The following is a 70,116-nucleotide window of genomic DNA, read 5'->3' on the forward strand; positions in this document are numbered from 1 at the left end:
GTGTGTGTGTGCGTGTATGCGTGTGCGCGCGCGTGTGTGTGTGTGCGTGTGTGTGTGTGTGTGTGTGTACTGTGAGCTGAACCAGGCTCTGCTCTCAGGGAAATCAGCTTTGCTTGAAAGAACAGCTGGTTTTTCAGACTTAGGTATTGGGGAGACATTTTCTGAAAAATAAATTGTGAACCTGTCACTTCAAGGGAAAAAACTGAGTTTTTGTTGTTGATGATATGATTCAAACTTTCAAGCAAAAATGTAAAATTTAGAAAACCTGGATCTACCACTAGGAGCTTGACAGCTTCTGACACTCAGGGACGTTCTTGATGAGGTGGGTGCGGGTATTAATGAGTGTGGCATTTGATATTACATTATGAGTGTGGCGACACTGGGAAGGTCTGTGTAATTCAGGGAACCCCTATTTTCCAAATGGCCTCGTACAATCATGCTCAGATAAAAGGTCCACTCAGAATGTACGACAGACCAATGGATTTAATGTAACAGAACATGAAAATGAACCATTCATTGTGTGGTTTCAGATTCCACATTACAAGGAAACTTTGTGGACTTTTGGTGTAGGGTTAAGGAAGAATATCCATGGGTATCTGAAAAGGCTGTTTAAATACTCCCTTTTCCAATGACATATCTGTGGAAGGCAAGACTCCCTTCATACAGTTCAACCAAAACATACTGTAACCGAGGACCCTGTGGGGCCTTCTTGGGACAGACCCTCCCACCATGTCCTCCGCCTGCCTCTCGTCTGTAGAAAAACTTTAGCCTCCTAGGCCTTCCCTGAGTTCCAAAGAATAAATTTAATTGGAGAAATGAAAAAAGGCTGAAAGAAAGGAAAACAGTCAAGCAAGACAAAATAATAAGTTTAGCCATTAAATAAAGTCAAGGGCCTTTCGTTCCTCCTCAAGGGCTATAGATGATATTCTGAGTCATGTCCTTTGAGCTGTTTTGCAGATACTGAAACCCCACCAGGTGGAAGAAGTTAACTGCATGCTGCCCACCAGCATGGAGACCCCAGACCAGTTGGAACCAGAAGGTTGATGATGCTGACTCCCGATGACCTCACCACCAACCAATCAGAAGAAGGTCCACGAGCTGACCACGTCCCCACATGCCTCTCCCCAGCACGCAGCCCCTTCCTCTTTTCCCTATAGAATCTCTGAGCAAAACCTAGAGAGTGAGGACTTGGTCCTTTGGGACATGAGTCCATCTTCTCCCCAGGACTGCCAGCTTCCTCAATAAAGCTGTCTTTCCTTTTACCCAACACTTGCCTCTCAGTATTGGAGTCTTGAGTGACAAGCAGCCGAACCTAAGTTCAGTAACAATACTACAACAGACAGAACACAGAGGCAGAGATTTACAAAATGTAAAACAATGCCACACTTATTTAATGTTTTTCTCATTGGGAACATATAATTATTTTCCATGAAAAGGTGTTACTTATATCAACATGAAATGAGTTTTTCATTGTTATTTTAACATAACCAATAAACATATGTTGAAGTCTCCCCGGTTTTAATTGTGAATACAGTAAACATCAAGAGATATAACTCACATAAACAAAAGCTCTTCGGGGTTCTCAAAGATGTTTAAGAGTTAAAAAGATCCTGAGACCAAAGGTTTGAGAACCACTGGTTTCAATAGCTTACTGTGCTATTCTTTTAACTCTTCAGTTTTTGAAATGTTTTATAATCTAAAAGTTGGGAGGGGGGCTTTCCTGGTGGCACAGTGGTTAAGAATCCGCCTGCCACTGCAGGGGACACGGGTTCGAGCCCTGGTCCAGGAAGATCCCACATGCCGTCGCAGAGCAACTAAGCCCGTGAGCCACAACTACTGAGCCCACGTGCTGCAACTACTGAAGCCCGCGCACCTACAGCCCGTGCTCCGCAACAAGAGAAGCCACCGCAATAAGAAGCCCGCACACCGCAACGAAGAGTAGCCCCCGCTCGCCGCAACTAGAGAAAGCCCGCGCACAGCAACAAAGACCCAACGCAGCCAAAAATAAATAAATAAAATAAATTTTAAGAAAACATTTATTAAAAAAAAAAAGTTGGGGAGGGAATTCCCTGGTGGTCCAGTGGTTAGGGCTCTGTGCTTCCACTGCAGGGGGCGCAGGTTTGATCCCTTGTCGGGGAACTAAGATCCCGCATGCAGTGTGGCATGGCCAAAAAAAAAAAAAGTTTGGGAGAAAGAGCATTGAGGTACATGAGGGGAGAGAATGCAGATCAAGTTCAGGTTCATCAGACCCTGGATGTTAACAATTTCCACCTCGCCCCCACTCAAAAAACAAATGCAACACTTTAATAGTGAATGGGTACACACAGCATTCGCCAGGCACGTGCAGGGGTTCATCAGCTTAACTGTCAGGACCGCCTTTAATGTAGGTGTTATTATGAATGTTATCCCCATTTTACAGGTGAAAAACAGACACAGGGAGCTTGAGCAACTTGCCCAAGGTCACACAGCCGGCAGATGGGTCCAAACCCAGGCTGCCTAGCCTTGAGTTTGAGCACTTCACCACCACGGCCACCCCCCCTTGCTGCTGAGAGACTGTCTGTGCACAAATTCACAGGCAGGAACTGCGGCACAGCCCTGACTGTTGGCTTTTCTTTTGTGTGATGAGGGTGCCCCACTTAAGCTTGGGTTTCCGAGGCATCCGCTTCACAGACAGCCGTCTGCGTAAACACCTGGCCAGCCACACGCCCAGAGGAAGAGCCAGGCGCCTCCCGTACCAAGGCCCCTTTGTTTTAGAGATCTCGGTTGGTTTCAATTGCTGACCATTTGGGCCTCTTGTTTTTTCTCTTCCCTGCTGCAAATTCCTGCTCTTGCGTTTTAAATTCGCCAGTGAAGAGTGAGCCCGAGAAACCCTGGGCCCCCATCCTGACCCAATAAAACAGGAACCCTAGAGAAACCTTCTCTCTCTCCACCACCCGCGACCTCGCTGTGGGCTCCCAGGTGGGCCCCGTACTTCCAGGGCCTGTAAGTGATAACCCTCGTCTCTTTCAAAGTTTCCCAGAGCTTGTTGCTGATGGCGTCTTACAATCATAAGAACCACAAGGGCTGGCGCAGCCACAGCATTGGTTATGGATGGGCTGAGACGGGCACACGACACACAGACCACACAGGGTGGTTAGTTTTGCCTTTTATTTTTTTTAAATAAGTAAATTTATTTATTTATTTATTTTTGGCCGCGTTGGGTCTTCATTGCTGCACGCGGGCTTTCTCTAGTTGTGGCGAGGGGGGGCTACTCTTCGTTGCAGTGTAGGGGCTTCTCATTGCGGTGGCTTCTCTGTTATGGAGCACGGGCTCTAGGGCGCGCGGGCTTCAGTAGTTGTGGCTCACAGGCTCAGTAGCTGTGGCTCACGGGCTCTAGAGTGCAGGCTCAGTAGTTGTGGCGCACGGGCTTAGTTGCTCCGCGGCATGTGGGATCTTCCCAGACCAGGGCTTGAACCTGTGTCCCCTGCATTGGCAGGCGGATTCTTAACCACTGTGCCACCAGGGAAGTCCAGTAATGGCTTTTAAATACTGTTAGTGTGTAATGTATTTTTTTTCAGGCCACCCCGTGCAGCTTGCAGGATCTTAGTTCCCCAACCAGGAATTTAACCTGCGCCCTCGGCAGTGAAAACTGGGAGTCCTAACCACTGGACTGGCAGGGAACTCCGTATTAGTGTGTAATTTAATGATAATTTTCTGGTATAGCCTTCCGTTTGGCCCTTATATTTACTTTTAAAAAATACTCTTATTGAAAAAGTGATGTCACAGCATTAAAAAGAAAAATGATGCTATCCTCATATAACACTATTTTCACTGTTGTATAATCTGCTTATATCAACACACATTTTAGAATTACCTGTGTGACAATATATTTAAAGTGATGAAAGGGAAGAACCTACAACCAAGAATACTCTATCTGGCAAGGCTCTCATTCAGATTCAACGGAGAAATCAAAAGCTTTACAGACAAGCAAAAGCTAAGAGAATTCAGCACCACTAGACCAGCTTTGCAACAAATGTTACAGGAACTTCTCTAAGTGGAAAAGAAAAGGCTACAACTAGAAACAAGAAAATAACACATGGAAAAGCTCACCAGTAAAGGCAAGCACACAGTAAAGGTAGGAAATCATCCACACACAAATATGATATCAAAACCAGCAACTGTGAGAAGGGGAGAACACAAATGCAGGATATTGGAAATGCATTTGAAATTAAAAGACCACCCACTTAAAACAATCTCGTTTATATATAGACTGCTATATTGAAACTTCATGGTAACCACAAACTGAAAATCTACAATAGGTACACACACAAAAAAGAAAAAGGAATCGAAACACAACACTAAAGTTAGTCATCACATCAGAGGAGAATAGAATTACCCGTGTGAAAATTATTTTGTATCCTGATTTTTCGAGGCTGCAGGACAACAAAGGTTTTTTTCCTTTTCCTACACAGTCTTCGTTGTGCTGATTTTGAACAGTGTTTGCCACGATCTGTACTGTGCTGAGGAACTTTACGTACTAAACAATTATTTTTTAATGACATTGGGTTATTTTAGATTTTGCCATTGTCCATACACTGCAAAGAATTTTCTTGTGCCAAAGGGTTTTACCTCAGTTAAATCACTCCCATGCGATTAATTCCCAGTCAAGGAATAGCACTTCTAAAGATGGTTCTTGTAATGTATTCTGTGTCTGTCGTCTCATTTTTTTTAACATTTTTGTTTGAAAAGTTTAAACTTTAATAGAAAAGTTGAAAGAATTACACACTGGGTACCTACTGTCTTGATTCCACAACGATCATTTCACATAGCCAGCCAGCTACCTACCCAACTTCTACCCGTCAATCTATCTTATTTTTATGAATCTCAAAATAAGTTACAAATACCAGTACATTTCTCCCCACAAAAGACTTCAGCATGCATTTCATTAACTAGAGTTTAAGCTCAATATTTTTTTATGGTTCTTCTGAAGTAAAACTTACACACAATAAAATGCATGGAATTTGCTGATTCCTGGCAAATCCACACATCTGTGCCACCCAAGTCCCAATTAAGGTACAGAATGTGATTGTTATTCCAGAAGGTTCCTTCATGCGCCCACCCACCCCACCAGAGGCCGCCGTTGTTCTGATTCTCCTCTACTGCAGGTTAGTTTTGCCTGTTTGCCTTCTTAGAACTTCATATAAATGGAATGATACAGTAGGTGTACTTTTGGGTAAGGCATAACAGGTTTTAGATTCATCAGTGTTGCTGCATGCATTAACACTTCTTTCCTTTTTTTTGCTCAGTTGAATTCCATGGTATGAATATAGCAGAGTTTATCCATTTTCCTGTTGATGAACACCTGGGCTTTTTCTAATTTGAGGTTATTATGAATAAAGCTGTGCTGTGGACTGAATGTTTCTGTAGCCCCCAAAGTTCATATGTTGAAATCTAATCTCTGGTGTGATGGTATTTGGAGGTGGGATCTTTGGGAGGTGATGAGGTCATGAGGGTGCAGCCCTCATGGATGGGATCAGTGCCCTTATAGGAAGAGGCCTCTTTCCATGTGAGAATTCAGCCCAGAGGAGGGCTCTCACAGAACCTGACCTGGCTTCAGACACCCCGCCTCCAGAACCGAGAGAAATAAAGGTCTGTTGTTGATAAGCGCCCCTCACCTCCCGTCTTTGGTACTTTGTTACAGCAGCCCGAACTGACCAGACAAGCTGCTATGAAGATTCCTGCAAGGGTCTTTTTGTGAACATATCTTTTCATGTTTTTCTTGGTAAAAAACCTAAAAGAGCAATTGCTGGCTTATAGAGGAGTTGTATATTTAGTTTTATAAGAAACTCCAAGCTCTTTGACCAAGGAGTTGTAGCATTTTACATGCCCATCAGCAGTTGCTATGATGTTGCCTAAACTCCATCTTGTTAGTTTTAACCATTCTGACAAGTGTTGTAATGGTAGCTCATTGTGGCTTGTACTTTTATTTCCTTGATGTCTAATAATGCTGAACAATTTTTCATGTGTTTTTTGACCATTTGTATGTCTTCTTTTGTGAAGTGTCTGTTCAAATCATTTGCCCATTTCCTTCTCTTTTTCTATTGATTTATTTTCTTTATTTTTTTGGCTGTGTTGGGTCTTCATTGCAGTGTGAGGGCTTCTCTCTAGTTGTGGTGTGCGGGTTTTCTCTCTCTAGTTGTGGCACACGGGCTCCAGGGTGCATGGACTCTGTAGTTTGTGGCACGTAGGCTCTCTTGTTGAGGTACATGAGCTCAATATTTGTGGTGCGTGGGCTTAGTTGCCCCGCAGCACGTGGGATCTCAGTTCCCCGACCAGGGATCAAACCGTGTCCCCTGCATTGGAAGGCAGATTCTTTACCACTGGACCACCAGGGAAGTCCCTCATTTGCCCATTTCTTAACTGAGTTGTTTTTTTATTGTTGAATTTTAGGAGTTCTTCACATATTCTGGACCCCAGTCTTTTGACAGATTTGCATTTTACGAATATTTTCTCACAGTCTGTGGCTTGCTTATTTCTTTTCTTTTTTTATAAATTTATTTATTTATTTATTTGCTGCGTTGGGTCTCCGTTACTGCACACAGGCTTTCTCTAGTTGCGGCACGCGAGCTTCTCATTGCAGTGGCTTCTCTTGTTGTGGAGCATGGGCTATAGGTGCATGGGCTTCAGTAGTTGTGGCTCACGGACTCAGCAGTTGTGGCTCGCAGGCTCGGTAGTTGTGGCACACAGGCTTAGTTGCTCTGCAGCATGTGGGATCTTCCCGGACCAGGGCTCGAACCCATGACCCCTGCATTGGCAGGCAGATTCTTAACCACTGTGCCACCAGGGAAACCCCTTACTTATTTTTAATGAAGCATTTTGATGAGCAGAACTTCTTGATTTTAATGAAGTTGAATTTTCTTTAATGGTTATTGCTTTCTGTGTACTTTCTAAGAAATCTTTGCCTACCCCCAAGTCAACAAGATACTTTTCTATTTTTACTCCTAAAAGGTTTATAGTTTTAGTTTTACATTTATGTCTAGGCTCCATCTCAATTTAATTTTGAGTAAGATGAGGTAGGGATGAAGTTTCATTATTTTCCACATGGGTATCTAGTAATTTCAGAACTGTTTGTTGTAGACTTTCTTACCTGCATTAGATCACTTTAGTGCCTTTGTTGAAAATCAAGTGACAGTATAAATGGGGGTCTAGTTCTGGGTTCTCTATTTTGCCCCAATGATGTATTTGTCTATTGTTTGCCAGTACTATGCAGTCTGATTGCTGGAGTTTTATGGTGAAACCATAAAACTTGAAACCCAGTAACGTTGAGTCTTCCAACTGTTCTCTTTCAAGAGAGCTTTGGATATTCTATGTCCTTTGCATTTCCACATTTTATTTTATTTATTAACTTTTTTTAATAATGCATTCCAGGACTGGAAGATTCATTGGCCAGCCCTTTCTTTAAAAAAAAAAAAATCGATTGATTGATTGGCTGCGTCAGGTCTTAGTTGCAGCATGCAGCATCTTTCGTTGCAGCACACAGGCTTAGTTGCCCTGCAGTATGTGGGATCTTAGTTCCCCGACCAGGAATCGAACCAGCGCCCCTTGCATTGCAAGATGGATTCTTAACCACTGGACCACCAGGGAAGTCCCTCCATACACATTTTTTAAACCAGTTCATCAACTGCTCCAACCAAAGCTTGCTGGGATTAGGGTTGGGATTTTGCATTAAAGCAGTAGATCAATTTGGGAAGAACTGACCTCTCGACAATATTGGATCTTCCAAATCATTGAACATGATATATCCTGGTATATATTTAGGTCTTCCTTAATTTCTCACACCATGTCATTGTGTATGTGCATGTATGTGTACATGTGTGCAGCTTATTCATTATTAAAAGCATAAAATTTCATTGTAAAAAAAAATGGAAAGTACAGAAAAGTAGATACAACAAACAGAAAAGAAAAAACCCCACAGTCTGTGCTGTCGCTCAGAAACCCCCACTGCTAACAGTCAGGTGTGTTTTTTCCCAGTCCCCTTTCTATGCATAGCTTTTGTTTGTTTCATGTGGCTTGTTAGTAGTGTATATAAAGTTGTGAGCCTTGCATTTATGACTCAAGCATGCTGTAGCAAACCCTGTTGGCGCCTGCCCACGTGCCCTGGGTCTTCCCCAAAGATGGTTCCAACACCTGTTTCTTACATCTCTGCCTGAGGCGTCTCCAGTCCTGGAGGCTGCTGGGGTGGTGCACGGAGCTGCCAGAAGCACTGGGGAGCTGATGTCACAGGAGCAGCCCTCCAACACGGAGACGGGACGCTGCATGGACCTCGGTGGAGTGTTCCCTGCCGTCTCTCCCGGGTCCTCCCCTCCCGGTCCTCTCCCGTCCCCCCTCAAGGGGACCACGCTGAGCCTTGGGCCAGCTTTGGTGGGAACCCACACTAAGATGCATTTCCCTGGGTTAGGGTTAGTCTTAATTCTCTGGGTTAGGGTTAGTCTTAATTCTCTGGAAACATCAGTTTCAGTCACTGCATAATATTCCATCCAATATATTGACCATTGTTTTCTCAACCCTTCCTTCTTTTTGGTGAGCTTTTCACTCTCAAGAGTTGTACATGATGATTTTTGGTATCTAGAGTAATTTCCTTAGGATCGTTTCTTGGAACAGGAATTTTTTTTTTTTTAAGGCTCTGAATTCGTTCTGCCAAAATGCTCTTCTGAAAAATTAAACCAATTTAGAGTCTTCCCAGTAGGATATAAAAGTGTCTGTTTTATCATATGCTAAGTGGCCCATATCTTCTAAGAGGAATTAGCATCTACTCTTAGTTTATGTAATGGAAAAATTTTTAAATCTGAGTGATTTTTTTCCATTTCAGGTGATTCAGGAAGAAAACAGACACACCACTGATTTCCACGGCCTCCTCCTATGTTTCTCTTGTGCAGAAAATAGCTATTATTTTTATCAGGAGGTGCTGGTCAGAATGCCCCCGGAAGGGGGGGCAGCAGCACCCACAAAGGTAACAGCTTCTGGGCCGTGAGTCGGGTCTGTCCTACATTCGGAGCAACCCAAGGACGCCTCACCGAGCGCCAGGATTTGAGCACAAATTGCTGTTTCGTTTTTCAGGTATTTTTTCATTTGGCTGAAGAAACGTAATAAGGTGAGAAAACATGTATAGCTGAGAAACGTGGTTTAGGAAGAATAGATTATTAAAAACTAGCTCTTCACTTTGGTCTCCAAAGAATTCCCACAGAGTCAGTCTCTTGGCATCAATCTCATCCTGGATGAGCGAGACTTGACTTCACGTTTAATTGGTTTCCATGGTGAACAGAATAATGCCCCCCAAAGAGGTCCACATCCTGATCCTCAGAACCTGAGAATGTTACCTCGCAGGGCAAAAGGGACTTTGCAGATGGGGTTAAGTTAAAGACGGGGAGATGCTGGAGGGGGCAGGGGGGACTCCATGTAATCACAAGGGTTCTGTGAGAGGGAGGCAGAGGGTCGGTGTAAGAGGAGCGAGGTGGTGGAGGCGGGTCAAGCTAGGCTGTGTGCTGCTGGCCGTGGAGGGGCCATGAGCCCAGGAGGCTGGCGCCTGTAGAAGCCAGGAAAGGCAAGAAGGGGATTCTCTCCCGGAACCTCCAGGAGGAAGACGGTCTTGCCCAAATCTTGATTTTAGGACCTCCAGAACCATAAGATAATAAATCTGCGTTGTTTTAAGCCACTACATTTGTGGTCATTTATTTGTTCTGCAGCCACAGGAAACCACTACAGCTACTTTCTGCTCTCCAGATTATGAAAGACCCCCACAAACATGTCTCGATGGGAAAACCTCTCCTAGAAACACCACTTTCTTCAAATGTCCAGCAGAGTAATAATTACTTTTTTAAAAACTCCAACATGGATAGACCTAGAGATGATCATACTACGTGAAGTAATTCAGAAAGAGAAAGACAAATATCATATGATATCACTTATATGTGGAATCTAAAAAAATGATACAAATGAACTTATTTACGAAACAGAAATAGACTCACAGACATAGAAAACAAACTTATGGTTACCAAAGGGGATAGTGGGGGTGAGGAGAGGTAAATTAGGAGTTTGGGATTAACAGATACACACTACTATATATAAAATAGATAAACAACAAGGACCTACTTTATGGCACAGAGAACGATACTCAATATCTTGTAATAAACTATAATGGAAAAGAATCTGAAAAAGAATATATGTATGTATAACTGAAACACTTTTCTCTACACTTGAAACTAACACACATTGTAAATTAACTATACTTCAATTTAAAAAAAAAACTCAACCAGCTTCCCAGACACAGCAACTCTGCAGAACCTGCCCAGAGACCGCCGACCCAGGACAGCACGTACTGTCTGTGCGGACCCAGGACAGCAGCCCCCAGCAACCCCTCTCTGTGCAAACAGAGTGTGGGGAAATGGGGTCAGATAGTAAAAGCTAGCAGTAAATTTAGGAGAAATGTTAATTCTACTACATATTAAAGATAAAATGGAGGGACTTCCCTGGTGGTCCAGCGGTTAAGACTCCCTGCTCCCAGGTCAGGGGGCCTGGGTTTGATTCCTGGTCAGGGAACTAGATCCCACATGCCGCAACTAAGAGCCTGCACGCTGCAACTAAGACCCGGCGCAGCCAAACAAATAAATAAATATTTTTTTAAAAAACGATAAAATGGACACCTTTACTCCAAGACATTTCCCGTTGGCTCCGTTACTGGGCTTCAGGTGTACATGGCTGCACCACACTCGTTGGAGGGTACTGTGTAGACGCCCCTCTCCCAAGTCCATCCACAGGGATGCATCTGCCCTCTCCCGCGGGAGAAGGAGGGGAGCCCAGGTTGTGCTTGCTGTGAGTCCTTCCGTGGGTCTCAGCGCTGTCTCATGTCCACGTGGTCGTGTTCACGGGGGACCGCTGCCCACAGTTCCAATTTGATTCCTTTAGCCGGCCAATAAAGCAACATTAAGCACCTACTGTGTGCAAAGCGTGCTGGTCACTATTCCTGCCAGCTCAGGGCCATTTAGGGGAGGCTGAAACATGCGTCACACTGCCGATACCTTGACTTAATTTCTGTTCTTTTCTTTTAAAAAATAAGCTTTAAATTGTGAAAGACGTGCTGTCCCTTGGGCTCCCCTCGCTGGCCCGGTGCGTCTGCACACGTGTCCCCCAGCCCTCCGGTGGGGCAGAACCAACCTGCAAAGCCAGCTGAGCCTGTCCGGGGCTGTTCTGTTGTTGGCTGGCCAGTTTTATTTTTTTTACTTTTTTAAAATTTATTTAATTTTATTCATTTATTTAATTTTTGGCTGCATTGGGTCTTCGCTGCTGCGCACGGGCTTTCTCTAGTTTCGGTGAATGGGGGCTACTCTTCGTTGTGGTGCGCGGGCTTCTCATTGCAGTGGCTTCTCTTGTTGCAGAGCACAGGCTCTAGGTGTGCGGGCTTCAGTAGTTGTGGCACGCGGGCTCAGTAGATGTGCCTCGTGGGCTTTAGAGCGCAGGCTCAGTAGCTGTGGCGCACGGGCTTAGTTGCTCCACGGCATGTGGGATCTTCCCGGACCAGGGCACGAACCCGTGTCCCCTGCATTGGCAGGCAGATTCTTAACCACTGTGTCACCAGGGAAGCCCTGGCCAGTTTTAATGTTGCTGTTTTCTTGGAAACTGCTGAGCCCATGTCTGACGACAATCAGAGTTTCCAGACTTTCTCTTCCTCTTGTATCAATTCTGGTAAATCTGGGTTTTGTTTTTTTAGGAATTGGCCTTTTCATTCAAATGTTTTAATATGTTGGTATAAAGCTGTTCATAAAGTTCTCTTGTTCCTGCTCTCTAAATGTTTTTTATTTATATCATCTATTTGAAACTTTTGGGGTATTTTTTTTCCTTGGTCATTCTTTGCTGAAGGATTTTCATTTTTTCTTGAGTGGCTTTTCAAGAGCCAGGATGGGATTGGTGGTGTTGATCTGTTTTATTGTCATTTCTGACTTTCTGGTGCCACGCCTGGTGCCAACCTGCCTCAGTGCGGTACCTCGTCAACCAACAGGTGAATGAAATCACAGGGAGAATTCACTCAGCAAATGATTGAATTTGATTAAATGATTTTAATTGTGAGATGAAGATGGTCTTCTGTGTTTTAGCTTTTTTAATGTTCCAGCAATTTAAACAGTTACTGTGTACGATAAGATTACTATTTTAGAATGACTGGTTAATGAATGAAACTCATGTATGATGGCACCTGTTAGCACTCGAAGGGAAAGTCTGGGCAATTCACCTCCGCTCAGCCTCTCCGTATACTCTACGCAGGTGGATTAACCGTTGCCTCTTTGGGAAGTCATGAAACACACTCACAAAGCGTCCTGGACAGTCCAGTCAGGATGACGCAGGGCCAGCGAAAGGTCCCCCGGCCTGGGGACCTGCGTGTCCCCCCGGTGCTCACCTGCGTGGTGAGCTTGGGTTTTCTCCTCGGCCACAGGTGAGAGTTTGGATTTGGAGTCGACGAGCCCATGGTTGTCAACTTGGCTGTACCAGCTGCCACTGCAAAACCGCAGCACACCTCAGTCTCAGAAGCTGCCACGGGGCCTCGCCCTTCTTCGGGCCCGGTGGGAAGTGGCCAGCGCTGCTGGACTGAAGTCCCCCCACTTCCGGAGGCCTGGAGGACGAGGATAATCCCTCCACTACGTGCAGGCCTCGAGATGCCACCGTGCAGGTGATGTCACATCACATTGGGCCCCAAACCGCACACCCAGTCCTGTCTCCGCCTCGCAGGGATCAGGTCTTGATGATCTTAGTCTGTTCTGATGGAGCCCGAGGTGCCAGCAGAGCTGGCCGGGGCCCCCCCTGGCCTTGCTGCCCACGCCAAGGCCCCTCCCCATGCCCCCCACACCCCAACGTCAGCCCAGCGTCACCCCCTCCTGTGGGTCAGGTCAGCCCAGCACAGGATCCGGGCCCCCGGCTCTGCACCCCTGGCGCTGGGCGGATGCCGTTGCATTGCTCCGTCATCCGTGTAGCCGTCGCGGCCACGTCTCCTTCCCTGCAGCTCTCCCTTCTCCCCTCGCAGCCCTCAGCGCCTCCAGGCCCCCCACTGTAGCCCCGCGGGGGGCCTGGGTCTCCCCTGAACTTGGTGCTGTAGGGGCACGGGGAGGGGGGCCCACTCAGTCCTAAAGGAACAAAGTCATCGATCCTGGTGCGTCTTCTGCTTCCTCAGCGTTTCCTCCATCGTGGGACCCGCCTCTGTGGAGGGGACGGAGCACGAATGTTCAGCACACTCGGCCTCGGGCCATAACATCAGAGCAGACACTAACCTGATGGCGGCGTCCTGTGAGTCAGGACCAGTCGATGCGCCTCTCTCCCCGCGAGCGTGCTCCCTGTCTGCCCAGGCCGGTTCTCAGCCGTCAGAGCTGGAGTGCCTGCCGCGTGCTCACGCCTCACCTGGAGGCGCCGCCCAGGTGAGCAAGCAGGTGGGGGGGGGGGGCACCTCCACGTGCGAAGACCTCCGACAGGCTGAGTGGGCCCCAGGAGGGGGAACTGTAACCTCTGACTCCCTCAGCCCGAAGGACAAAGTCCAGCCCCGACCCCCGGCCCACGTGCTGGGGTGACCCTCCCGCTGGCCTCCAGAGAGGACAGACAGGAGTGAGAGGCTGCTTTTGCAGAGCTGGTCTCAGCGTGGCCACTGCGGGGACAAGTGGCCAAAGGGCCAGAGACCGAGAGGCTCTGAGAGGGCACAGGGGAGGTCAGGACCCCCAGACGGGGAAGGAGGCCCCTCCCATTAGAGGCTGAGCCCTGCCCCATAGGGCGAGGCGTTCGCAGGCCGAAGAGATGACCAGAGCCCCTCCCGGCCTTCCTGACCCTGGTCCAGTCACCGGGACTTGGATTTCTTGCCCAGGGGCCACCTCCGGGGTCTGCATCCTGCGGAGGAGAACCACCCCAGGCCCGAGGGGCTGCTTGCTGCGGGGGCAGGGGGAGCAGGGACCCAGGCTGGGAAGGGCAGAGGGCGCAGGCCGGTGCCTCCAGCACCACCTTCCAGAGCCCCTCAGAGCAGCCAGATTCCCAGGTCCGACCTGGTCCCCGCTCTTTGTGGCTCGTTGGCTCGTTTATGACTCTCAAATATTCAGGCACAGCCGCCTGCCTGCACGTGTCCCGCCCACCTTGTCGGCCCATGACGGGGGGGGGGGGCGGGGGGGGCGGCAGTGGGTGGGCCGATGCTCCCTGCCGCTGGCCATCAGCGCCGCTCCCATCCCCACATCCGGTGAGGAGCTGAGCTCAGGGGGACCTTCCTGGGCCCCAGAGACAAGAGTGGAGCCGCTATCCCAGCAGAGTCAACACCGGGCAGACACCTGGGAGGCGCTCAAATGCCCGGGTGTGTTGGGGGGCCTGCACACCTGAGCGCCTGCTGTGTGCCCTCGTGAGTCACCTTCAAACAGTCCCTTCAGAACAATCCCAAAGATAAGCATCAGTATGTTACGGTATTCTTATCTTTATTGCATTGGTGAGAACATTGGAATAGATTGAACGAAGGGGCTGGAAGACCCCTACTCCCTAGAGCCAGGTGACTACTCTGACCCTCAGTTTCCTCATCTCTGAGACAGAAATGACCACAGCGACTGTAGTCCTGCGGAAGTGCTGAACCCAGCACACTCACAGCCCCGAAGACAGTGCAACCCAGCAGGCTGCTATTACAATCACGACCTCCATATTCCAATTCCATTTCAAAAACCTCCGGGACACAACTAAACACACAAAAAATACAAGGGCAAAGGATGCTGACCATAAAGGGAACGTGTCTTTGATCACTCGAAACACACTGGTCTTCAGGGACATGGTTGCGAGAGGCCCGCCTTGAACTCAGGACAACCTGACCGATGGCCAGCCCTGTTAAGAAGGGGACCCAGGGGCTTCCCTGGTGGCGCAGTGGTTGAGAATCTGCCTGCCAATGCAGGGGACACAGGTTCGAGCCCTGGTCTGGGAAGATCCCACATGCCGCGGAACAGCTGGGCCCGTGAGCCACAATTACTGAGCCTGCGCGTCTGGAGCCTGTGCTCCGCAACAAGAGGCCACGATAGAGAGAGGCCTGCGCACCGTGATGAAGAGTGGCCCCCACTTGCCACAACTAGAGAAAGCCCTCGCACAGAAACGAAGACCCAACACAGCCATAAATTAATTAATTAATTAATTAATTAATTTAAAAAAAAAAAATCTAGCTGTAAGAAGGGGACCCAGCTGACCAGGTTTTCTGAACACCGCACACAGCCAAGCTGGCCAGAAACAGCCGGCCCGAGGAGGGAGACGCTGAGTCATTGGCAGCTCCTGATGCCCACACTTCTAGAAACAGATATTCTGGGTTCCTTTGGAAAGCGGTTTCTAAAGAGGAGTTTGACTGGGCCGTCATGTACCAAGGACGGAGAGGAGCAGCCCTCAGAGCCGAGCTCAAGGCGGGCCGGGGAGGGGGCTGAGCCCTCCTTCCATCCTGGGGGCCCGGGGACCGGGGTTCCTCACACAACCACTTCAGGCCTCTGTTTGTGTTTGGGCTCACGACGCGATCACGAAAGGACCCCAAGGGAGATGGGGATCTTTTGGGGGGTGCACTTCTAAGCGTTCTGCGTAGCTCTGACCAGGGTGCCCTCTCCACCGGGGTCTCTGTGGGGATCTCCGCAGCCCCCTCTGCAGATCCTGGCGTGTTCTCCAAGATGAAGCAGGCCGAGGTCACCAGGGGACAGACACACAGTCAGGAGGCCTCAGAGCAGAGGATCCCCGCCCCCATTGTGGGCGGCAGACCCAGCCTGTAGGGGGCCTGAGGGACAGGAGATGGGTCAGCGCCTCTCTGTGGGCCACTTTCTTCATCTGCATAAAAGGAAGCAGCAAGAGGAACTTGGGAGGATTCTAGAAGACTCACCACAGGACCCTGTGCGATCGAGGTCTGGACAGGGGCAGTGGAACCTGAAACCTCGGGACTGAGGTCGGCCCCCCCAGCTTCCATCTGCGTCCTAAGTGCTCAGACCCCTTACAGTTAGCAGGTCACCTCCTGGTGCCTGCTTTGCAGACGCCCGTCCTCGGAACGAAGAGCTGATTCCGCCCCAGACCACCTAAAAACAGAACAGCCAGGGACAGGGGTGCTGGGCGGGTGCTCTTCCCAGGCCTGAAAGTGGGGGGCAACTGCTTCTGCAGACAGTCTTAGGCCCAAACACAACAGCTCTCAACAGACTGTGTGCGGGAAACACCTCCTGCTGACCCCAAGCTGGAGCTGGCGGGCCTGGGGGCCTTGAGGGAGGACGGACTCCTGCATCCCGGATCCACCCGGGTGTGTCAGTGGGTTCTAGAAGCCTGTGTTCTCACGGTAGAAACTGCCATCAGCAGCGCATCTTCCCCGTTTCTGACTGTGGCGTTATCGTGCCCGGACCCATGGTGAGGACGCCCTGCCGCGCGGGTTCGGGGTTGTCTAATGGCCAGAAGCTTGGGGCCGCAGGGCCTCAGCACCAGGCGGGAACGGGGTCCCCCCACTGGGGCCCCTGCTGTCACCGGAGCCTGTGCTGGGAACCTGGGACAGTCCTGTGTCCCTCTGTTCTCAGCTCCCCCGACTCCCTGGCCTGGCTGCTATGTGAGCAGCCGCGCTTGCTTGCTCTGGGCCCATCTGCAGCTCTGCCCCGTGACGGAGGTCTGCCGGGTCAGACCCCACACTTGCCTGCGTACCCCCGCCGTTCCCAGCAGCCTCTCTGTCCAGCAGCTTCCTCCCTTCCCACTTCAGCTCTCTCCTGCCAGCCTGCAGGCATTGCCCCCTCAAGGAACCTTCCCCCGCCGCCTGCCCTGCTGGGTGGTCCCGATAGCCTCCCCCTTCTCCTCGTGCCCCGGGGTGTGGGACCCGCCACCAGCCATGCCCCTGAGGAGGGGGCTTACATCCCAGTCCCCTGCCTCCCCTGCGCCCAGCTCGGAGCCGGGGCTATGTTCAGACTACAGTGAACAAACAGGCGGTTAAAGCAAAATGAAAGCGTCCGTTTAAAAAAAAACAGTGGTTACTCTTAGCAACTGAGAAGAGGTGGGACTTCCCTGGCGGTCCAGTGGTTAGGACTCTGTGATCCCACTGCTGGGGGCCTGGATTCCATCCCTGGTCGGGGAACTGAGATCCCACATGCCGTGTGGCACAGCCGGAAAAAAAGAAATTGAGAAGAGGTGTGGGGTGTCGGGAGCGAGGAGTGGGTAGTTTTTTAAAATAAATGTGTGTTAACTGACTTTCAAAAAACCTTAAAAACCCTCATGCCTTCCACTGACATTATTTGAAATGTGAAATTAAATTCTGCGACCAAAGACAAATCAGAGCTGCAGACACAGACTGCTTATCTCCAAGTCTGCTTATCTCGTGCAGGGGGCCCCACGCCCCAGGAGGATCTCAGCCTAAACTAGTCTGCAGTGATGGGTCCCACTTTATTCCAGCCCCCTCCTCCTCGAGAGCTGTGGTCACTTGGGCTAAAGACAAATTTTTGCCAAAGTATGAGTTTGTGATGGTCAGTGGGTTTCGGAGAGCTCTGCTCTCCTTCACCCCAACTTCTGTGGCCACAGAGACTGATCCCAGCTGGAAACAAGACCCAGGCTGGGGAGGGCAGGCGTGTGCAGGTCTGAATCAGGTAGGATGCCGGCAGGGCTCAGACCCATCCTCCAGCAAACACTCACACTGCACTCCTCTGTGGGCCAATCAGGACCGGGGCCGGAATTCGGGGGACAGATCAGCCCAGCCCCCACTCTCAGGGAGTTTGCACTTTTATGGGGAGACATAGTTACAGACTGTGGTTAGTGCTGTGAACAAAGCAAATAGGGGCCGAGAAAAACAGACAAAGCTTGGGGCACCTCCTTCAATGTGCGAGTGAGGAAACTTGCCCCTCACAGCCTGTCCAATATCCATTCTCTTCTCCTCCCTTTTAACACAACTCCAGTATTGGTGGTGCAGCCATGAGCACAGCTCCGAAAATGTTCCTCATTTCCCCCTGCAATGGGGTTTGCCAATGAGATATAAATGACAGGCTGAGACTTCCAGAAAAGTTCCTTATAGAGGGCGGCCTCCACTAAGAAATGCTCTCTTCCTCGCTCCATTCTTCTTCTTCCTGCCTGAAATATGGTTGTGATGGTTGGAGCTCCAGTGGCCATTTTGTGACATGAAGTGACCTTCTCAAACAGTGTTTGGGAATCCAAAGTTTAAACAGCAGGTAAGTTCTAGAGCCAAGCATTGGACTTTTGATTCTAAAACTTATATTCCTCACCCTCTCCAACCCCTTCCCTCTAACACACACACACACACACACACACACAACCCTAAGATGGAAAACAGGGGGAGCCTTTCCATGTTAAGGAGACCTTCTTGTGGGATGGAAGCCTCCTATGACTGCAGGGAAAGTTCTTGCCCATGTGAGTTCGGCCTCAGGCAAAGGAAGCAGACAGACCAGATGACAGCAATTCTTGTTCTACTGAGAGCTCTAAAATCAAATTCCCAATTCTCCTCTGTGACTACACCAGATAGAATTACACAGTGCCAGCAACTTATAAATAGAAGAAAATAAATGGGGAGAAACCAGCAGATTAAGCTGTAAGCCACCGGGAGAAATCAGAGGGTGGAATTTGCTTGGTTGCTTTTTCTTGCATCCTGCCAACACCGTGGCTGGAATTCTCTGTGCTCTGCATCTGCTGTGTATGGTCCCCCGTGAGTCTCTGGCTCCATCCCCTTCTCACGTCAGCTGAATCCGAGGTGACAATGCAGAACATCGTGCTCTGGAACCTCGTCTGCACTTTCGAGTCTGCTTAGGACGCTGAGTCCATAGAATGAGACGAATCAGGAGACATGTGGTCACCTCGATGGTCTGTATTTAGTGGCGCCACATTCCTGCAGATGAGGGTCCCACAGAGAGCAGCCCCAGGCAGACCCCAAGGTAAGCGGGGTGGCGGAACACCAAGTTCATGGCCAAGTCAGCAAAGGGATGCGTTTTCTCCTCCAGCACCATTTCTGACTTGCTCTTAACCAGGAATCAGATGCTCACTCGTCTTTGCAAACGCACTTAAAGTGCACGGGACGTCGACATGAAGCAAACCGAAGGGGAGACAAATTTAAAAAGAAGAGATCCAGTGCTTTGTCTCCGGAGCTGCGGAACTCTTCTGATGTGCAGAAGAGACACAGCTGTGATCTTTTTTTCATGGCATTGCTCTGCCACACAGAAGGCGACATTGAAATACGTCAGGCGACATGGTGAGAGCCAGGAAAAGCTCATCTTCCCTGCGATGCCCCCGCAATCATTGCCCAAAGAGACGTCTGCTGGGGGCAAGTCTCAAGCAGCCCAGCCTGCATCTCAGGCCTGCGAGTTTCTTTTCTTTTTTTTTTTTCATGGAAGAATGAGGACTGTTTTCCTCTTTTTTTTTTTGGTCTGCGAGTTTCTGAGCAGGACAGAGAGCCTGCCCCGTGAAAGCCTTGGGCACGGGCTCCAGGAAGGGTCTAGGTACCCACATGCAGTGGTCCTGGCTGCTTGCTGTTTTTTTATTATTATAAACTTTTAATTTTAAGATAATAGTAGATTCACACGCAGTTGCAAGAAATAATACAGAGAGATCCTTTATTCCGTTTCCCCCACGGTAACATGTTGCAAACTGTAGAGGAGTGTCACACCAGGACGGTGACACTGACGCAGACACAGAACCTCCCGTCCCCGCGAGGTCCCTCCTACTGCCCTTCTGTAGCCTCACCTCTTCACTCTCGCCCCCCCGAACCCCACCAACCGCCAACCTGCCCTCTGTTTCCATAATTTTGTCATTTTAAGAATGCTCTCTAAAAGGAATCGTAGGTATGTAACCTTTTGGAATTGGATTTTTTTTTTGCTCAGCTTAATTTTCTGGCGATTCGTCCAGCTGGCTGTTTGTCAAGGCTGTTCCTTTTTGTCACCAGTGTCTTTTGAATGGCCCATCTGTATTCGGGGAAGCGCCAGGTCATTGGCGCCCTGGTGTAGGAGCCGGAGCTCCCTCTCCACCCCCAGCAGCCCGACCCAGCCCGGATGCACCGGTCGAGGCTTCAGATTGATGGTGGGGGGGCGGGGCGGGGGCGGTGTCAGCACTTGACATGCATGTTTCCAGGTGCAGGTGAGCTCGGGTTGCTTTTAGGGCCACAGCGTCCAGGGTCAGGGTGGGCGGCCGGCAGTCAGGAGCTTTCCTGGCACGAGTGTGCAGCACCAGGGCAGGGGCTGGGGGATCCTGGGCCCCGGTCTCAGCGAGGCTTGGGGTGCTGCTTTTGGAAGCTTCCCCTGCTTCTATGGCCTCCCAAGACCCCCGACGTCCCTTTAAACATCCCCTTCCAGCTGAACTGAACTGGCCCGAGAAGCTTCTGCTGCTGTCAACCGAGGACCCCAATTGGGGTACCCTCTTCTCCTGAGGTGAGACGGGGCACCAGGCCCCGCCAGCCATGAACGCACGGCTGGGGACGGAGCCCCACACGCCCGCAAGAGCCCACCCGGGGAAAGGAGTCCAGCCCCGCTGTGCAACGGTCACAGCCCCGGCTCTTGGGTCTCGGTCCCCCCGGCTGGAAGCCAACTGGCATCACACAACGCTTGTCACGGCCAACATCTCTGTTCAGTGGGCGAGAGCCCAGGTCTGGCTGCGAGGCTGCCTCTGCAACGGAGGAGGAGAGGCTTCCCGAGGAGACCTCCTCTCACAGCAGGTCAGGCCGATGGAGTCTCCTCCTGGCCTCCTTTCTCTGCCCTCCCCCGCCCGCGCACACTCTCTCACACACGCTCACGTTTGCACGCACCGTTGCACACCCATACTCGCATGCTCACATCCAACACTCGTGTGCCCACACACGCTCATGCTCACACTCACTCTCACATTTAAGGTCTGAGCTCACTTTCTGGGTCCTTTATGTGCCTCGGCCTTTAAACTCAAAGATGAGCTTGAAGCAGGAGAAAAAAAGAAAACAAAATCCGTGGTCCACCTGCTGTTTAACTGCTTAATCTTCGTGTCTTTTGCTACCTTGGCGAGGCACTCATCTGGCTTTTGTTTCGTTTCGTTTCTACTTCTTAGGAAATGAACCGATGCAGCCGGGCAGGCATCTGAGGGCAGGAGGCCCGGCCCTCACCCTCCTCCAGCCGGGGTCGGGGATGGGGGTGACTTCAGGCCTCCTGCCCTGGTGGTCCAGGCCCCACCGCAGGGTCCCCTCCTCTTGTCCTCACATCCCACTAGGCCCAAGGGCGTTACCAGGTCACCCCAGGCTGCGAGTATAAAGGACAAAACCCCAGATGCTGGTCGGGGGGGGCAGGGGAGGCTGGCCGGGGTCCCCGAGGGATCCTGCACGCAGGGCGGGGCCGGGCAGGAGACCTGTGCCTACTTGGGTGAAGTACTTGAGGGGCTGCCAAGAACTCAGCAGTGAGATAAATAACATTTTATTTCAATATTTTAATACATCAAAATGGATGCCCCCAAATCAACAATAAACAAAACAGCAAATTTTTAAACAAAGGCAGAATCTGGCCCTGGCCTTGCCGGCTGTTTTCCCTCCCCTCCCCCAACCCCGGCCCCACCCGTGGGCAGCTCGGGCCCCAAAGCAGGGAAGGAAGTAGGGGTCAGGGGTCCCTCTGTGGCTCAGAGCTCTCTGGCCTTTGCAGCCTGTCAGGTCCTCATGTCACCCATGTGGTAGGGGGGCTTTGAGAAGTGAGTTGGGGTCTTTCCCTGGAGTCCCACAGCTCTTGCCTCTGGGCGTCCCCAACACACGCACACGTGCGCACACACACATGCACACACATCCACACACGCACACGTGCGCGCGCACACATGCACACACTCACATCCACACACGCACACGTGCGCACACACATGCACACACTCACATCCACACACGCACACGTGTGTGCACAGCAGCCAGCCTCCAGGCAGCCCCTCCTCGCTGCCCACGGGCCGGAGCAGTGGCTGCAGGGTCCTCATCAGCCAGAGCAGATTTCTGAATCCGGGTCAAAGGCCACCTGGGCAAGAACTGGCGGAGGCCCAGGCGCCCCACGGGGCTGCGTCCATGATGCTCCCTGACCCGGGCCCCGGCCGGGCAGCACCGACCCTCCGGCTGTGGCACCTCCGCGCACGTGCGTGTGCGCTCAGCATCTACGTCCCCGGCTGGACGGCACCTCCACAGGGCACAGCCCTGCCACACCATCTACCCCTTGACTCTGCTGCACGGTCGCTCCTTCTGCTAGAATGCACGAACGAGCGGCGCGGGCGGGGAAGCACTGCGCTCAGCTCGCAGCAGGGGCTGTCCGTCCGCGGTGCAGCCCCTCCTGTGCAGCCCCCGCGCTGCAGGGCGGACCGCCGTCTGGTGCAGGCTCGGCGGGCCACGTGTCAGCCACATAGCTCTTCAGGCCGTGCGGAGGGCAGGTGGGCTCGGGCGCAGAGGGGCGGCCGCCACCGGCCCCAGGGAGGGCACGGTACAGAGAGTACCATCTACACTGGCCGCGCTAGGAGCCTGCGTCCTGCGGCCAGTAGAGACGAGCTTCTGTCCTTTCTTCCCTCCCAGCAGTGACCCTTCTGCCTGACCCGACCCGCCGTGCACGTTCATTGCTATTCCGAGCACCTTCACCCCCTCCTTGCTGTTTCCAGCTCTGTCAGTCCCACTATTTATAGCTATTTCACAGACACAAACGAATACTGGGACATGGCCTTTAAATTTCGTTGAAGACAGCGGGCTGAAACGTTTGCCAAAGGACTTCACGTCTCTGGCGGGAGAGCAGTAAAACTGACTCTCTTCTCTTCAGCGATGAGTGTCCTTTCGCGTTGCAAGAGGCTTCTCCAGAAACACACCTTCCTTTAAATAAACTGCCCGATCACCCTGCTCTCCTAACCTGCCATCCCCGGGAGAAAGGCCGTCTTCCACACTGGGGTTTAGGAAGGTCCCAGACGTTCCCACGTGGCCCCGGTTCCCAGTTCCACGGCCCCTCCCGCGTCCTCCCCAAGCTTGGAGGTCGGCCTCCATTCAGCACAAGCAGAGTGAAAAAAATGATAAAAAATCAAATCGCTGACACGTGCCCACAGCTGCTCTGGGCCCCGTGTGCTTCTAAGTACTTTACACGTATTAGTTCACTAAATCCTCAGGCGACCTCGGAGGCCGGCGCCGTCGCCAATCCCAGGCGGGAGACGGGGAGACAGGCCTGGCTGTCGCTGCGCCGGCGTCGCGAGGCTGCTCTGGGCCCCGACGGCCCTGCGGGGGCTCCTGGGCCCGAGCCCTGCCCGCGCCGAGCTGCTGGTCAGGGAGCACTGGGGCCTGGGGTTACTGGACGGGCGCGTGCGTAAAGTGTGGGGAGGGATGGCGCAGCAGCGCTGGGAGGCAGACCCCCGCCTTCTGGGGGCCGCTGGCCGGGGCAGGTCACGAGCCTACAGCCGAGTCACGCTGAATGCCCACAGGATTTAGGGCCGACGGCTGCCTCTCTGGCCCATGAGGCAGAAGGAGGTGTAGCTGGGAGAAGCCCCACTCCGGCCCGCAGAGGAGAGGGTGCTGGTGCTGGGACCCAGGTCGGGCTGAGCAGTTACCCGGCGCGGCGTTTGGACTTGGGGAGATGAGTTATGAGAGTCCTCGGGGTTCGCTCCACCTCCAGACAGGCCTCGGCCACTCAAACCCAAACCCGCCAAGCCCATCGGAGGGGTCAGAGCCCGGGAGGGACGTGCGCCTGTTCAGGACGTGGCCCACGGACTCCATTCCAGCCCTGGGGGAGCCGCTGCGTGGGACCCTGGGCCTGGCGGTGACTCACCCGGCGCCCCCTCCCCCGCCCCCGCGGGGTGTGCGTCCCCACCTCTCTGCCGTTTCTAACACAGCATAGGAGACACGGGCCTGGGGGCCCCAGGCCCCGAGAGCTGGAGGGCAGCAAGACGAGACCTCTCCCAGCCAGCCCCGCGCGGGGCCAGGACGAGGTCAGGTAACCCAGCCTGGGAAAGCCTGTGGGGAGACGGCTGGAAGGGAGTCAGACGCCCCGGGCGCCGGGGCAGGGCCTGGAGAAGGGGGGCTCTGCGCCACCCCACCGCACCCACCCAGGAGGAATCGCCGCCCCCGGAGGAACCAGGCAGAGCTGGGGGCCGCCCACCTGGCCTCTCGGCCGGGGCCTTCACGCCGGGTCCAAGGGGAGCCCCCCCACCAGCGGGTCTCCCCCTCGCGCCGGGTCCCAGTGGCTGGCGGACGCCGTCCCCGGCATGTGAGGTCCGGGCGGCATCAGGCTGCGGTCCGGCTGCTGAGAAGCCAGGCAGACGGCGGGAGGGAGCGTCGGGCTGCCAGCAGCTCTCCCGCCCGTGCAGACAGCAGAGGCGCCAAGCGGACCTCCTGAGGCTGCGTGCCAGGCCAGCCAGGGCCCAGCGCCCGAGGAGCTGGGGAGACGGGCACCCTCGCCGGAACTGGGTGTCGGCGGGCGGCTTCCCTGCAGGCCCGGCCCGCTCCAGGAAGGGACTGGCAGACACCCAGGCCAGCGGAGGGCAAGTGTCAAAATCCCGAGAGAGGGCGAGTCAGATGAGGGCGGCAGAGCCTCAGGCACGGGCGGGGGAGCAGGGGCCGCACGCCCACCTCCTGCCGCCAGGACAGACGGGCCAGCTTTCCTATAAACACACACACACACACATGTTCACACTCACATGCATACACTCATAGCACATACACACCACAGACACCTGCACACACAACACAGATACACACTCGCAAGTACACGCGTTTCCCTGAACCTGAACTGTATTATGGTCCTGTGGACCCGTGCAAAGTATGAACACAAGAGTGCATGGTGACACGAGTAACAGTCCCACCCCAGCAGGGTCACACTGTGAGGACCCCAGGACAACAGCCAGGGTGTTTACCAGGCCATCAGGGCCCAGGCTGAGGCCGACGGCGCACACACACACGTGCGTGCACGCGCACACACACACACACACACGGTGCTGGTCCAGTGAGGATGTGTCCCAGGATGTCCTGGCACTGTAGTCGGGGGTATGGGCAGCCCAGGCCGGCCAGGGGGCTCCCCGGGGGCGGGCCTCCACGCGGCCATGAGCCACGGAGGAAGGGATGTCCCCGACACGCGTGGGAAGCCTCACAGACAGCGCAGGGGCGAACAGCGGAGGAGGGATGAAGCCCCAGCACAGCGATGTGTCCATGGACCCAACAGACGGCCCTGCGCCCAAGGACCAGCCAGCAAAGTCTGACTGTGGGAGTCTGAGGGTCAGAGCCCAGACTCCCCAAGAGACAAGTCGTAGGGAAAAGAAAGGGATGGAAGGGGGGGGGCTCTGGGTGAAGAGGGACTTAAACATTTCAATCTAAAAACAAACGGAGAAGTTTGGCAGTCCTGAAATAGTTAAACAGAATTGAAAATAGGTGTTCAAACAAAAACGTGTCCCCCCAGGAGAGGGGCCAAGATGGCAGAGCAGGAGGACCCTGAGCTCCCCTCTTCCCACGGGCGCTCCCAAATCACAGCTGTTCACAGAGCAACCGTCAGTGAGAAGGACCAGGAGACTAGCAGAAAGGATCTCCTACAACTAAAGACATAAGAAGGAACCACAACGAGACGGGAGGTGGGCAGAGCTGCGGTTTAGTCAAGTCCCACATCCCCCGGCGGGCGACCCGCAAACGGGAGGATCATGACAGAGGCAGAGGTTCTCCCCAGAGAGCAAGGGGTCTGCGCCCCGTATCGGGCTCCCCAGCCCGGGGGTCCTGTGCTGGGAAGACAAGGCCCCGGAACATTGGGCTTTGAAGGCCAGCAGTGCTTAATTTGGGGGGACCCCGAGGGCTGGGTGAGATAGAGACCCCCGCTCTTAAAGGGCCCACACAACCTCACACACTCGGGAATCCAGGGCAGAAGCAGGAATTTGAAAAAAGCCTGGGTCAGACCGCCTGCTGGCCTCGGGGAAGCAGGAGGTAACTGGGCCTCACCCTGGGGATACAGACACTGGTGGCAGCAAGTAGGGGAGGTGGTTCTACCACGTGGGCACTGGTGCTTGGCAAGCACCACTGGGGAATCCTCCCTCTAGTTATCAGTGCTGGGACCCGGCCCCGCCCAGCAGCCCGTGGACACCAGTATTGGGACACCTCAGGCCAAGCAGCTGGCAAACAGTTAGCATGATGGGGACACAGCCCCACCCACCAGTAGGCCTGCTGTCTTGAGACCTTCTGAGCCCACAGCTGCCCCAAGACCCAGTCCTGTCCACCAGAGAGCCAAGGACCTAGACCCACTCACCAGTGGGACAAGACATCAACTCCTGGACACCCAGGGCCCTGTCTCCAGAGACCCCAGGATCCAGCCCATCCACCAGCAGGCCAGCACCGGCCCCGGGACCTCCTGGGCGCCAACCCCATCCACCAGCTTTGGGATCCCCCCAGGGCTCTACAGCCAGAGACCCCAGGACCCAGCCCTGCCCATCAGTGAGCCAGCACTAGCCCCAAGACCACCTGGGGCTCTGCAGCCAGACACCTCATGACCTGGCCCCACCAACCAGTGGCCAGCAGCCTTGCCACACAAGGCAGGGCCTGGCAACCAATCAGATGGGGGCAGCCAAACCTACCAGATGCCCACAGTCAGCCCTCCACAACACAAGGACCCACGCAGCCCAGATAGGGAGCACCCCTTAGAGCACACGGTTCTCGCAACCAGAGGAGAATGCGTTCCTGGGGCGCACGGGACGTCTCCTACAAAAGGCCACTTCTCCGAGGCCAGGAAAAATAACCAACCTATCGCATACATAGAAATAAAAACAGCAATATTAGGCAAAATGAGGCGACAGAGTAATATGTCCCAAATGAAGGTACAAGATAAAACCCCAGAAGAAGAACTAAGTGAAGGCAACCTACCCAAGAAAGTTCAGAGTAATGACTGTAAAAATGATCAAAGAATTCGGGAGGAGAACGGACGCACAGAGCGAGAAGTTAGCAGATTTTAAAAAGAGTTAGAAAATGTAAAGGACAATGAAGAAGAGCTGAAGAATGCAACGACTGAAATGAACAATACACTAGGAGGGATCAACAGTAAACTAAACGAGGCAGAAGAAGGGATCAGTGAGCTGGAAGACAGAGTGGTGGAAATCACTGCTGCTAAAAAAGAAAAAAAGAAAGAAAAAGAAAAAGAATCAGAAGAAATGAGGACAGCGTAAGAGACCTCCGTGATTAACAAAAGCCATACTAACATTTACACTATAGGGGTCCCAGAAGGAGCAGAGAGAGAGGAAGGGGCAGAGAACATATTTGAAGACATAATAGCTGAAAACTTCCCTAACCTGGGAAAGGAAACAGACATCCAAGTCCAGGAAGCACAGAGAGTCCCAAATAGGATCGACCCAAAGAGGACCAGGCCAAGACACACTGTACTTAAAATGTCAAAAATTAAAGATAAAGAGAGACTATTAAAAGCATCAGGGAGGGGACTTCCCTGGTGGCACAGTGGTTAAGAATCCGCCTGCCAATGCAGGGGACACGGGTTCGAGCCCTGGTCCGGGAAGATCCCACATGCTGTGGAGCAACTAAGCCCATGTGCCACAACTACTGAAGCCCACGCACCTAGAGCCCATGCTCCGCAACAAGAGAAGCCACTGCAGTGAGAAGCCCATGCACCACAACAAAGAGTAGCCCCCGCTCACTGCAACTAGAGAAAGCCCACGTGCAGCAACGAATACCCAACACTGCCAAAAATAAATAAATAATAAAATAAATAAATTAAAAAAAAAAAGCATCAGGGAAAAGCAACAAATAACATACAAGGGAACTCCCACAAGGCTATCAGCTGACTTTTCACCTGAAGGGAGTGGCGTGATATTAAAGTGATGAAAGAGAAAAACCTACAACTAACTCTACTCAACAAGTCTCTCGTTCAGATTTGATGGACAGATCAGAAGTTTTACAGACCAGCAAAAGCTGAAAGAGTTTAGCAGCACCAAATCAGCTTTACAAGAAATGTTAAAGGGACTTTTCCAAGGAAAAAAGAACAGACCACAACTAGAGACATGAAAATTACAAAAGGAAAAATCTCATTGGTAAAGGTAAACGTACAGTAAAGGCAGCGAATCACCCACACACAGAGCTAATGGGAAGGTTAAAAGACAAAAGCAGTAAAATCATCTATAACCACAATAAGCAGTTAAGGGATACACAGGACAATTAAACGTAAAGTATGTCAAAAACAGTAATTGTGAGGGAAAGAGTACAAATGCAGGATTTTTTAAATGTACTTGAACTTAGGAGATCAGTCACTTTAAATAATCATATATACACATTTATGTATGTATATGTGTGCATATATGATTATACATACACACATCATGGTAACCACAAACAAAAATCTGTAATAAATACACACATTCAAAAGAGAAAGGAATCCAAACATAACACTAAAGATAGTCATCAAATCATAAGGGAAGAGAGCAAAAGAAGAAAGGCATAATAAAGAACCACAAAACAACCCCAAATAGTTAACAAAATGGCAATAAGTACATACCTATCAATAATTAATTTAAATGTAAATGGACTAAATGCCCCAATCAAGAGTGGCTAAAGGGATCCAAAAACAAGACCCATAATGCTGCCCATATATATACAGCAGAATATTACTCAGCCATAAAAAAGAATGAAATCTTGCCATTTGTGATAACATGGATGAACCAAGAGGGTATTACACTGAGTGAAATAAGTCAGACAGAGAAAGACAAATACTGTATGATTTCACTTATATGTGGAATCTAAAAAACAAAACAAATGAACAAACGTAACAAACTTATGAGATACAGAGTTGTAGATACAGAGAACAAACAGGTTGCCGAGGGAGGGGGGCTGGTGGAGAGGAGGAGAGAAATAGTGAGGGAGATTAAGAGGTACAAACTTCCAGCTGCAAAATAAATGAGTCACAGGCATGAAATGCGCAGTGTGGGGAATACAGTCAATTACTATGTACTACCTTTGTGTGGTGACAGATCGGAACTAGACTTAGCGTGGTAATCATTTTGGAATGTATAGAAATATCGAATCGCTGCGTTGTGTAACAGGAACTAACATAGTGTTATAGGTCAATTATACTTCAGAAACAAACAAACTCATAGAAAAAGAGATCAGATTTGTGGTTACCAGGGGCGGGAAGGGGCAAGGGAATTGGATGAAAGTGGTCAAAAGGTACAAACTCCCATTATAAGTACCAGGGATATAATGTACAACATGATAAATATAACTTACACTGCTGTATGCTATACATGAAAGTTGTTCAGAGGAAAAATCCTCAGAGCTCGCATCACAACGAAAAATAATTTTTTTCTACTTCTTTAATGCTGTATCTATACGAGATGAAGGATGTTGATGAAACTCATTGTGGTCGTCATTTCATGACGGGTGTACGTCAAATCATTACGCTGTCCACCTTAAACTTGTACAGTGTCGCATGTCAACTACATCTCAATAAAACTGGAAGAGAAAAACACACTCCAGTGTTCACAGCAGCACGATGCACAACAGCAAAATGTGGGAACAACCCAAGTGTCTATCGGCAGATGATGGATAAACACAACGTGGTCGCCCCCCCGCTCAGTGGAACAGTGTTCAACTACAAAAAGGAAGGAAGTACTGACACACGGGACAACAGGGACGAGCCTTGAAAACACTCTGGTCAGTGAAAGAAGCCAGACACAAAAGGCCACGTACTGTACACTCCCATTTAGAGGAAATTCCCAGAATAACAAATCCACAGAGGCAGAAGTAGCTTAGTGGGTGTCAGGGGCTAAGGCTGGGGGTGGGGAGTGACGGGTAATGGTGCAGGCCTCCTGTTGGGGTGGTGAGAATGTTCTGGAACTACATAGAGATGATGGCTGCACCGCACTGGGAGTGGACTAAATGCCACTAATGGTAAAGTTCATGTTATGTGTATTTTAGCACAATAAAAACCATGTAGAAAAACAAGAAACAGACCAGAGTAAACTATAGGCTCTAGGGAAGCACACTTGGGTGGTGACCCTATTTAAACACACAGGCGGTGATAACTCTGATGAAATAAAATTTATATGTGAAGGCAGGACAAGAAAAATTAAACGTAAGATCCTCTCTGTGTGTTTGTTTGGGCCTCTGCGTTACACATGAGGCCGACCTCCTCAAAGGTGGGAAGCCCTGCTCACCGCAAAGATCAATTTATTTTCTCCCTTCTGACGCCGGCACTGTAACTTCTTAGAAGGATGGCGTCTTTCCCAACTCTAGGAAGTCATGGTGACCTGCTGCTCGCTGGGTACGTGCTACCGGGACTGTGTATCCCTGGTGAACTTTATGCAAGATACCAGCATGTCCTTCTGACATACGATCCTTTGTCTCGGAAATGTGTATGACTGTGCCTTGGACTTCGAGCAGGAGAACAGCGCTCAGAGCTTCTGAGAATCCGCTTCCTGGGTTAGAATCCTCAGTTTGGAATAAAATTCCCTTTTTGATTCGTAACTTGATTGTTAACTGAATTCTCGTGGACCACAAGAAGCCAGGATGGTGGTTACCTGTGTGACTGGGAGGGGCACGTGGAGGGGCCTCTGGGGGGTGCTTGGTGCTCCTGCCTGACCTGGGTGGGCTTCCCTCTTCTTCACCTGCTTTTGCGTGGTCTCTGCGTCCTCTGGTTTCTAGGACAGAAGACTTTCGGACGTGCCCTGATGGCCCTGAACATTGCACAGGGCAGCTGCTTGCCCCTCACCTGCCGCCCCTCACCTGCTCCCTCCCCCGGCTCCCCCAGAGGACTTGCCCATCCATGGGTGCCGCGAAGTGGCTGTGTGTCCCCCAGGGCCATGGCCAGCTGGCGCCTCTGAGCCCCCTGGCGCTACTGGAAACGGGAGGAGGAGGCCCAGCCCCTGCTCCCAGCCTCCCGTGTCCGTGGGTTCCTGTGGGCAGAACCAGCAGGAAGCTGGCTGGTGAGGAAGGCTGGGAGTCCTTCAGAGACCCCTGCCCTCCTGTGGGTATGGAGCTGAGGACACAGGGCGGGGGCCGGGAGTGGGGGACAGCCGGGCAGGGGAGGGTGGGGAACACAGGGCTATGCCCAGAGCCTGGCCAGTTCCTCAGCACCCCAGCCCCCTGGCTCCCATGTGGGTGTCGCGGTGGCAGGGTGTCCAGTGAAAGGGTCAGGGTGAGTGGCGGCCGTCGAGGCCATGACTGTGGTGCTGATACTGAGCATTGGGGTGACCGTGGTGAGGCAAGAAGGGACGAGGGGGAGTGGGGGGCTAAAATGGTTAACCATGAGAACGCACACATTTACCTCCAGGGCAGGTTTGGAAGGAGGAGGCTGCCTGCCAGGGTAGGTCCCTGTCCCCAGGGGACGCCTGTACCCCCAAGAGGGCCCCACGTGTGTGGACGGTAGGTTCGTGAGTAAGCGAGGGGCCGGACCCACACAGCACACAAATGCTGCATCTAGATTTAGACTCTGTGTATAAACCAGAACAGGATAATTTAAAGCAAAATGATTTCAATTTACAACATAACGTAACCAACTGATCTACTTTGTTCTCATATAAATGCCTGGCTTATTAAACACATCCCATTTCTAAAGCCCTAAAGGTGGCAATAAAACAGAAATCATGGAAATGATGTTTTCCAAAGATTTCTTTTACTTTTCTTTTACTTCTCATAGAGAAGTAGGTGACATCTCAAACAGATGAAAGAAGAATCATAGGATAAACCCCTGACAACCTCAGTGGTTCCCACCCTTGAACCCTTGAGTGTGTCCTTCCCACAAGGATGCTCTCCCACCTCCGCTGCACGGCCTGGAGGTCAGGGGACATGGCGCACGTGTTGTCCAGCCCTCATTCCCACTCTAGTTCCCCGGGTCCTGTGACATCCTTGGGAGCAAACTGCCCAGCTCAGAACTGGGTCACTGGACACGCCTTATGAACTTCCTCCTCACACCCCAAATCACATCTCCTAAACCAACGCAGCCAAAAATGAATAAATAAAATTAATTAATTAATTAAAAATCTTAAAAAAAAAAAAAAGAATCTACGAGTGTCCATCTGGTCGCTGCTATGAAGGGAAAAACAACAATCCCCAGAAGAATGTTGAGAAATACCTTAAGATTATTTTCAACATCCTTGCCAAGGCAGGAGGGACCCTCTGTCTCTTATTCAGTCTCCTCAAATAACACTCGGTTACTGCACACCTCTGGGCTCATTAGGTGCTGGCGGCTGCCACGGGCTGACCTGTGACCCCCAAAATCCGTATGTTGAAGACCTGGATCTCAAACGTCCAGCCTCCAGACCCTGAGAAGATAAATTTCTGTTGTCTGAGCCCCGAGTCCGCGGTAACTGTTAAGGTGGTCCCGTGACTGGGCCACCTGTTACCACCCATCTGGCCTCTCCAGCCCACTGGCCTCCTCGCCGCTCCACAAGCCAGCATGCTCGCCACTCAGGGCGTCTGCACGGGGTCCCCTCTGCCCCTAATATCCCTCAACTCACGGCTTTGCCCAAAGGTGGCCTCACTGGACCAGCCCTCGCCCTCCACACCCGACCCTTCACCTTGCTCTACTTTCTCCAAGCCCGTGGTCTCTGCCTCTAGAACGCGGGTTCCGTGAGGACAGAGCCTAGCACGTGGTAGGCCCTCAGGTGAGGCTCAGAGAGGAGCCCAAAGCCGCGGCGCCCACAGCAGGGAAGCCAGGAGCTCCCGTCAGCGGCGGGGGCCCAGCTCCATGGCTGCGGCCTGCACGGTTGCTCAGGGTCCTGCACTCAGAGACCCTGCGCTTGGGTTCACGTCCTGCTCGGAATTCCACATGATTTTAAAGAGGGGCCCCGCCCCACAGGCTCATTATTTTAGACGGGGTCCTGCAAACTGTGGGCCTCGGGGCCCTCACCCAGTTCTAGACACGTGGACGCAGACTCCTGGACACCGTACACCTTGAACACTCTCGTCAAGGTTTTACCCTAACCCCACAGCCAACGACTGATTTGGGGGCTTCCCCCAACAGGCCGGCCTGGCCTTAAGACACCCGACTCTATGGCGGCCCTGCTCCGGGGCTCCCGTGGGACCAGGTGGAAGGTCCCCAGCCGAGCCCACAAGCCAGGTGCTCCTTCCCAGCCCGTCCTGCCTGCCCCCTCCTCCCGAGAGCTGCGCCATCAGTCACGTGGATGAGAACCCCCGTCTCAGGCTCTGCTTCCGAGAGCCAGCTGTCAATGACCCCCTGGGACCCCTGCGGGCAAACCTGGGCTCCACATCCACCCCGGGCTGCGTGTGCTTTAGCCCAAGTTCATGCAGAAAATGGGGCCCTTCGACAGCACCTACAGACCTGGACGCAGCTGCCCCTGCACTCACAGGGGCCTCGTCCTGGCCTGAGCCCGGCTTCCGGGCGACAGCCTTTCCTCCTGTGTCAGCTCATTTCCTCCCTCCCAGGACCTTCTGGAACGTGCTCGGACTCCCACAGGGTCGTTACTCCGAGGGGACTTTTGCTCTCATCTAGAGAGAAATGCGTGCCTTTCACCGGAACTTTCTAAAAAGAAATTCTTTCAAAGGAAAAACAACAACAAAATAATAAAATCTCACCAGGCCTCTCAGCTGCTTCCAGCCAGGAAAGTAAAATGCTCATCGTCACGTCACTATCAAGCGGGCACAAGCAGAGCTGTGAAGGATCAGGCCCCGGCCGCAGTTCCCACGCTGCCCACGTGGGGAAGAGGGGAGGCAGGCGGACCAGAAAACCCACGTGAGTCCTGTACTGAGGGGCTTTGGGAGACAGAGGGACACCAGGCCACCATGTGTCATCAATGATACTCAGCTTCAGAGCCAACCGCCCCTGACTTGCCGGCACTTCTCTACTTTGTCCGGAGTTTTTGCCCTAAGAAAAGGTGAAGACAGGAAACCCTGGGGGACGGGGGAGTAGGTGTTCTGCGCTCCACCTGCCCGACGCCTCCATCACTATGTTGTGGTCGCAGAGGTTCCGTGGCCTGTGGGTGTCAGGCTGTGGCACCCTCCTCTGACCAGCGGTGGGTCAGGGCAGCGTGAGCCTCAGGACTCAGGCTGCGAACACGAGACCCTCCCCAGTGGGGCGACTGAGGGTGCGGAAGCCCCAGGAGCGGCCGCTCGGTCAGGGGGCACCAGCCATGCAGGGAGGAAAAGGGACTTGACGGTTGGTGACCTCACCTGGGGCCAGCCCACTCCCAGAATTCTCCAGGGCAAGGCCCGTGACCCCCCTCCCCTGCGTAAGCCAGTGTGAGTCTGGGTTCTGGGAGCTGAAGCATTCCGAATCCAAATGCCCCTAGTTTTGAAATTCAACCACATCTTCAATTCACATCAAGGCAGAATTTACTCAGTTATTAAAAGGAGAGGGACTTCCCTGGCGGTCCAGTGGTTAGGACGCCACGCTCCCACTGCACGGCGCACAGGTTCGATCCCTGGTGGGGGACTAAGATCCCACATGCCACGAGGCGTGGCCAAAATTTTTTTTTAATTTAAAAATTAAAAAATAAAAGGACAGAGACAGACTGCAATGCCAAAAGCCCAAGGCACAAACCCCTCGGCCTGAGAGCAGCTGAGGCCGCTCCTCCAGGGGTAGGGGGTGGGGCTGGAGCCAGAGGCCCAGGCTTGGACGGAGATCCCGACGACCCTGCTTGGTGCCAAGTGAAGGGGGCTGTGAGCAATTCAGAGCCGGTCGGACTGACCTGGAAGGCCCGTTTCCTTGGAAACCACGCTGCTGAGAGACGTGTAGCAAGCCGCGTGCCCAGGCGCAGAGCCGCACTCACAGTGGGGTTTGCAGCAAAGTTAAGGGTTTACTGCAGGCCCGGAGCGAGGGACGGGGAGACAAGCCTCAGAGCCACTCCCACCTGGTCTTTGGGTTGGGGGATGTGTTTAAGGGGAAGAACAAAGAAGCTGGGGTGAACCTGAATCATGGTTTCGGGAGTCAGGGTGTCCCAGGTGGTCCCCGGCTCAGGGGTCTGTGAGCTCACCTTGCCTTGGAGAAACAACCCGAGTTTGTACGTTAATGATGACTCTATAATAGCAATTTTAGTACGTTAACGATGCTATGGGCAACAGCAACCTAAAGCATCTGACTCTGGTGACCAGTGCTGTTAGCACAGGCTTGAGGTCAGAGGGGACAGAAAGGGGATGAAGTTCTGGACGAGAGACGGATCGTAAACTCGGCAAAGGAACTCAGCTTTAGGGGTCTCGGCTCCAGAAGACGGGGTCTGGCCGGCAGGGTGGGGAGCCTGCTCCGGGGGGCGGCCCCTGGACGGGGAGCTGCGGGGTGTGCAGACCTCAGGCCTCCTCGGGGACGGTGGGGGGTTTCTCCATGTGCAGGTGACATGGAGCCCTTAGGTGAGAGCAGGACCTTCTGTCCCCACAGGGGGAGGTCCCCACCCCCTCCCCGGAGGGACACCTCCGGGGCAAGGCCCAGGCCGCTCAAGTGCCACGAAGCAAATGGGGTGCCGGGGGTGCCCAAGGGAGACCCCGCACACCACGCCAGGGCCGTGGGGCCATCATCCTCTCCCATCGGTCAGGAGAGGACCGAGGGGCGCTGGGGGCTCAGAGAGCAGCGCCGGCCCCGCCACCGGCCGCCACGGAGCTCAGGCTCAGAACCGCATCAGGGATGCCCGCCAGCCTGGAGCAGGTGGGGAAGGAGCCGGTCCAGGCGGCCCCACACTACAGGGGAGGCCAGGGCCGGCCGCCGGCCCTCAGGGTGACGTGGGCCCAGGCCCAGCAGACAGCGCCGCAGCCCTCACTGGTCCTGCAGGCGTCACCAGCTCCTGCCACGCCCCAGGTGCTCTGGGGGCAGCAGGCAGGGCAGAGCCCAGGGCGGGGGCGGCGCAGCGTGAGGACCAACAGGGAAGCGCTGGCTGTGAGCCAGGGGCAGCCGGGCCAAGGGTCACGGGGGGGCAGGCGGTGACAGGAAGACCTGGAACATCTCCCCCTGCCCCCTCATCACCCTGGACCCCCGCCAGGGAATTAGCAGCACTGCAGGACGAGGCAGGCCAGTCTGGGCGTCAGGGGCTCTGGGCCCCTTTCTGGCTCAGTCGACCCTACGCTGCTCCCCAACAGTGCGGTGTTTTCTATCCTTTCACTCTCTGGCAGACCTCCCAGGGCAAGGAACTTTCCAGGGGCAGGAGAGGGAAAGGACCCCCAGTCTTCTGCTCCTGGGTCAAGCTCTGAGGGTTAAGACTCAGGAGAGAAAGAGGGACGGGACGTGGGGACTGTGTGGGTGGATTCTCAGCCGGCCCCTGGGTGCCCACCCCTAGGTGTGCACACCCTACGTGCCCCCTCCCCCAGCGTGGGAGGGCCCGACCTCATCAGGTGAGTTGGAGCTGGGGACAAAGTCAGAGGTTCGAAGCGTGAGCATTTCTCCTGCCGGCCTTGGGCACGTGGCCAGGAGCTGTGGGCAGTACCGAGGAGCTCAGAGCCACGCTGGCTGACAGCCAGCAAGAAAACGGGGGCCTTGGCCTCATTCTGCCAACAAGCAGTGAGCCGGGAAGGGGACCTGAGCCTCGAGTGTGGTGGCAGCCCCGCGACACCTGATCTCAGCCTGTGAGACCCCGAGCAGGGGCCCCACTACCCACGCCCTGACTCCTAACCTACAGAGCTGCCACTTCCACCACCAAGTTTGCAGTAGTTCCTGACGCAGCAGCTATCCCGTACAGGATAGTCCTGCAGCTATCTCCTGCGAGACTGAATAAACATTTAGGCAGGAAAGGGGGGAGGGGAGGGGGGAGGAAAAAAGGGAGAGGGGGTGACTACGAAGAGGGGCAGGGAGCTGGGCTGCCAGGGGCACGGGACACCCGAAGGTCTCAGGTCCAGCCAGGGAGTACAGCCCCCAAAACACCGAACGTCAAAACTGGAAATCATGCAGCTCGGACCCCCAAGCGAGATGGAGGAGGGGAAAGGGCGATAGGGGGCGCCGGGAGGTGTGCAGGCACCCACGTGTGGCCGGACCCCAGGGGCTGGGGGCGGGCACTGCCCTGGAACCACCAGGAGGGGCCGGGCGCAGACTGCCCGCCTCCCGTCCTCTACGGGCACTGGGGCAGCTGTTGCAAGACGCTGTGCAAATCCTAACTCAGGTGAACGCCTCCCAGGAAAGGAGGACAGAGGTGAGGCTGGTTTCCATCATCCCTCCCCCGGCACCCCACACTCCGTCGTGCTGGCGCCAGGGGCAGGCCACTGCCCACTTGTCAGGGATGCCCTGTGATGTCGCCTGATACCACTGGCCACACCCCATGTACAGATGAGGAAACAGGCCCAGAGCAGGCGGGGACTCTCCTGGGGAGGGACCAGGACCCGGTCTCAGCTGCCGGGGGGTCCCCAAATCCACCCCACCGCACTACCCGAGGGGGGTCCCAAACCGCCCTGGCAGGTCCCTCCCCTGTGTGAACTGTCTGCAGCACACAGGCCCCTCCTCACGCCCACCCCTCCCGGAACAAGACCTTCCCATGCAGCCCTTAGACTCAGCCTGGGCCAGAGCTACCCTGCCAGCGCTAAGGAATCAAAGTAGCCAGCCTGGCTCCAACTGGTCCCGCCAACGACAGAGCTTTGGGCCACAGGAGTGTCTGATGAGCAAATAGGCTGATGTAAGCGCTTTAAGAACTTCGGGCTGTTGTTCTGGACCTTTCTCAGCAAGCCAGGGCGAAGAGCCAAGAAGCCCACGGCACGGCTGCCATCTCGTCATCAGGACGAAGCTCCGGGTCGGTCCACGTGTACCGGCACACGGCGGGGGGGGGGGGGGGTTCCCGAGACACTGCTAGTGAACTAGCTCGAGCGACCATCCAGTCTCCCGGGAAGAGAACCTTTAGCAGAGCCAATCATAACCGCAAAGCTATAAAAACACACTTGCTACTGGAAGCTCTGAGGTCCCTCAGACACAGTGATATCTGTCCTAGACCCCAACTGCTCCAGGAAACTGTAACTGAATGTCTTAGCCTGGTGATCAATAATCCCACGGTGGGGGCCCCTGGGGGTCCAAAAGCCTCCCTCAGGCTTTCTCCCCAGTGTACAGGAGGCCCTGAGCACAGGGTTTCTTTGGGGGTAAATGAAAATGTCCTAAGATGGACTGAGGTGACAGACACACAACCCTATGAATATACTAAGAACCACTGGATCGTATGGTCTGTAAAGTAAATCTCAATAAAAAAGACGAGGGGCCCAGAGGACCCTCATCCACACCAGCTCCTCCAGGGCCGTGCAGGGCCAGGCCCTCAAAGGAGCCAGCGCTCTCTGGAGACACGGCTGGTTCAGGGCTGGGGCTTCCTGCCATAACGAGGGCAAGGGAGCGAGCGCCTGGGGAAGGGTCTCAGGAGCCGGCCTGAGGGCTCCCACCAGAGACTGCACCAAGCAGTAATGTAAGTGACAGTAAGGGATTACGTACAACCACTGGATCAGACAGGAAACCATGGGCTGCTGACACGGATCAATGAGTAAGTGGAAGTCTGATGAGAAACTGGGCACCAGAATTCCAGAGCCCCCTCCTACAACACTGTGTTAGCCCCCAGGGGGAAGGTCACTTTCTCAAGACCCCCCCTCCCAGCTGCAGGGCAGGTGGAAAGCCGGTGGCCTGGGCAGGACCGAGGGAGAGCCGACGTCGCTTCTGCGATGCTCCCGCCCAAGAGGGCCTATCCGCACAGCGGGGTATTTACTACTCAGCCATAAAGGGAAGGAAATTCCGACATACGTCCCAAGGCGCGTGAACGCTGAACACACGCTGAAGGAAGCCACACACTGATTTTCACTATCTGAAAATCGAGAAACCAGCACAGAAAGTAGTTAGCGGTTGCCAGGGGCTGGGAGGGGCCCAGGCATCCTCAGGGGTGAAAACGTTGTATGGAGTGTGAATCGTATCTCAGTAAGGCGCTTAAAATAACGATGCCCCCTTTGGAACACAAGCTTTCCTGGGGCACAATGGCTGGCGGTCGTATTTCATTTCCTCATTTTGCCCAATGGGAACGTTTCCTCACACCGGAGAAACGCTGCCAGAAACGCTGTCAGAGCAACTGCAACCCACAGCCCACCAGTGCCCGCAGCTACGTAACGCGGTTACAGTTGAAGGATCCTGAAGACACGGGAGGTGTTCATACAACGTGGCCTGAAAACGGTGACAGGAGAATGGCACTGGTTAAGAACTGCAATCAGGAATGACTGCCGCTTCTTTCCCCCCAGAAACTTCTATAGTATGGCTGCTTCCATACTTTTCCATCAAAGGAATTTCAATAAAAACAAAAAAAATACCTGCCCGCACCCACAAAACAGTGCTAACAGCAGCAGCGCCCTCCCTCCCAGGGTCCCTGTTGGGGAGGAAGTGACGGCTCGAGGGTGTCAGCCAGGTCACCTCGCCCCTTAGCCAGCCCTGCCCGCCGGCAGTCTGTGGTGGGCGTCTCCTGAAGCCGCTTTGGGGTGGTGAAAGGAATGTTCACATACTGAGGCCTGGGGAAGGCGTTCTGGCTTATGCATGAGCTAACTTGCATTTGGTGCTGACTAGAACAGCCTGTTTGTGGCCCATCAAACACACACTGTCCACCTGCTGCAATTATTAAAGCAGAGGGCGCACTGACCGGAAGAATGTCCATGTTAAACATAAAGATGAAATGCCTCCCTTCCTGGGAGGCCAACGCTGGTCCTCCTCTGACGATAAGCCTCCCTCCCAGGTGCCAAGGCCACGCTGACTCGCTGTGTACCTGCTGGTCTGGTTTTTGAAACCCTGAAGGAATGTACCCCTGACTTCACGTTCTGTTCTGACAGGACAGAAAACTGTGCTGAAAGCCTGCTTCTCCGGAGCGGTCCTCAGAGTTACGACAGGCTGCCTTCCGGGTCAGAGTCCTCAGTCCGGCTCAGATAAAACTCTTTTCTATCCCTATCGCGGATTGTTTACTGATTATTTTTGCCAACGGGGAAAGGCACTGAAACTTTAAGGGACGTAGACTCTGGGACTTGTCACTACCCTCCCCGCTCCTGCACCCCACCAGCCCCACCCACCTCACGGCTGGACCAAAACGGGGTCCCCGGGCATCTACTCCAGGGGGGCCGTGCTCACACACGGCTGGGCTTTGGAAACTGAGGTTTGGCTCCGGCCTCTACGGGTCCCCCCCAGGCTGGGCCTGTTGCCGGGCTGCACACACCTAGGCCCAGCAGAGGCCGGCCTGGCTGACTGAGGCGGCACGCACCCGTCACCCGGGCAGCCCTCGCCACGGCCACAGCCCTGCCTGGGAGCCACCGGAGCCCACACGGCACTATGTCCCGTTTCTATTTTCCATCTAACCGGGACTCGGGCCAAGGGCTGAAACGGGATCCAAAGGAGCCGAGGGGAGGCATGCAGACGCCCACAGGGACCTCAGATCCAGCTCTGCCTCAGTCACGGACAAGGGGCGGGCAGGGAGCCGACCCTCCTGCCCAGGCAACAGGGTTGGCCCAAAGCACCGGTTCACTGTCAGCTCCCAACCCGAGCCGATAAAGTGCATGTCCAGACGACGCTGTTAACCCTCGGCCTCATCTTGCCGAGTGTGTCTGAGGACCGCATCAACAGACTTCGGGTGCAAGACACAAACACCCCCAGAGAACCCGCATAAACACACCAGGGCAGGACTGGTTTGTAGGCACCGCGTGGCACTTTATTTACAGACGCCCGGCGGGCAGCCGGTCCCCTGCCCAGGGAGGGTGCCTGCAGGGAGGCTCCAGTCCCGGGGGTCCGCCGGCCTGACCGAGGTCAGCACAGCCGCAGCACTTTCTGGGACGCAGGCGCTAAGTGAGGGCCCAACCCCCTTTAGTCCTGACCTCTGCCACTTCCCGACGCAGTAGTCGGGGAGCAGTCGGTGTCCAGAGTCTCGGGAACCCAGCCTGTCCTGTCCCGTCATCCTCCCCGGAGCGCCTGGTGGACGTCACTTCTGGCCCTCCAGGGTCCGCTTCCTTTTCGCCTTTGGCGCCTGGCCATCGGCCGCCTTCGCTCTGGCCCCCGCCCAAGGCCGCCGCCGCCTCCTGGGGGCCCCTCTCCTGCCACGGCCCCCGGGCTGCTCCCGGGGCACGGCGGGGTCAGCCCCTGCGCTCCGGCGCCGCCTCCCGGATGCCGGGCTCGAGTCTGGACACGAGGCCTCCTCTGCGGCTCTCCCTGAAATGGCAAGGCCTAGTAAAAGAGGCGTTGAGAAGGCCGGCTCCAACTGCTGTGGTGCTGACTGAGGTGCCAGCCCCAGGGCGGCAGAGGACACACAGCGCTCAGCAGAGGCACCGACGGCCTCGGGAGTGGACCCGCGTCGGCCCCACAGAGGCCTGTGCCAGCGAGGCTGTGAGTTCCACGGCCGTCAGGCGGGCGAAACCTACTCGGGCTCCCGACGCCAGGGAGGCTGACCAGGAGGTGGGCCTTTAGGACGACCGGCACGAGGACAGAACAAGAAAGGGAACTGTGCAAAGGCAGGATCTCTGGGGCGGGTGGGCGGGCCCAGGCTCAGTGCACACAGGGCCAGAGGGTACGCTGGTCGGAAGGGGCCGCTGGGAAAGCAGGGCCGCGCCTCTCAGTCAACGTGACAGCCGACAGTCAGCGTCCAGGGCCCAGCCTGGCGTGAGTACGCGAGCCAGTCCACGCCTGCTAAGCGGCCCTGGCGTGAAACGAGCTGGACAGGGCTGGCCCGGGCCAGAGCAGGGGTGAATGGAGAGACCCTTCAAAGGGTACATCCCCAGGACTTGGGGCCAGTTGACCACACACGGATGACACAGGAGGGGTCTCGGTGGGGGGCGGAGCCACCATCTCTCCCTCTTCTGTGTCCCCTTCCAGCCAGGGGTGCCTCTGGCTCCTGCCCCACTCGGTGCTGTGGGCACAGCCCATCCCACTGCAGGGGGCAGCCCCAGGGGTCTACAGTGGGTACAGGGCTTGGGGTGTGACAGGAGCGCACGGACAGCCCTTAGCGAGGTCAGTCACGTTCTAACCACAAGCCTGTAGACAAGCTGGGGGAGGGAGGGGAGAGAAGGGGGAGAGGCAGGAAGGGGGGAGGGGCAGGAAAGGGGGAGGGGGAGGAAGGGGGAGGGGAAAGAGGGGGAGGGGAGGGAAGACGGGAGCGGGGGAAGCCTCTAAAATCAAGGAGGAGAGCGCAGCGAGGTCGGGGGCTCCCTGGAGGACGCCATGGGAGGTGGGAGGGGGGGCACGGTCCAGGCCAGATCAAAGATGGAAAAGGGTCAGGAAGAGGCACCAGACCGGAGCCACAGGGAAGGAGAGTGGGGACCACAGAGAGTGGCCCATGGGCCAGACAGCAGAAACAGCCCCCGTGCAGCGGGGCGTCGGGGCCAGGGCGCCACATCTCCAGGACACACGGGCAGTGGGCGCTGGGGGGCAGCAGGCTGGGGAGGGGGAATCACGCCTGGAGACAGGCCTCAGTCACAGGTGACACGAGCAGGGAGGAAAGAACGCAGGTAACGAAGCCCCAGGCCAGCAGCCCACCCGCCAGGCCTACCTATCTTGTTCTGCAGCTGGGATTCGAACAAGCGCTTCTTCATCCTCACCCGTCTCCCACCCCGCGGATTCCTGTAGGCTTTTTCTGGGATGTCGTCCTCGGGGAAGAGGCCTAAAGACCAAGGCGGGCCATCAGGAGGCTGTGGGCTGGGAGGCTACGGTCTGTGCATCCACGGCCACCAGCACCATGGCCTCAAGCTCCGGGCAAGGAGGCCCCGGCTGGACTCCGCCGCAGCTGCGGGCAGCTCATTGGGCACCAACAGACGGCGCCCGGAAAAGCCGGTTCCTGGGGCGCTGGGACACGTCTCGCTCCATCCTACACACGCTTATGTCGGGAAGGGGCTGGTGACCTTTCTGAGTCCCGGTGGGTCTGAGTCACACACGTGTGTGCGTCAGTCTAAGCCCACCAGATGCACCCAGTATTCATGCGTTCCACTGAACGTACATTTCACCTAAAAACCACTACCCCAGCGTGAAGTATTTGGGAGTACAACCTGACTGAGGGGTGGGCGGGGGGAGGCAGAAACACGGTAAAACAAGGACACTAAACTGATGGCGGAACCAAGGTGGCGGACATGCAGGTGCTCACTGTAAAATCCTTTTCAACTTCGCCACGTGTCTAAAATTTTTCATAATGAAACGTTGGGGGGAAAAACGCTTAACATCTTCTACCTTAAACCTTCTAGGAAACTGTCTTTCAGAACAAGCCACGCCGGCTCCGCCAGCCACACACCGAGGAGTGGAGCTGGGTGCTGCAGCGCCGAGCAGCAGGGCGGCAGGCCGGGGCACTTACTGGAAATGCGGGTTCCTGGGCGCCAGGTCAGCCCTCCCGCACACTCAGCCCTGAGGTCCCCCGGGCCTCACTAGGACAAGGGCCGCAGAGGCCTGCAGCCTGCCTCCCCTGGAGAAACGCCACCTCCGGCCTCTCTGCACCCATCCGCGCTGTGGGAGAACACGCCACCCGATCCACGGCCAAGAGGACGAGATGCCGTCTGGGCCTGGCGGCCCAATGCTCACCTTCCGAGAGGGCCTGCAACCTGAAAGAACAAGAGACGGTCACCCGCCACGGCCTCTGGAGAGCGGGGAGCCGCCCCCAGGAAGCCCCTTCACACCCGAGCTCTGAAGACGGCTGCCCTCCCACCTGGCTGAGGCCACCAGAGAGCGGAGGGGCGCGGACACAGCGGAGGGCCCGGGCTACTCACTTCCGGATCACTTTGTAGAGGCGCTTCCGGTTCTGCGGAGGGGTGTCCTGGCGACTGGCCATCTCGAACAGTCTGTTGGCAACGGCCTCGTAGTCGAACTGTTTCACAGACAGACACCGTGGAGGCCAAAGTCAGCCCCCCCCAGGTGCTCCCAGGATGGGAACCAACAGAGAGAACGAGCCCGAGGACCACACGCCAAGGCTGTGCCCCCAGGGCCCCCGCGCACGCGGCAGCAGACGCCCCGGGGCAGCGCCGCCCAGTGGGTCGTGAGGGGCCGCACGGCGAGCCTCTGCACGACTGTAAACCCTCTGGGAGAAACAAGTAAAATTAATCTGATAAATTTAACCCAAGCTACCTAAATTCTTATTAATTCATCAAGTAATCAACTTCTGAAATGTATCAGGAAGGACCCTACGTGTCCAACTCGCCTGAAGTCACAGATCCTGTCCGCTGAGCTCTGACCCCGAGTGGGGACCCAAAAACCCCCCACTCAGCACACGCCACCCTGGCGGCCCCAGCGCCCTCGAGGGCAGCCGCAGGCAGACCTGGGGCAGCTGTCGAGCAGTGAAGCCGGAGCCCAGCCTTCTGGCGCCCAGCCCCCAACTCCACTTTCAACAAATCCGCGCTTCTTTCTGCAGCCGAGGCTCCGGGGCACCTGTGCTCCTCCGAGTCCCGGCTGGACGGGTGCCACCCCGCTCCGCCTTCCAGAGGCCGAGGGCTCAGCCCACGTGGGGCCCGGCCACCCACCTGGAGGACGGTGCCGGCGCTGTCCTCCTCCTCCTCCTCGTCGTCTCCCGCCTGCTCCTTGCCCGGGTCGGGCTCAGCCCCACTGACGGAGCCTAGAACGAAAGGGCCCCAGGGACTCAGACACGCCTGGTGCCGCAGGTGTCACGGGGCCCCAGCACCTGGGAACCAGAAGCCCTGCCTGCCAGGGCCCACACCTGGGCAGGGGAGCCCATAGCACGGGATAGCAGGAGCACTGACGGCCTCGCCCCGAGGGCAGCAGTGCCCACACTGGCCTGGAAACACGGGAGCCATCCCAGAGAAGGTGGGGCCCGACCAGTCCTAAAAGTGAAACCAGGAGGGGATCATGAGTGGGCATCTTAGGCAGAAATCGCAGGGCCAGAAGTCCCAGGATGAGGAAGAAGGGTGGCTGGTCCAGCCACGGCGCAGCCTGGATTGAGGGGCGACGGGAGATGAAGCTTCCGGTGAGGAAGCTTTTGCTGGCCAGACATCTGGGGCCCTGACATCACTACCTACAGAAGACAGGTTCGGTCAACAGGTGGCCGAGAGGGACAGGCATGTGTGGCGCAGAATGATGACAGCAGGGCTGCAGGCAGGCCCTAGGCCGCCATGGGCCCCTGGGTCAGCCTGTGCCGGCGACTCGGGCTACTGAGGAAGAGGAGGAGGGGAAGGGAGGGCCAGGAAGGACGTCCAAGACAGCCGGACAGTGTGGCCGGGGTGCTGACCGACGAGAAAGCCCAGGGGCGCTCCAGCAAGGGCACGGGAGTCAGAGGCCACAGAAGTCAGCCCTGGCTTCTACCATCAAACTACCTTCCACGAGGGCACAGGACCGGTCAGTGGGGAAAGGACTGTCCCGTCAACAAACGGTGGGGGAAACACTGGACATTCACATGCAGAGGAATGAAGTTGGACCCTTACCTACCACCATATACTAAAATTAACTCAAAATGGATCAAAGACCTAAAGAAACAATAAAACTCAGAGGAAAATGTAGGGCAAAAACTTCAGGAGATTGGATTTGGCCACAATTTCTTGGATATGACGCTGAAGGCACAGGTAACAAGAAAAATTAGACAAACCAGACTTGATAAGACCTTTAAATTTTGTGCATCAAAAGGGACTAGCAACAGAGTAAAAAGGCCACCCACAGAGCGGGAGAAGATACCGGCAAATCAGGTATCTGGGGAGGGGTTATTATCCAGAATATAGAAAGAACTCCTAAAACTCAACAGCAAAGAAATCTGATTCAAAAATGCGCAAAGGACTTGAACAGACATTTCTCCAAAGATGTATGGACGGCCAATAAACACATGAAAAGGTGCCTGACACCAATAATCATCAGGGAAATGCAAATCAAAACCACAATGATACTACTTAGCACCCACGAGGATGGCCACTACCAAAAAAAGACAACAACAAATACTGGTGAGGATGTGGAGAAACTGGAACCCTTGTGCACTGTTGGTGGGAACGTAAAACAATGCAGCCGCTATGGAAAACAGTATGGCAGTTCCTAAAAAGTTAAACACAGAAGTACCATATGATCCAGCAATTCCACTTCTGGGTATAGACCAAAAAGAATTGAAAGCAGGGTCTCAAAACAGATGTCTGTACACCCATGTTCACAGCAGCGTTAACCACGAAAGCTAAAACATGGAAGCAATCCAAGACTCCATCTACCAATGAATGGAGAACAAAATGTGAAATACGTACAATGGAATATTATTAGGCCTCAAACAGGAGGAACGTTCTGACGCATGATATGGCATGGATGAACCCTGAAGACGTTATGCTGAGTGAAATGAGACAGACACAAAGACAAATACTGTCTGGTCCTACTGACAGGAACCACAGAGTCGTCAGCAGTCAGATTCACAGAGACAGGAGGCAGAACGCTGGGTGCCAGGAGCTGAGCTGGGCAGAGGGAGGAACGGGGAGTGTTTAACGGGGACAGCTTCACTTTGGGAAGATGCAAAGTTCTGTGGATGGACAGCGGTGACGGCTGCACAAGCGCACTTACGCATGGTCAAGGTGGTAAACCTTACGTTATGTGTATTTTACCAGAAAAGGCAAGAGCAGAAAAGTCCTGAAGCTGGTGGACAACACACACCCCTAAGGCCACAGGACACAGTGCGCAGGTCACCCGGAGGACAGTCACGAGACCAGCTGGCGTCCCACGAAGACCCACTTTAGCATCGAGGTGCACAGGCGAGACTGGACACCACTGATGCGGAGCCCACAGGCCCCGCCCCCAGAGGCTTCAGGGGGACGTTCACAAGTGCTACCTTCTACTCGTTCATTCACCCGCTCACTCACTCATCCAGCGCAATCGAGCGGGCGCCTCCTCCGTGCCAGGTGCTGCTCCGAACACCAGGTACACAACATGGTCAACAGTCCCCGTCCTGGCGGAGCTGACATCCAGTGGCGGAAGCCGGGCCAGAAAGATGAACAAGTGATTTACGTAACTTCAAGTGACTTATGCCAGAAAGTGAGAATCACCATGGAAACGCCCAGTGAGCGAGGCAGGGTCGGGGCTGGGAGGCTGCACTTTAAACAGGGTGGTCAGGGTAGGGCCTGGAGGGACAGAGGGCAGAGACCCTGCCAGGGAGGGGAGAACAGAGCAGACGCCCCGGGGCAGGAGCAGAGCCCAGGAAGCCATGAGGACACGGACGGCCACGGGGCAAGGGTGAGGAGAGTGAACAACATGTGTGCTTGTTTCCAAGGTCACCCTGGCTGCAGAGCCGAGAACAGACTTCGGTGGGGAGGGCAGAACCGAGGGGACGGGACAGGAGATGAAGGCAGGGGCCCCGCAGAGCCACCGCGGGCTCAGGCCAGGACAGGCCCGTCACCCCGGTCAGTGCGGTCCTCACCCTCAGGGGGCTCCCTGGACGGCGTGTCCCCGTCCCGCTCCTCCTCCTCCTCCTCCAGTTCATTCATGAGCTCCTCGATGGCCAGCGGGGCCTGTTCCACAATCGCCTCGAAGACGCCTCGAGTGATGTTGTGCAAAACCAGGGAGCTAAGGGGCAGCCGCAGCAGAACCACCCGTCAGGCTGGACCCTGCAGGGAAGAAACACCGCCTCCCCGTGCCCGTCTCTCCTGACCCCAGCCCCTCAGCCCCGCCGGCCCCCTGATGGCCTGTCGTGAGCACACAGCATTTCCTAAGGGCAGTCCCCTCGGGGACTCAGCGGAACAGAAGAGGCGAGCAGGAGGGAACCGCACTCACTCCTGAGTCCGGGCGGCGACCGTGCAGAAGGGCCCAATGAACCTGAGGTTCTGGTCCGCCGTCAGCTGCGGGGACAGAGCGGGGGCTCAGTTCCTGGGCCGCAGGCACCCGAGCGGCCCGGCCACTGCACTCGCCCTGCCGCCTACCACGTACCTCGCGGGCGCCCACTTTGGTCAGCTCCTCCAGGAAGATCTCGATGAAGTGGCTCTTCACTCCGTTGGGGGCCTGGCTGTCGGGGTGCAGGATCTCTGTCATCAGAAGCTCCAGCAGCTGCTCGGTCTGTCTGGGGAAAGAAGAGGCGAGTCCAGCAGCAGCACGAGGGGCAACAAGGCGATGGGTTCACTCTGCCTGAGCGGGGGGCTCTGACGGGACACAGTCACAGGCAGGCGCCCCGTCCACCAACACAGGAAGACCCAATGACCTGGGTCTGTGGCGGCACAAAGGACTCCTGCGATCATGGATCCATGGGCAACAGCCAGGACCACGACACAGGGCAGGACTGAACCTTGGCTATAAAGCAAGAGCCCACCGTGTCTGGTGTCCCTCCTGTCCCCGCTGGGAACTGCGCGGGAAGGCTCACCAGGACAGAGCAAACGCAAAGGGAGACAGATGCCAGAGAAGGGGACGAGTTTGCCTCCCGGGTCCTGCTGGACCGGGCCTGTGGATGGTCACACATCACGTATCAGACCTCACCCAGGCACGTGGGTCTCAACGGTCTCAGAGGCCTGGGGATCCCAGATCGGAGAGCTCCAGAGACCGGTCTTTAGTGGCCCAGACGCACCTGAAACTCCTGGGTGCTTGTTAATATACGGATACCTCCACCTGAACTGTAAAGCATGTACCCTTCAGAAAGCTCCCTGGGCAGTGCTGACGCTGGGGTGCCTTCCATGACTCAGCGGAAGGGAGGCAGGCCAGGGGCCAGGGACCTCCTCTGCCAGGCTGCTGACAACACTCACATTCACACGGGCAAAAATGTTACACTTACAGCCTGCTACTCGTAAGAACGGAAAAGGGCTACAAGAGCAGATACAACGAGCAGGGCTGGCTACCCCAGGGCAATGGGAGGTTACTGGTTTCTTCAAAAGGATCTCTGCACTGAATTGCTAGTGACAGTAAGGATGGAACTACTTTCACGGTAACAACCACACCCCCAAAATTAACAGAAATAAAATCGTCCCTTTAACACTGAGCCCAGCTTCAGTCACCAGCCACCCCGGGATAACATGACCCTAAACGCGGAAATGAGTGAGACGCCAGCCTCAGGTCTCCACAGAACTTGAAGGATGAAAACCACTAGAAGAGGCGCCCTTGCCCAAAAGGCAGTCGCCACAGCCATTCTCAACCTATAACAGCAACTCCAGTAACTGCAGTCCAAATCCTGCTGACCAAAATGTAGTCACCCACAGTCATTCTCAACCTATAACAGCAACTCCGTAACTGCAGTCCAAATCCTGCTGACCTTCTATGGGGGCCGGGGGGCTATGAGGCCAGGGACTAAGAGTTTGTTAACTCCGCTATTCAGAAAATGAGAAAGTCCTAGAATAACATGGCCGTAAGCTGCATTCTCTAGTCTGGCAGCTATTCTGACATCTGGGTCCTAGATTTATTATCCTTGGGCTTAAAAATAAACTCTTTTACCATCACTTTTTAATCACAAACCAATTCAAAATATACTGTTTCTAAGCCCTCTCCCCCAGTGCCCGCCCTCCCCAAATCATGCAGCATCAGGACACTGATGTGAGATGTTTCTGACACATTCTCAGTAAAATGAATAAGCAGTCTGCTACACCACTTTTGGACCATGCAATCAGGCAACACTTTAAAAGTATCAATAACTGTCAGGGAGTCCCCTGGTAGCCTAGTGGTTAGGATTCCGCACTTTCACTGCCGTGGCCCGGGTTCAATCCCTGGTCGAGGAACTGAGATCCCACAAGCCGCGCAGAGCAGCCATAAAAAATACATGTATATATTAAAAAAAAAAAAAAAGTAATTGTCTGCTGGAGTTAAAATTGCTTTTCAATGTTTATAAAAAGTTTCCTGAGTTCTTTATATTGAACATCCATCACGCTCATAAGTAGAAAAAAGGTTTTTTTTAAAATTTTAATTAATTCCAAAAACTTTAAAACGTGAATGCTCAGAAACCCACTTTCTGTTGTGATCTCAGACTGCCCCCGGGAGGTTTGGAAACCTGCTGCTGTAACCTGGATGCAGAGCTTCAGGTGAAGGGGCAGGTCCAGGCTGCAGGAGCCCCGCCCCTGCCTGGTCTCCAGGAGGGGTTGTGGGAGGAGCTAAGACGCAGCAGAGCCCAGCCCAGCCCCACCTGAGGATCCCATCCGGCTGCCAGGTGCCAGGGGAGGCCTGAGGTCAGCCAGAAAACACAGGCCCTTCCAGTTTGGAGGGACACACACAAGCACCACTGTCAAAAATGTGAAGTCTGGACAGCTCAAGTATTTGCAGAGCTGAGAGCAATGACCGCTGACGACAGAGCTGAAGGCGCCGCGGTTTACAAGAACACCCGCTCAGCTGCGCCTCCTTTGGTGAGGACTTAGTTCTGATCCATAAGAGCCCACCGTCAAGGCTGAAACAAACATTCCCACGAACACGTGCACAAACTTAATTTAAAAAATGCCTTTGTTTCCAGCACTAAGTCACCCTTCAACATAAAGCTGGCAAACGAGTAGAGGAGAGACCCAGACCGGCCCGAGTGGCACAGGCTGCCGCAGGCCGCTCTGGGACACTGACCTCTCGTCCCATCCGCGCGTCTTCAGGGCCTTCAGTGACTCGTGCAGGACCATCCGCATGAGCTGTGGCACAGGAGGGGACCCCGTTAGTGGCACCACCCCGACCTCCCCTCTGCCCCGGGTCGTCTGGGCATCGCACTGCACACGGCAGGCCCTGGAGAGCTGCTGGGGACCTGGGCCTGCGGGAGGCGCCCAGCCTCCCAAGAGCAGCAGGACGTCGGGCTCACAGCAGGGACACGGGGAGTGACCACACACCACAATCGACGGCTATGAGGGACGGGCTTGTTTCCAGAGTGAAAACGGGACGACGTGGAGCTCCCCCAGGAGAGCGGAGCCTCGCAAACACCAGGTCTGCACCGGAGACTGTTTCCTCTGAGCTCCCGTTTCCTCTGAGCGCCCCCTGAGCTCCTCCCCAACCAAGGGAGAAACCAGTTTCCTTCTCTGCCCACAATCCCCAGCACAGCGGCTGACTGCCCGGTTTCCCTACCCATGTTGGGTTCCAGGCATGAACCCAACAAGCCTGCAGGGGGGACCCGTAGTGGTGAAAGGTGACAGAGGACACCTGCGGTGCCGCCAGGAGGACCAGCCTCTAGAGCAGGGCTGCGCTGCCAGACGTGGCCACAGGGGGGTCGTGGGAAACAGGCCGCGGACAGCAGCAGAACCCCCGACCTAAGGCCCAGCACCACATCCTGGGACACAGCCCCGTGTCTCATGAGCGGGCGTTCTGTAACCGTGCAAAGCCCGGCGCCCGACCCCCTGCCCGCCCACACGCATCAGCGCCCGTCCTGCTTCTCTCCTGAGCCCCGCGCTCGCCCACCAGCTGTCCTCACTTTAACACCTGACATCACACACGTGGTGACCGCGTAACCCTGGACCGAGACGGAGCGGGTGACCGGCCTGAGGGGCAGATCACAGGGACCTGTGCTCAGCGAGGCCTGGCCACTGCCCCGTCCAGTGTCCGCATCGAGCCACCTGCTCTCGGACAGCAGCACTCATCTGGGGACTGTCCCCAGTCCCAGGGGACACCAGCGCAGTAACAAAGCTGCAGCTCAATGGGGCAGCAGTAACACACAGTCCAGTTTTTCCTGCATTTCTGAGCGCAGATCAATAACCTAAATTCACCAGAATGCAGCGCAGGAAAGGAGAAAGACAAGGAAGATTCTGCACGCTATTATGTAAACTGTCCCTGCCCAGGGGTCTCTGTCCAGGGCCCGAGCTCTAAGCTTTGCTTTCACGGCAGCAAAGAAGCAAGGGCTTCGCCACCGAGTCTCCCCCAGGGGCAACTGTGACCCTCCTCCCCTGAACCGACAGTTTGTGCAGAAACCTGGCATGCGCACCCCACGTGAGGCCGAGGCTCCCCTCACGGCCCAACTAGGCTCACAGGGAACAGACCACCCAGCAGCCTTGGTCCTTGGCACTGCTGGGGCGGTGGGGGGCTCAGGGGCCGGGATGCTGGACGCCGCACCCCGGCACCGCAGGGACCCCCGCGGGGAGCGGGCAGCTTCCTCACCACGTAGAACTTGTCCAGGCGCAGCCTATCGATGCCCATCCATTCGCGGTTCATGGTTTGCCAGAATGTCTGAAGGAACAGGTGCTCTGGTGGGAAGAAAAGGCCAGAAGAGAGTCGGGGGGTGGGGGGGGGCAGGGGAAAGCGGCAGCTGCCTCAGGAGGGGAGGGGAGGGGAGAGACCATGAAGAAGCCCTGTCAGGACCTCGCATGGCACCGGCCTCGGGGGTGCTGAGCCCCTGAGTGTGCTGAGCTGAGAGCAGTGCTATGGATTTGGCTTAAAAACGGGGCTTTTAGGAACCTTGGAAAGAAAAGCAAATCCCAGCTACAACCACAAACTGAAGCCACATCCTCTGAAGATCAGGCAGAGGATGATCTGATCAGCGCTCAGGCCGCTTCTCCCCACTCAGCCACTGCCACTGCCCCACCTCGGCTGGGGCTGAGGACCCTGCCAGGCGCCCATGCCCTGCGCCAGCACTCGCCCCACTGAATCCACTGACCTGATCAAACACAAAACCCTGCCAATGACAGTATGTCAGAACCGGAGTGCTACGGGCTCAGCCAGGTCCCCAGCCCATACCTTGAATCCCTAACCCCCAGTCCCTCGGAATATGACTTTATTCGGAGACACAGTCTTTAAAGAGGTGGTTAAGATAAAAGGTCAGTGGGGTGGTCCTAATCCCATCTGACTGGTGTCGTTAAGAGGAGATCAGGACACAGACACACAGAAGGACGACCACGTGAGGACAGAGTAGGAGACGGCCGTCTATACGCCCAGGAGAGAGCCCTTGGGAGGCCCCGACCCTGCTGACGCCCTGACCTCGGGACACAAAGGGCCCCCCACCTTTTCTTTTAATATTTATTTATGTATTTATTATTTTGCTTGCACCAGCTCTTAGTTGCGGCACTCGGGTTCTTCATTGCGGCATGCGGACTTCTTAGTTGCAGCACGTGGGATCTGACCAGGGATGGAACCCGAGCCCCCTGCCTTGGGAGCGCGGAGCCTTACCCGCTGGACCACCAGGGAAGTCCCCAAAGGGCACCTCTTATCTCCCACAGGACAGGCCTGCGTTCACTACCTCATTCAAGTGTCACCAAGTGAACACTCTGTACCTGGCCTTCTACTGAGCACAGAAAGGCTTCTGAAGTTTCTTAGAAGGTAAAAATTATAGAGAATGGATCTCCTCCAGTGACTACTCAAATGCAGTTAAGAGGCTCTCCCGAATGGAGAAAGTAGTTACTGTAACTGCACACTCCCTACTTGTGACTACTTTGCCAGCTTAAGCATAACTGCACTAAACCCACCCACACAGCCGGGGCACCACCAGCATCGGTCCCGGGGTCCATGCCAGCGATGCTGCCCAGCCCTAGCTGCCCTCGGAGCAGGGCAGGGGGTGTCGCAGATGCTAGCGCCCAGGCCCCACCCCCAGAGCTTGACCTGATGGGACCAGGGTCTAGACATCGGGATTTCTAAAGACACAACGGGCAGGCCGCAGGGTTGAGAACGGCTGAAGTTGGTCAGAACAAGAACGCACGAGTCAGAAAGATGCTCTGCAGGGCCCTCACCGCCATCAGGCGGGGTTCAGTCACACAGCTGCTGACACTACACCGCTTCCCCCGTAACTGTGAAATATAAGGGTTAGCCCTCTAGACCCCTGAACCGAGTCTACTCCGGGCAAGTGAGCGAACACGTGCAGGACGAACAGAGCAGCACAGCAGACGCCAGCTGGGACGGGGCCCTCACTCCCGCTCTCGGAACGCAGGCCTCGTGTCCAGGGGCTGGCGGGGATACTCACGTGCCTCTGTGGTCTGGAAAGCGTGGATGAGCTGGGAAATGGTCCTGCCAAGCTCCTCCTGCGCAGGAAACAGAACGCACGCCCTCAGTCCTGAACGAACATGATCCCACAGTGACGAGCAACGGCGGTAAGACAAACATTCAACTGTCCTCACTCGTCGCGGGATCCGGCTCCACGGGGCCTCGCAGCCCAGTGAGCTTGGGGCTTGCAAGTCTCACACTGGCTGCGAGAGGCCTGCCCTGAAGGCCAGGGCCCACAGGACCTCACAACAAGCAAGGGCAGGGACTGCCCGCGTGACCGACGCTGAACCCCGCGCAGCGGAGGCTGAGAAGGAAGGGGCGGGAGAGCAGGAGCCTGGGAGCACACGGCCACCTGACCAGCAGAAAGGGGGCTGGCGGGACCCCTGTGAGCTACCGGCTGCCTGCCTGTGTCACTGTGCCAGCCATCACCTGGCGCGCTGGCCAAACAGACGACTCCAGAGCCTCCCCCGAGAGCTTCTAGTTGAGCGGGCGTGGAATACAGCGCAGGAATCTGCATTTTAACTAAGTACCCTCACCACCCAGGTGATTTTGAACAGTAAACAATGCCCACTGGGAAACACTTCTAAAAAGGCTAGTACCTTAGGGCAGTGAAACTACTCTGTAAAATACCATAATGACAATGCACGTCATTGTACATTTATCCAAACCCACGGACTGTACATCACCAAGAGTGAACCTTAAGGTAAGCTGTGGACTCTGGGTGATGACCACGTGTCACGGAGGTCCATGGACTGGGACAAAGGTCCCACGCTGGTACGGGTGATGACGGGGGAGGCTGTGCTTGGGGGGGGTGGTCAGGGGGCACGTGAGAAAACTCAGAACCTCCTCCTCTCGTTTTGCTGTGAGCCCAAAACTGCTCTAAAGAATAAAGTCTGTTTTTCTAAAAAAGGCTAGCAGAAAAAATACTTGTCTCAGAAGACTTGAATTCTGTCCCCTGGTTTCCAGCATTTCAGCACTTAATTGCCATCTCTGACAAACACAGAACAGACAACCCGGTGTTCAGCCACGACGTACACTGGCAATCAACAGTGTTGCTGCGGTGCTCGACTCAGCCAGTGCAAGACTCACTTTAACCCAAGGCCCTGGACCCTCCGGCCATTAAAAGCAAAAAAAGTATGGAAGCTGTAAAACTGTGCCCAGCATGTCTGCAGTAGTAAAATGAGGGTCGACAACGCGCTCGCCTGTCCTCCCACTGTTACTGCTGCCCTAGCTCCTTCTGTACCCTCCCAGGCGCTCACCTGGAGGAGTGGCTTGTCCTGCATCCACATACAATAGAACAGTCCTTTCCACACCTTCAGCAGCTCGTCATGAGTGAAACCACCTGCACCAAAAACAGCAACACTCACAACAGATAAACCCAACTTTTTAGTGCCAGAACACAGCCAGAGAAATGTGAACGCCTGAATTAGACCAAAGTCATCTTACTGTAAAGGTACCTGGACCTCCCTCTCAAGCCATCCTCCCAACTCAGAACCTGCTGGGCCTGTGGCTGGAAGGACTCCCCCAGATAACTGTCATTTCATTCATTCAATAAACGTTTACTGAGAATCTACAAGTAACAGGCGCTGTACTCCATTTCTGTAGATTCAAAATTGAGTGAATCACCATTTCCTGGTCTGGATGGTGCCTACTCAGGTGAGTCTGTTGGCAACAATTCACCCGGCGTTACACCTGGGCTTTGTGCACTTTTCAAGTTTTAAAATTACAAGTTACCTCATTCAGGGTCGTTATGAAGGCAGATACTGAACATATAAAATCACCCAACAAGTATGTACTTAGGTCCTAACTACGTGTCTGGCACCCTGTTCCAGAGCAGTGGTTCTCAGACTTAGCAACAGGATCACATCACCCAGAGGGCTTCTTAAAACGGATTTCTGGCCCACTTGTCAGAGTTTCTGATTCAGCAGTACGGGGATGGGACCCAAGAATTTGCATTTCTAACAAATGTCCAGGTGATGCCGAAGCTGCTGATGGGGCCACGTTTTGAGACCCACATTTTGAGAATCAATTAGGAATCATATTCTCTGAGGACTGTACACTACGTGAAACTCAGACGACAACCCAATAATTATACAAGAAAAAGACTACCAACAGTGATAAATGCCGCTCTGAGGAAAAAACGCAGGGTGCCCAAACAGTGGGTAGCAGGGATAGCGGGATATATGGGCTGATGCGGGGGCCGGTTCCCAGAGAAAGGCAGGTCTTCACTGGGAAGAGGAAATAAGGCCATGGGGAGGGGGAGCCTCCGCATAGGGACACGTGGCCACCGCAGCAGGAGGTGAGCGCCGCGCACCTTCAGGGCAGCCAAGGTGGGGAAAGGGCGGAGGGGCAAGCGCTCAGGCGAGAGCGCGAGAGGGAAGCAGGGGACGGGTGGAAGCATCGCCGCAGGCCCCATCCACTCGGCCCGACCACGTGGAGGCTCCACGAGGTTGGAAGGTCCCCTAGCCCGGGTGGCCGCCCCGCGCCCCCCACCCGGCCCGGCCGCCGAGGCGCCCCCGCCCACATGCCGCCAACCCCGTGCCCACCTTCGGCCCGCTGAGTCCTGGCGACAATGTATTTCCGGAGTTTCCTCACCGCCCGGTCTCGGGTCACCTGCTCGTTCCCTGCCAGGCGCTGCGCCAGCTGGATTTCTGGCGGGAGCTGCACCCGCGGACCCATGGTGACCGCGCCGAGACCCCAGGGTATCACCTACCGCACCGCTTCGCCTGGCCGCACGACGTGACGTCACACAACCGCGCCGGCTTCTCCCAGGCGCAGCGTGACATCACACGCCCGCGCCGGCCTCTCTCGGACTCGGCGTGACGTCACGTGCCCGCGCCGGCCTCGCCCGGGCCGCACGCCACCGCCCTCTAGTGGCAGGGCCCGGAATGACAAGTCCATCTGGCTCTGTCTTGGCGGACAGTCACTCTGGACACAGGCAATTAAAAGGAGGTCATTAAGCGTTTGCCCGCCTTTTGGGGAGTGGGGGGATGCTGTAGTTCCCCCCCGGCTGCTGAGGGAAGGCACTTCGTTAGCAAAGAACGCCAGCGAGCACAGGCAGAGGAAAGCCCCCAGTGAATCCAGTGAATGTTGGGTCAGCCAAGGTCATCACAAAATGCCACGACGGCCAGGGGAAGGTGGTCGGGGCGGGGGGTGGGGCGCGAGTATCGCCCCCGCCCTCAGTGGCCTGCCGCTGCCGGCCGGTGCCCCACCCTGCGGCAGCATCACCCATGGGGCAGGCTGCACTGGCCTCGTCCAGCCTGTAGGTCCGCGCCCGGCCTCTGGACACAGGAAGGCCGCGCACGGGGCACGAGGAGGGAATCGCGAACCCGATCTGAGCCAGTCCGCATCGCTTCACAGTTAGTGTCATGAACGAAGGCATGGGTGAAGCATGTGTAAAGGAGGGGATGCAATATACAAATCTTGACTGGACTCTGATTTTTTTAAATAAGCTAAAAAATCATTTGGGGGACAGCTGGAAAGCTTGCATAGAAACTAGAGGTTAGGTTATATTGCAGAATTATTGTTTGTTTTCTTAGGTATAACAATGGTGTTTATGTAGAATGGGCCTCAGCAGACGTTTTCTGTAAAGGGCCATGTGTCCGGGGGACCCAAGACGCCCAGATTCATTGATTCGCTAGGAAGACCCATGGCTATGATTTATTATGGCAAAAGGATTCAAGGCACAGGGAAAAGGCTCGTAGAGCGAGCTAACTTCCCAGCAAAGAGCTGTGACAACACATTAAATGTTAGAAGGAGCTTGTTAGAGACCAGAGCCCAGGGTTTTTTGGGACTTCCCTGGTGGTCCAGTGGTTAAGACTCTGCGATCCCACTGTAGGAGGTGGTCTAAGCTCCCAAATGCTGAGCGGCACAGCCAAAATGTTAATTAAAAAAAAAAAAAGCGCCCAGTTTTTATTATGAGCTAGTCACAGACACACACGGAAACTTCGGACTCCCAGAGAGAGAACAGATGTTCAGCACATGTTGTGTTGTTTGTACGAACGGTTCAGGCCCAGTGAGGCACTCTTATCACAGTTACGGTGATGGGGACCCTCCCCAAATCCACATTCCCAGGTGCCAGCTAAGGGCCAAACTCATAAGCAGGACTTTGTAAGGATAGCATTCAGGCCTTAGGTTAATGCTTTTCTGCACGGGTGAGGTAGTACATATTTTCGGCTTTGTGAGCCAAAACAACTGCTCCTTTAGTGCAAAAGCAGCTACAGGCAACATGCAAATGAATGTGTGTGGCTGTGTTCTAATAAAACTTTATTTACAAAAACAGGTGATGGGCCAGATTAGGCCCAATGATCATAGTTTGCCAACAAGTGATGGAGAAGAATGTCTCTACTTTTAGGAAATAACTGCAAAGTGTTTGGTGGGGGTGAAGTGTCATGTCAATAAATAGAGAAACAATCACACACAGGGCACACAAGCAAATATGGCAAAATGTTAACAATGGTTGACTCCAGTGGCAGGAATACACGTGTTCATTGCCCCATTCCTCCAACTTTTCTGTTTGAAAAAGCTATTTAAGTTCTTTCACCAGCAGTGGCGCTGTTGAACAGGACAAGATCCCTGCCTCACCAGCTATGTCTCAGCGGAGGCGCGGGGCAGTGAAATAACAAATCCATGCACTCCAGAGAGGGGGGCGCTACGTGCTTTTTCCTAAAGCAGGAAAAAGAAGACAACAAAGCCTAAAGAAAAGAGCAATGTTAATAGCCATTCAGTGAATTTCTGACAGGGAATTTCACCAAAAGAATGCAATGAAATGCACCAACATATACTTTAAAAATATACCAATACTTGACAGCCTATACAGCTATTAGACACTGACAGCTAATGAAAGATTTGTTGCATATTCAGTGTAACTAAAAAATACATGTTTTTGTTCAGACGAAGTAAAATTTATATTTTAAGGCAGGACGAGAAAATGAAGCATAAAATTCTCTCTGTCAGTTAGGGCCTCCTCACTCCCCCTTTGATGGCAGTGTGCATCCGCATTATACATTAACTGGACCTCCTCAAAGGTGGGAATGCCTGCTCGACCACAAAGATCAATTTTTTTCCTTTCTTCTGCCGCCGGCAATGTAACTTCTTAGAAGAATAGTGTACTTGCCCCACTTCGTAGGGGGTCACAGTGACCTGCTGCTGGCTTTATACGTGCTACCTGGACTATGTATCCTTGGTGAACTTTATTTAAAATGTCAGTACGTCATTTTGATGTATGATCCTTTGTCTCGAAAATGTATATGACCACGCCTTCGACTTCGTACAGGCAGAACAGTCTTTCAGAATTTTCTGAAAGAATTCCTCCTGGGTTATAATCCTCAATTTGGCTCAAATCAAATTCTTTTTTCTTCTTGTCAATTGAATTTTAATCGACAATTCTAAATGCAAAATTATCCTTCTTTAGGAGACTTTTCAAAGTCTGCTGTGCATCGCAGGCAAGAACCATCCATGGATACGAAAATTAGTGGCAAAAGGACGATGACAGACATGATATTTGCGTAGCCTCAAAAGTACTTATTGGTTACGATGGGGAAAATAGTAACTTTACAATGGAGAAACCTGGTAGACACGCCTTCACTCAAGATGGAGATCTATATCACCAGTGCAAGGCGTATGGACATCACGTGCCCTTGAAGTGATGCACTGAAAGGACAGCATCACTTTGGTGGTGTTCCTGCCCCAAACACACAACCTCTACCTGTTCAGGAGAAACATCAGACGAGCCCAAACTAGGATCTTCCTCAAAATAAACAATCCATACCCTTTAAATGTGTCAAGGTCATGAAAGACAAAGACTGGGAACCTGTCCCAGGTCGAAGCCGGCTCAGGAGACGTTACCGGGAAGGACCACGTGGGAGGAGCCTGGGTCAGACAGAGGACTGTGGTGGGACAGCAGTGAAACGTGCGTGGATTCTGGACACGAGCTCATCACAGCGCATCTCAAGGCTCATTCCCTGCTTTTGGTAACTACGCTATGTTTAGGTTTGTGTGAGACATTAACATTTAGGGAAACTGGATGAAGAGTTTACAAAACCTTTACAGTATTTTTGCAACCTAAAATTTTTCCAATATAAAAGGTTTTAAAAATCAGAAAAGCAAAAACAGAAAGTCTGACAGGACTTGGGGAAGGATGTATTTTCCCACTTCTACACACATTACACACCCTCCACCCCATCCCACCCTGAGGGCAGGGTTTTTCTCTGTCCTACTCATCTGCACCCAGGACGGTGCCTAGGAGGTGACAGTGTGTGGAACAGCTGTGACTAGCTCACTAGGTACCAATTAGCAATAGGCGTGTGCTCATGTCTTCCACAAATAACAAAGACCAGCATCTCTCATTTCCTGCAGCATCATGGGATCCACTTCTCGTCCTGTGGTTGTCCTGCTTGTGTTTGTTTTCTGTAGAAAAACCCCTGTTCGTGGATCCTGTGTGTTTTCCTGGGTCATGGTCTTTCAACTCCAGGCTCAACTTGGTGAAGCAGGGTAGGCCCATCTTTGAAGCATAATTTTGCATCTGTGCTAGGAAGTGTGTGCGTGATGTGCAAGGGAGGTGACTCAGTTTCCTGGAGCTGCTGTAACAAAGTGCCCAAAACTGGTGGCTTAGAGCAATAGAAAGTTATTGTCTCCCAGTTCTAGAGGCCAGAAGTCTGAAATCCATGTGTCCACAGGGCCACGCTCCCTCCGAAGGCTCCAGGGGAGGGTCCTTCCTGCTTCTGGGGCTCCTGGTGATCCTGGGCCTGTGGCTGCGTCATGCCATGTCTGCCTCTGTCCTCATGTGGCCTTCTCCCCTGTAGCTCTGTCTTTACATGCTGTTCTTCTTGTCTGTCTCTCTGTGTCCTCTTGTTTTCTTTTTTTTTTTTTAATAAACATCTTTATTGGAGTATAATTGCTTTACAATGGTGTGTTAGTTTCTGCTTTATAACAAAGTGAATCAGTTATACATATACATATGTTCCCATATCTCTTCCCTCTTGCATCTCCCTCCCTCCCACCCTCCCTATCCCACCCCTCTAGGTGGTCACAAAGCACTGAGCTGATCTCCCTGTGCTATGCCGCTGCTTGTTTTCTTATAAGGACACCAGTCATTGGACTTAGGGCCCGCCCTAATCCACTATTAACCTCATCTTAACTAATTACATCTGCAAAGAACTTATTTCCAAATTAAGGTCACATTCTGAGGCTCTGGGTAGATGTGATTTTGGAGGACACTACTGAACGCACTACAGAAAGTGTAAAGAAGATAAAATAAGTAACAGTCACTACCATCTAATGAGGGCCTACTATGTCCGAGGACTTTATAAATCTTAAAACAACCCTGCAAGGGAGGGGTGGCTTTTGCCCTTTTGTAGGTGAGCAAAGAGGCTTACAGGTTATGCTCTTGCCCAGAGTCTGAAAAAGACAAGGCAAAGGTAACCCCCAGGCCAGCCCGCCTGCCCAGCACAGCCGTGAGTGCCCTACGTCGGGACCAGCACCACCTCACGGGTGGCAGGTGGTCCACGTGTGCAGTTAGCAGCGCGGCCCCAAGCAGAAGGGCTGCGCCTGGTATAGCGCTGGTGCTGCCTTCTTGAAATTCTTAATACATTTTGAACAAGGGCCCGAAGATTCATTTTGCACATACATTAGACAGCCTGTCCGTTGTCGTGGCCCAGCCGCTCCCCCTCCGGGACCCCCACCACATCCTCTGGGCCCCCTGCTGCTCAGAGCTGCTCTCCAGACCCAAGCCCATTCTCTCCATATTGTGTGCTTCTCCCCCCATATATATCCCTCAACTGTTATTATAGAAAATCAGGGAAATAAAAAAAGTTAGGGGAGGAAACCAATCATGGTCTCATGGCCTAAAAGAAAAACTTCTGACAGATCTGTTCTTTATTTTCTGTGCATAAGATTTGTATTAATTATATGTTACTATATTATAGTAATCACACTATATTGACAGTTTTGAAACTGCTTTTCAATAACATATCTAGCATTTTCCCATGATATTAATTTCTCAAGAATATGCAATATTCCCCAAAAAAACCTTTCTTCTAAAAGCAAAAAGGCCTTTAAATAAAAGTTTGGGAAAATACTGAAAATCACAGAAAGTTGTTAAATACCCATTCCCCACCCCCTAGTGATGGCTACTGTTAACATCGGTGAATATCCATCAATCCCGCAGGTGCCTGGACCCCACTGAGCCCCAGGGACTCGGAATCTCCAGGGAAAAGGGCTGGGAACTCAGCATTTCAACACGCACCCAGTGCTGCCAACATCAGGGCCCTGGCAGACACGCTTTTATAAACACTTCTTCCCAACTACACAGGGCTCCTTGCTATGGACGGAGGCTGGGCATGGAGGTGGCTTCTAAATTCTGGGATGGACATTTTTATAGATAAATCTTCTGTCCATCCATTATATTAATTTTCCTTCCAATAAATTCCTGGCATTGACTGCTTTGTTTTTATTGGCCACACCACATGGCATGTGGGATCTTAGCTCCCCGACCAGGGATCGAACCTGCCTCCCCTGCATTGGAAGTGAGGAGTCTTAACCACTGGCCACCAGGGAAGTCCCTTTTAGATTTTTTTTTTTTTTTTGATGTGGACCACTTTTAAAGTCTTTACTGAATTGTTACAATATTGCTTCTGTTTTATGTTTTGGTTTTTTGGTCTTGAGGCATGTGGGATCTTAGCTCCCCAACCAGGGATCGAACCCGCACCCCCTGCATTGGAAGGCGAAGTCTTAACCACTGGACCGTCAGGGAAGTCCCTCGATTGCTTTAATTTGCAGTTTTGTTTTTGATTTACAGAAGTGTGTAAGTGTAACTGAGCAGGACCCTATGGGGCCTTCCCAGGACAGACTGTCATCCCCCCAGCGTCCTCTGCCTGCCTCTTGTCTGTAGAAAAACTTTAGCCAAAGAATAAATTTAATCAGAGAAGAGACAACATGCAGAAGCAAAGGAAAGCTGTCAAACAAGACAAAATAATGTAGTTTAGGCATTAAAGACAAGGACCTGAGACTTCCCTGGTGGCACACTAGTTAACAATCCGCCTGCCAATGCAGGGGACACAGGTTCGATCCCTGGTCCAGGAAGATCCCACATGCCACGGAGCAACTAAGCCTGCGTGCCACAACTACTGAGCCTGCGCTCTAGAGCCCGCGAGCCACAACTACTGAGCCCACGAGCCACAACTACTGGAGCCCATGCGCCTAGAGCACAGGCTCCACAACAAGAGAAGCCACCGCAATGAGAAGCCCACGCACTGCAACGAAGAGCAGCCCCCGCTTGCCGCAACTAGAGAAAGCCCACGTGCAGCGACGAAGACACAATGCAGCCAAAAATAAATAAATAAATAAGTAAAATTTTAAGTTATAGAAGTATAATTTTTAAAAAGTACTTTAAAAAAGAAAAAGACAAGGACCTTTTGGGACTTCCCTGGCGGTCCAGTTGTTAGGACTTGGCGCTTTCACTGCCAGGGCCTGGGTGCAATCCCTGGTCAGGAAACTAAGAGCTCGCAAGCCTCGTGGTATGACAAAAAAAAAAAAGTCAAGGACCTTTAATTCCTCCTCAAAGTCTGTAGATAATATTCTGAGCCACGTCCTTTGAGCTATTTTGCAGATACTGAAATCCCCACCAGATGGAAGAAGTTAATTACATGATGACAAGACTATAGCCGTGACATGAACTGCTGGTCCATCTTACACAGTTCCAAGAACTGGCCTCAAGGAGATGGGAACAAACCAGTTCTGGAACTGAAGATTAACTGTACTTAAAACAATCGAAGGACACTGATCACATCACCGCATGACTAATTTCAAGATGACTATCAGAGCTGACTGTGCTCTTCTGCATGTAGCTCCCCCCAACCCGGGCCTGTGCACACCTGAAACTCCCCTTTAAAATCTCTTGTCCCCTGATCAGCAAGGGGGAGTTGATTCTTTGGGACATGAACCCACCTTCTCCCCAGGATTGCCAGCTCCCTCAGTACAGCTGCCTTTCCTCTTACCCAACACTTGGCTCTTAGTATTGTATTCCTGAGTGACGAGCAGCCGCACGAGAGTTCCGTAACATAAGGAGTCAAATATTTATTTAATGCCTCCTATGTGACAGGGACGGAGGCAGGGAACAGTCCCACTGCTGCCTGTCTGCTGGGGACCTGGACAAGCGTCCCTAGGTCATTAGGAGACACAGAGAGAACAGCTGGATGGCCGAGGACAGGTCAACAGGTGCACCCAGAGAGTCACCTGCCCCCACGTGGGTCCCGGCCTTTCCCTTCTGATTCTTCCGATGCTTCTAAGCTTAGAAAATCCTTTGCCTACATTAGTTTATAGCAACGGCTCTTCAAGATGTACATCTGTTCCCTCCCTTGAGTCGTCCCAATTTCTGCAGCTCCTTCCACCTCTCAGAGGGGGCTCAGGGCTGTCTCTGCTCGAGCTGGCTGCTTCAAGGGGCCGGGCTCGGAGGTAAAGCCACTGCCCGCTTTGCTTCCAGCTCGGTCAGGCAGCCAGGCCTGTGATGGATCCTGATGCAGGAGGCTGGGCAGCAAGGTGCCCACGTGGGGCACCTATTTTCAGGTTTACCTCCACTGCTATTTCCCTTGTTATTGAAGGTGAATAGGTAAATGTGATAAATGCTTACTGGTTTAAATGTTTCATCTTTTTCTTTTTTTTCTCCCCCCACCCAAAGGGTCTCTTGGGCTAGAATTTAATTAGCAACAAATTCTGGTGATGAAATTTTTGCAGTATGAAACACAAGCAACTGAATAGAATGGGGCACAGGTGTATGAGTCACCTGCCTAAGCGTGCCAACAGGGAAACACACAAGCCAGGTTATGAGGAGAACAGAATACGCCCCTTTGGCATGTGGACTATTTTGAGCTGTAGGCAATCAGGAGCCAGCAGGCTCAGGAAAAACTATGACCTCTTCCTTAACCACCTAAAAGAATTGAGATAGGGGGCCTGTGCCAGAAGAAGAGCTATTACCAGAGATAACTTTTTTATCTGAAAGACTTCCCTGCACAGCAGGGCAAACATTAATTACCAAACTCGGCTCTCTGTATCGCCCCGTGAAGGGCCCTCCTCGCCTTGGGAGCCCCAGGCCCCCATCCCATTCCTTGAGGCATATAAGCCTCAATTGCCAGGCTCGCCCTTGGTCTCATATCTTTGGGGCTCCTATATGTAAGAAATTAAATTTGGTTTTCTCCTGTTAATCTGTCTTATATCAATTTAATTATTAGTCCAGCCAAAGAATCCAGAAGGGAAGAAGGGAAAATGTCTGCAGCTCTACAGCTGTCTTGCTGGGGTAGAAGGGACCAGGAGACACTGAGAAAAAAATAAACAAAACACCTGGCTTCTACTGACTCTGAGAAAATCAGAGATCACAAGTGAAACTTCAAAATTGCTTGAATTTAAAATTTTGATCCTTCTGAATAGGGATCTCAAATTGAAGTGATGGCCTCAGGACTCTAGGTGGGGAGACGGGAGACTAGGTCTCTTCCCCTGGGTCTAGTAGGATAAAAAGCTGTGTCGTCAAGGAATGAGATGAATGTCAACATTTTTCAGGGCATTTGGGTAGGAAAAGTAATGCTAATTATGGGTTAGACTTATGTTAGTCTAGTAATTATAGGCAATGATAGTGGTGACATCATCAACTCACCCTAGGGCTCAGACACCGTCCCAAGCATTTTATGCTCATTAATTCACTTAGTGCTTCATTTAAGCACAGAGAGGTGCAGCAGTTACTCCTAGGCCACACAGCAGGTACAAGGAAAGGGGGGATCAGCATGCAAGAGTTTGACCTTCAGAACCTGCCTTCCGTGGCAGCTTGAAAACATGTCTGGACCCAAACCTGCAGCAATAAAGCAACACTGACATCATAAAGCAGCATGAGACCATGACTGTACAGACAGACAATGGCCAGACCATGTACATGTGACAAGAGACCCACCACCTGTGCAACAACCATCCAGAAGCCAAACCACAGCCTCTGCAGCCATTGGCCCAGAATGTCAGGAGGTGGCCGTGACAGTCACCTTCCCTAATTTTTGCCCCATCCCCCTTCTAACTCAGGACAACCAGAGAAGGCCAAATACGCCCCTGAACGCAATCACACAGGACGCCCAGCTTGTAGTGAGCCTGCCCACAGCCTCCCCGGGCCCAAAGACTCCATCAGGGTACACCTAAGCTTTCCTTTTTTCTAGTATAAGCCGCCCCCTCCTCTGCCTGCCTGTGAGTCTCTGTCAAAACCCAAGTGATGGTGGTGGATGCCCTGCTACAGCCAGCTCCGAAAAAACAGCCTTTCCACAGGTGTTACCCTCCTAGTTCTAAACGTGAGCACCTGCAGACCCAGGTCCAGCAGGGTGAGAGGGTCAGGCGTGAGAGGCGCCTCAAGGTGCCCCCCGCCACCGCCCCGAGCTGCAGGATGACAAAAGCCACAGAACCGCCTGCCTTGCCCTCTGGGTCATTATTTTCTGATGCTTTGTTTTTGACACAGAGGAGTTTTCCATTTTGATGGGGTCAAATCTGTCTCTCATTCATTCATTTATTCAATTATGAATTGTGGGAGTCTTGAAACCCAGTCCTGTGACTGGTTTATAATTAACACTCATGCCCAGGTGTCTGTTCTTGTTTTTCCCTCTTGTCCAGCCCATACCTGTTTGATCACATTTTTGCCTAATCAATAAGGAGTAGTGAAGGTCAGGGGCTTGGAGCCACAGTGCTCCAATATGCAGCACTGTTTATGTGCTGTTCTGAGTCATCTTCCAGGGCAAGATGACCTCTACAGAGTATGTTGACACAGACTCCGGAGTCACAGACCACCAGACCAAAGACACGTAGACGGCAGATGATTCAGATGATTCACCCCAGCTCCTCTGTTCTTCCCCTTTAAAAACTGCTAACTCAATTTTTCTAAATGTAAATTGGAAGTGCCAGTTCAAGTACACTGCCTATTTTTAATGATCTTTTACTTATTCATTGGTAGGAGTTATTTATATATTGTCAGATATGTGTAATGAGAATATTTATCCCAGTGGGTGATTTGTTTTTTCATTCTCGTAAAAATGCCTTTCAATGAATAGTTCTTTCTTTTCATTAAATGCAAATGATCAATGAAAAAAAAAAAAAACTGCTAACTCAGACCAATGAGGAGTGGATGTGAGGCTTGCCTCCTCCCTTGCTTGGAGCCGTTACTTTGCTGCAAACCCCGCTGTCAGGGTTTGGCTTTCTGTGCTTGGGCCTTTGATGGGTGTCAGTCTCTCCTTCCCCTCCCCCCAGGGCTCAACCACACACGACCTCCCATGCTTCCCTGAACTTACAGACCAGGCTCTGCCCTAGAAAGTACCAGAAAGGCTCACCTCCCCACACACTTGCTCACGGGCCACTCCCACTGCGCCCACCAGGAGGCGAGGCTGGGCCTCTGCCTGCAGAGTCAGCGCCCAGTAATGGGAGAGGCCCAGTGCCCACTGAGGTGCAGCCCTGTCGGGTGGGGGGCAGCTGGATCTTTCGGAAAGGCCAGTCCTGTCCAGACAGCTCCCAGCACAGGCCCCACCCTGCCCCAGTAAGACGGGGACACTTCCCTTCCCAGGATGTTGAAACTTCTCATCCCAGAATGTCTCAATCCCAAACCAAACCCCGTCAGAACCAAGCCCTTAACTAACTCCATCCACCTGACCCCACCCCAGCCTGAGGCCCTGGGAGTCATCACCTCCCCACCACTGGACTCCTTTGTGCCTCTTCTGTCCACCCACGTCAGCCCTTCACTGTGTCCCCGGGTCATACGCCCATGATGTTCACAGCAGCCCACACGACAGGCCGGCCCAGGTGGGGCGCTGGGCCGGACCATGGGACGAGGGGCGCCAGGCAGGCAGATGCCTGCGGGAGGGAGGGCCTGCCAGCCAGCCCCTGGCCCTCTCCCCCAGCTCCTCCAGCTCCCGCGCTGGGCGGGGGCTTCTCTCCCCTCCGTCCCCGGTCCAGCTGCCCGCTGCTCTCCGGACCCCAAACGCCCCTGTCGTTTCAGGACCCACTACTGTCATCTCACGCAGGGGGTCAAACTGTGGGGACCCGGAGACCAAGACAGGACAGTGGGGTCTGGGGGCACTGTGGTCCGGGAGGCCAGGGAGGAGTCAGGATGGGCCAACTCCATCCCGCGCCCTGCCCCGCACCGGCCTGGTGCCCCCGAGGTTCCCCGCAGGGCAGTGCCCGGGGCAGCGTCCGCCCAGCCCCCGCGAGACCCGGAGCACCTCCCTTCCCGGGAACCTGCGGACCGCGCCCGCACTCCCACCCACATCCTGCAGGGCCCCGCCCACCCTCTCCGCGGGTCCAGCGGCCGCGCCGCCATCCCGCCCTCTGACTCAGCCGACGGGGGTGGCCGACACCAAACCCAGGGAGGGGGGACAGCCCTACAGCACACGACCCTTGGTCCCGAGAAGGTGCCTGCCTGCCGGGGGTCCCAGGCTGCGGCCTGCTCCCGCCCACGGCGCATCCCTATCAGGACGCCCCGCGCCCCATTCCCGTCCCGGGCGCCCGGCACCCCATTTCCGGTCCCGGATTCCCCCCCAGCCGCGCGCCGTGGTTCCGCCCGCGCGTCACGTGACCGCCGCGCCAGGTCCGGGGGCTCGGTTTCGGTCAGCTGCTCCCGCCACAGTCCGCTGCTCCAGCGCGTCCGCTGCTTCCGAGTCACCGCCGCCTGGGGTCCACGCCCGCCCGCCCCGCCCGCCGCCGAGATGATGTGCGGCGCGCCCACCGCCACGCAGCCGGCCACGGCCGACATCCAGGCCATCGCCGACCGGGTCAGGGCCGCGGGGGGCGGATGGGGTCCTGGGGGGCCGGGCAGTCCGCAGGCATCGCCGCTGGGACGGAGGCGGTGCGCCCGAGCGCATCCCGCCGTGGGCCGGGCTGGGCGCGGGCCGATGCCCCTCCCCGCCTGGGAAGCGCGCCCGCGAGCGGAGGTGTCCACAGGGGCAGGGCCGCGACGTGCCCGTCGGGGAAAAGCACTTAGAGAGCAAACGGTACAGTAGGAGGGGTGAAGTCACCCTGAGTGAGTCCGGGGACAGGGTCCACAGGCGTCCTAGACTTAGGCTGTTATTCTAGCACTTTCGTGTACGTTTGAAGTTCTCTCCAAATGAACGTCTTCGAAACGCAATCCAGCCTGGGTCGCGGAGGCAGAGCCTGGTTCGGGCCCTGGGCAGCTGTCGGGCCGGGTTCCGAGGAAAGCACCTGCACCCAAGGATCAGGTGAGGGTGGGAGGAGCGGGGCCTGCCCTGCCTAGCCTCGTGTGTCAGCAAAGTCGGCTCTTGACAAGCAAGACCCCTTCCCGCCTCTTCGTGGTTTTCCGGGCCTGAGAATTCCCCGCTTGTCATGTGAACTTTAAATGTGTGTCAGCTCACTTGGGAGGGAAGAGTTACTGTCTAAAAGGGTCCCTTCGTTTGGGGTCAGTCCCTTGAAAGTGATATGTTAGTGGACCGTTCCCACTGCCCCTGGGAACAAGGAGGCTGCCTGTGTGCTGGGTGGTCTCTGTGAGGGGCATGGTCACCATCTGGTGGCCCTTTGTACTGACGCTTTTGGGACAGTCTGGGCTGCACATGAGAAGATCAGAGGCCAGAGACTGGCCCCGGTCAGAAGGACGTCGCGGTGCTGCACTCTGCCCCCATCTCCTCCAGTCCCGTCCTAGGGCCCTCCCTGGCCCTCTGCCCCACCTGGTCCCCTCAGGGCTGGGAGCTGGCAGCTTCCTTAGTGACCCGGGGCCTTCTGCACACCCCCTGGCTACAGCCCAGCTCATCTTTCTCCTGGCCGGCAGGCAGCGGTGTCGGTGACCTGCCATCCCGCAGGCCGTGGCCTGGCCTGGCATTCACCGCCTCCACATGCTCTGTTCCGCCACCTCCTTTAAAGTTTTCTCAAGCCAATCAGGCCTTGCACAGGGCGGGGGCTCTGTGCAAGCCCCCCTGAAGCAGAGAAAGAGACGATTCCATCTCAGACTCCCAGGAGGGTCTGTGGGTGTCACTCACCCCGCTGGTCTTGTAAACTGTCTGCAGGGTCAGTTTCCTGCAGACCTGGCAGGCACCTGGCAGGAAGAAGGGCCCCACGGGGGAGTGTTCAGACGCAGGTGGCACCAGCCCCAGGGGGACACGCGCACCGCCGTGAGAGCCGTGGCAGCTGCGTGGAGAGAAGGCGGCCCGCTTTCTCACTTCCTGACCCACCCTCCTGCCCTTTCTGCCCACCTTATCCACAAGGAGCCCCCCTCCCTGAAGGCCTTTGCCACAGGGACTCGCTGGCATGCGTGGCGGTGAGCCCCTTGGCTCCCGAAGCAGCATGCTTCCGGGCTTCGCGGAAATCCTCCGACCCGCTAGAACTGGCCCTGGGCCCGCAGTGCAGAGGCAGCGTGCTCTGGGGCCTGCCAGCAATCCGAGAGCAGCCAGGGCCCTGTGAGACTAGGTTAGGTTTTAAAGTCAAGACACAACAACCTGCTCCCCGCTTCCTCCGTGAGAATGCTCAGTCCCCAAAAGGCCGAGACCCTGGAAAACAGGACTGATCCGAAAGTGTGATTACCGTTTGACACCAAGCATGAGGATCA

At 54.1% G+C, this 70,116-nt stretch overlaps 2 protein-coding genes and 1 long non-coding RNA gene across 6 annotated transcripts in view; 1 reads left to right on the forward strand and 2 right to left on the reverse strand.

The window, feature by feature from the left end:
• Positions 1 to 27,661: 27,661 nt before the first annotated feature.
• Positions 27,662 to 31,298, reverse strand: LOC309629465. The gene is made up of 2 exons (XR_014245086.1): positions 31,197 to 31,298; positions 27,662 to 30,825 (listed from the first exon to the last, which is right to left on the reverse strand). It is a non-coding gene; the product is annotated as an uncharacterized lncRNA (long non-coding RNA).
• A 9,180-nt stretch (positions 31,299 to 40,478) lies between these two features.
• On the reverse strand, positions 40,479 to 56,343 carry RRP1 (ribosomal RNA processing 1). Of its 4 annotated transcripts, none has more exons than XM_082393506.1 (13): positions 56,105 to 56,341; positions 54,818 to 54,900; positions 53,539 to 53,596; positions 51,747 to 51,832; positions 50,238 to 50,299; positions 47,649 to 47,778; positions 47,496 to 47,560; positions 47,143 to 47,288; positions 44,276 to 44,367; positions 43,529 to 43,626; positions 43,344 to 43,363; positions 42,328 to 42,438; positions 40,479 to 41,009 (listed from the first exon to the last, which is right to left on the reverse strand). In XM_082393506.1, the coding sequence occupies exons 1-13, from the start codon at positions 56,235 to 56,237 to the stop codon at positions 40,768 to 40,770; spliced, it is 1,326 nt and encodes a 441-aa protein (XP_082249632.1). In that variant the 5' UTR covers positions 56,238 to 56,341; the 3' UTR covers positions 40,479 to 40,767. The 4 variants fall into 4 exon arrangements, with proteins under 4 accessions (XP_082249632.1, XP_082249633.1, XP_082249634.1 ...); XM_082393507.1 differs by having other exon boundaries at positions 40,479 to 40,994; positions 56,105 to 56,339; XM_082393508.1 differs by having other exon boundaries at positions 40,856 to 40,994; positions 43,288 to 43,363; positions 56,105 to 56,342.
• An 11,806-nt stretch (positions 56,344 to 68,149) lies between these two features.
• The window catches only part of CSTB (cystatin B), a 3,948-nt gene continuing 1,981 nt past the window's right edge, over positions 68,150 to 70,116 (forward strand). Inside the window, exon 1 of the mRNA XM_082392563.1 lies at positions 68,150 to 68,335. Within this exon, the coding sequence (XP_082248689.1) occupies positions 68,270 to 68,335 (66 nt within the window). The 5' untranslated portion in view covers positions 68,150 to 68,269. The remainder of the gene's footprint in view (positions 68,336 to 70,116) is intronic.

Source organism: Balaenoptera borealis (genome assembly GCF_965194805.1).
Source record: "Balaenoptera borealis genome assembly, chromosome: 5".
Taxonomy (NCBI): Eukaryota; Metazoa; Chordata; class Mammalia; order Artiodactyla; family Balaenopteridae; genus Balaenoptera; species Balaenoptera borealis.

Excerpts from the sequence above, each read along its gene's own strand:
- RRP1 (XM_082393506.1), bottom strand. The coding sequence starts at position 56,237 with ATGGGTCCGCGGGTGCAGCTCCCGCCAGAAATCCAGCTGGCGCAGCGC. Across the intron at positions 51,833-53,538 it reads TTTCCAGACCACAGAGGCAC|AGCACCTGTTCCTTCAGACA; the intron begins GTGAGTATCCCC and ends TCTTCCCACCAG. Across the intron at positions 41,010-42,327 it reads CCAGCTGCAGAACAAGATAG|GCCTTGCCATTTCAGGGAGA; the intron begins GTAGGCCTGGCG and ends CTCTTTTACTAG.